The sequence below is a fragment of the Nicotiana attenuata genome, chromosome 9 (genome assembly GCF_001879085.1).
Source record: "Nicotiana attenuata strain UT chromosome 9, NIATTr2, whole genome shotgun sequence".
Lineage (NCBI taxonomy): Eukaryota > Viridiplantae > Streptophyta > Magnoliopsida > Solanales > Solanaceae > Nicotiana > Nicotiana attenuata.
The window spans coordinates 1,988,247-2,059,195 of record NC_031997.1 but is presented as its reverse complement, the minus strand read 5'-3'; the positions used below and the strand labels follow the sequence as shown (position 1 = coordinate 2,059,195).

General features: G+C 38.9%; 2 protein-coding genes and 1 non-coding gene across 3 annotated transcripts; all 3 read right to left on the bottom strand.

Annotated features, from left to right (window-relative positions):
• Positions 16,670–17,116, bottom strand: LOC109232471 (21 kDa protein-like). Its single transcript, XM_019398243.1, has one exon. The coding sequence runs from the start codon at positions 17,114–17,116 to the stop codon at positions 16,670–16,672; it is 447 nt and encodes a 148-aa protein (XP_019253788.1).
• Positions 22,743–30,644, bottom strand: LOC109231957 (glucose-induced degradation protein 8 homolog). The gene is made up of 6 exons (XM_019397567.1): positions 30,273–30,644; positions 28,065–28,224; positions 27,855–27,961; positions 24,011–24,142; positions 23,293–23,449; positions 22,743–23,143 (listed from the first exon to the last, which is right to left on the bottom strand). The coding sequence occupies exons 1-6, from the start codon at positions 30,321–30,323 to the stop codon at positions 23,022–23,024; spliced, it is 729 nt and encodes a 242-aa protein (XP_019253112.1). The 5' UTR covers positions 30,324–30,644; the 3' UTR covers positions 22,743–23,021.
• Positions 46,602–46,675, bottom strand: TRNAM-CAU. Its single transcript has one exon. It is a non-coding gene; the product is annotated as a tRNA-Met (tRNA).

Here is a 70,949-nt window from a genome sequence, read left to right as displayed (position 1 = left end):
ATTACCGGCAATTGAACAAGGTTACAATCAAGAATAAGTATCCGCTGCCGAGGATTGATGATTTGTTCGATCAGCTTCAGGGTGCCAAGGTATTTTCAAAGATTGACTTGAGATCTGGCTACCATCAGTTGAGGATTAGGGCATCCGATGTCCCTAAGACAGCTTTCCACACTCGGTACGGGCATTATGAGTTCTTGGTTATGTCATTCGGGTTGACAAATGCCCCAGCAGCCTTCATGGATTTGATGAACCGAGTGTTCAGGCCTTATTTGGATTTGTTCGTGATAGTCTTCATTGATAATATATTGATATATTCCCGCAGCCAGGAGGAGCACGAACAGCACCTTAGAGTAGTTCTTCAGACTTTGAGGGATAGTCAGTTGTATGCTAAGTTCTCGAAGTGTGAGTTCTGGTTGAGTTCAATTGCATTTCTGGGTCATGTAGTATCAGCAGAGGGTATTCAGGTTGATCCGAAGAAGATTGAGGCAGTCAAGAACTGGCCTAGACCAGCATCAGCTACAGAGATTCGGAGTTTCTTGGGATTGGCGGGCTATTATCGTCGGTTCGTGGAGGGGTTTTCATATATTGCAGCCCCGATGACCAGGTTGACCCAGAAGGGTGCCCAGTTCAGATGGTTGGATGAGTGTGAGGCGAGCTTTCAGAAGCTCAAGACAACTCTGACTACGGCACCGGTGTTGGTTTTGCCCACAAGTTCAGGGCCTTATACAGTTTATTGTGATGCTTCTCGTATTGGACTTGGTGCAGTATTGATGCAGGATGGCAAGGTCATTGCCTATGCTTCGCGGCAGTTGAAGATTCATGAGAAGAACTATCCGGTTCATGATTTGGAGTTGGCAGCCATAGTCCAAGCATTGAAGATTTGGAGGCATTATCTGTACGGCGTGGCGTGTGAGGTGTTCACGGATCACAAGAGTCTTCAGTATTTGTTCAAGCAAAAGAAGTTGAATTTGAGGCAGAGGAGGTGGTTGGAGTTGCTGAAAGATTATGATATCACCATTTTATACCATCCGGGAAAGGCCAATGTGGTGGCCGATGCTTTGAGTAGGAAGTCCGCCAGTATGGGCAGTCTTGCTTATATTCCGGTCGGTGAGAGATCGCTTGCTTTGGATGTTCAGGCTTTAGCCAATCAATTTGTGAGACTGGATGTTTCTGAGCCCAGTCGTGTGTTAGCTTGTACGGTCGCTCGTTCTTCATTATTGGAGCGCATCCGTGAACGACAGTATGATGATCCCCATTTGTGTGTCTTTAGAGACACGGTGCAACGCGGAGGTGCCAAGCAGGTTACTATAGGTGATGATGGAGTTTTGAGATTGCAGGGTCGATTTTGTGTGCCTAATGTGGATGGGCTCCGAGAGTTGATTTTCTTCACCATAACCTCTTGGGTAAGTAATCTTTAACTCATTTTCTTCATTTTCCATTAACACTCATTAGATTTCTAGGCCTAAATCATGTAGATAAGAGTAGAAAATTAGGGATTTGGGTAGAACTTGGGCTTTTTGATTAATTTTGATTTAGACCTCTTTTTGGGGTCGAATTCTGGAAATAACTATATATTTGGGCTCGTGGGTGAATGAGTGATTTAATTTTGGTCCGAACCTCGTGTTTTGACCATGCGGGCTCGGGGTCAATTTTTGGGTTTTTGGGAAGAATGATTAGAAAGCTATAATTTAGCATTGGAATTGGATTGTTTAGCATTTGTTGATATTATTAAGTCGATTATGTATAGATTCGATTGTGTTTGAGCCAAATTCGAAAAGAAAGGCGATATTTGAGGCTTGAGTTGGCCGTGGAAGTTTGAGGTATGTGTTTGGTCTAACCTTAGCTTGAGGGATTAGGAGTTGAGTCCTATTTGCTATGTGATATTCGTTGTGTACGACGTATAGGCATGGTGACGAGTATCTATACGCTGGTGTCTAGCATGACCGTGAGTTTTTATATTGTGAATATCTTGATCTCGTTGTATTCTTCATGCTTTGGTGATGATTTCTAGTTGTTGTGAAAAGTTTGTGGAAGGAATTGAGACCTTTGAACATCTCTAGGAGCAGTGCATCCCCTGCTCTTATCAGTGCACCGCCGCTTCAGAGTTTTCAAGGTGGTCATTCAGGTCGCCAGGGCCAGCAGTCTCAGCAGCCGAGGGCTTGTTACACTTGTGGTGATCCGGGTCACATTGCCAGGTTTTGCCCTCGAGCATCGAGCAGCTCTCAGTATCAGGGTTCTCATGCCATGGTACAGGCACCAGATGTTCCACAGCCCGCCCAGCCAGCTAGAGGTGGGGGTAGAGGTGCTAGACGTGGAGGTAGAGGTACTAGAGGTGGAGCTCAGGCCGCTAGAGGTGGAGGCCAGCCAGCAGCAGGCCGACCCAGAGATGATGTTCAGGGTGGTGGGGCCCAGCTCCGATGTTATGCTCTTCAGGCCAGTCCTAAGACTGAGGCTTCGGATACAGTTATTACAGGTATGGTTCTGGTTTGTGATAGAGATGCTTCAGTGTTATTTGATCCAAGGTCTACGTATTTGTATGTGTCATCTTATTTTGCACCGTACCTGATCATGCCTAGTGATTCATTGAGTGTTCCTGTTTATGTGTCTACACCGGTGGGTGATTCTATTATGGTCGATCGAGTCCATCGTTCTTGTATTGTGGTGCTTGGGGTTTTGAGACTCGTGTAGATTTGTTGCTTTTAGACATGGTTGACTTCGATAATATATCGGGGATGGACTGGTTATCACCTTACCACGCTATCTTGGACTGTCATGCCAAGACTGTGACCTTAGCTTTACCGGGTATGCCTCGCTTAGAGTGGAGGGACTCCGTGGCCANAGGGAACATGCAAATTCTATTAAAATAAAAAGGAATTAACTTATTAACACTCATAGCGTAACAAACTTTTAAGAAGTCAGGTTATGGCCAATTGTAACTAAGAAGTTTACTTAACTTGTAATAATTGCTTTCTAATAAATTGATAGTCCAAATATCTTTTATATCGTCAGTACATAGAACTTACGAATCACAATTGATAGTCTTGGAGACGGGAACGTCCATGGCGACACCACACTTAGAAGCAAGAGCCTGAGCAGCATCATCTTTAAGGTTTGTGTAACGGTTGGCTGCTGCCTTAACACAGTTACAAGCTGTCCTTCTATCATCTGTGGTTGCAGCCATTCCTTTCAAGTTTTTCACCCCACTGCAGCAAGCTGCTCCTGGCTCACCACCTTGTAAAAGATCGACAATCATAAAATAAAATGAAGAATTTAATTCACAAATGGTAAAATATAATTAACCGGCTTATATATCTTATGAAACAAAACATGAGCGACACTCAAATAAAATAAGAGTTTAAGTTATATCTATTTACATTGATAACATTAATTAAAAAAAATTACAAGTTGTAACGTGTTGGTTGCTTTATATTTCAAGTTGTCAGGTCAAGTTTGTTATGAAAAGTTACCGTGTTATTCTATAGAACTTAATCAGGCACCGTAAAAATATGCTCCTTCCGACGATACTAGACTAGGCACAACATTTAAAAAAGAAAGAAGAAAGGCTTAGAACTTATGATCTAAACATGTCATGACATTTGCATGTATGGTTATAAAAGCATGTTACAACAACAACAACCTAGTGGCCAGTATAATATCACAAGTGGGGTCTGCGGAGGTTCCCCAGGATTATCTGGACAGTTGTCACGAGGTTCTTCGGAACATGGGGATTGTTGAGACCAAGGGGGTTGATTTTGCTACATTTCGCTTGTCTGGATCCGCCAAGACTTGGTGGAGGGATTATTGCTTAGCTAGACCAGCAGGATCGCCAGCCTTGACCTGGGAGCAGTTCACACAGCTATTCCTGGAGAAGTTTCTCCCTATTACACAGCGAGAGGCCTATCGGAAGCAGTTCGAGCGCCTTCAGCAGGGATCCATGACTGTCACCCAGTACGAGACCAGATTCATAGATTTGGCTCGCCATGCTCTTATTATACTTCCTATGGAGAGGGAGAGAGTGGGACGGTTCATTGATGGACTCATTCAACCGATTCGTCTTCAGATGGCCAGAGAGGCTGGGAGTAAGATATCCTTCCAGGAGGCGGCCAATGTGGCCCGGAGAGTTGAGATGGTATTTTCACAGGGGGGTCGTCACAGGGCAGACAAGAGACCCCGTCAGTCAGGCAGATTCACTGGTGCCTCGTTTGGAGGCAGAGATTCATATGGTAGAGGCCATCCTCCTAGGCCTTTTCAATCAGCACTTCAGGTTTCTGACAGAGCTTAAGGTAGCCGTGGTCCCCAGATGTAGTATTCTGATCAGTAGTCCTACAGTGCACCACCTGCTCCTATCAGTGCACCACCGCTTTAGAGTTTTCGGGGTGGTCATTCAGGTCGCCAGGGCCAGCAGTCTCAGCAGCCAAGGGCTTGTTACACTTGTGGTGATCCGGGTCACATTGCCAGGTTTTGCCTTCGGGCACCGAGCAGCTCTCAGTATCAGGGCTTCTCATGCCATGGTACAGGCACCAGATGTTCCACAGCCCGCCCAGCCAGCTAGAGGTGGGGGTAGAGGTGCTAGACGTGGAGGTAGAGGTACTAGAGGTGGAGCTCAGGCCGCTAGAGGTGGAGGCCAGCCAGCAGCAGGCCGACCCAGAGATGATGTTCAGGGTGGTGGGGCCCAGCCCCGATGTTATGCTCTTCAGGCCAGGCCTAAGACTGAGGCTTCGGATACAGTTATTACAGGTACGGTTCTGGTTTGTGATAGAGATGCTTCAGTGTTATTTGATCCAAGGTCTACGTATTTGTATGTGTCATCTTATTTTGCACCGTACCTGATCATGCCTAGTGATTCATTGAGTGTTCCTGTTTATGTGTCTACACCGGTGGGTGATTCTATTATGGTCGATCGAGTCCATCGTTCTTGTATTGTGGTGCTTGGGGGTTTTGAGACTCGTGTAGATTTGTTGCTTTTAGACATGGTTGACTTCGATAATATATCGGGGATGGACTGGTTATCACCTTACCACGCTATCTTGGACTGTCATGCCAAGACTGTGACCTTAGCTTTACCGGGTATGCCTCGCTTAGAGTGGAGAGGGACTCCTGGCCAGTCTACCCGTAGTGTTATCTCATATGTGAAGGCTCGGCGTATGGTCGAGAAGGGGTGTTTGGCCTATTTAGCATATGTTCGTGATTCGAGCGCTGAGGTTCCTTCTATTGATTCTGTGCTCGTTGTTCGTGAGTTTCCTGATGTTTTCCCTTCAGACCTGTCGGGTATGCCACCCGACAGGGATATTGACTTTTGTATTGATTTGGCTCCGGGCACTCAGCCCATTTCTATCCCGTCGTATCGTATGGCCCCGCATGAGTTGAAAGAATTAAAGGAACAATTGCAAGATTTGCTTGAGAAGGGTTTCATTAGGCCCGGTGTTTCGCCTTGGGGTGCGCCGGTGTTTTTGTTAAAAAGAAGGATGGGTCAATGAGAATGTGTATTGATTACCGGCAATTGAACAAGGTTACAATCAAGAATGAGTATTCGCTGCCGAGGATTGATGATTTGTTCGACCAACTACAGGGTGCCAAGGTATTTTCAAAGATTGACTTGCGATCTGGCTACCATCAGTTGAGGATTAGGGCATCCGATGTCCCTAAGACAGCTTTCCACACTCGGTACGGGCATTATGAGTTCTTGGTTATGTCATTCGGGTTGACAAATGCCCCAGCAGCTTTTATGGATTTGATGAACCGAGTGTTCAGGCCTTATTTGGATTCGTTTGTGATAGTCTTCATTGATGACATATTGATATATTCCCGCAGCCAGGAGGAGCACGAGCAGCACCTTAGGGTGGTTCTTCAGACTCTGAGGGACAGTCAATTATATGCAAAGTTCTCGAAGTGTGAGTTCTGGTTGAGTTCAGTTGCATTTCTGGGTCATGTTGTGTCAGCAGAGGGTATTCAGGTTGACTCGAAGAAGATCGAGGCAGTCAAGAACTGGCCTAGACCAGCATCAGCTACAGAGATTCGGAGTTTCTTGGGATTTGAAGGCTACTATCGTCGGTTCGTGGAGGGGTTTTCATCTATTGCAGCCCCGATGACCAGGTTGAGCTAGAAGGGTGCCCAGTTCAGATGGTCGGATGAGTGTGAGGCAAGCTTTCAGAAGCTCAAGACAGCTCTGACTACGGCACCGGTGTTGGTTTTGCCCACAGGTTCAGGGCCTTATACAATTTATTGTGATGTTTCCCGTATTGGGCTTGGTGCAGTGTTGATGCAGGATGGCAAGGTCATTGCCTATGCTTCGCGGCGGTTGAAGATTCATGAGAAGAATTATTCGGTTCATGATTTGGGGTTGGCAGCCATAGTTCACGCATTGAAGATTTGGAGGCATTATCTGTATGGCGTGGCATGTGAGGTATTCACGGATCACAAGAGACTTTAGTATTTGTTCAAGCAAAAGGAGTTGAATTTGAGGCAGAGGAGGTGGTTGGAGTAGTTGACAGATTATGATATCACCATCTTATATCATCCGGGAAAGGCCAATGTGGTGGCCGATGCTTTGAGTAGGAAGTCAGCCAGTATGGGCAGTCTTGCTTATATTCCGGTCGGTGAGAGACCGCTTGCTTTGGATGTTTAGGCTTTAGCGAATCAGTTCGTGAGACTGGATGTCTCGGAGCCCAATCGTGTGTTAGCTTGCACGGTCGCTCGTTCTTCATTATTGGAGTGTATCCGTGATCAGCAGTATGATGATCCCCATTTGTGTGTCCTTAGAGACACGGTGCAGCGCGGAGGTGCCAAGCAGGTTACCATAGATGATGATGGAGTTTGAGATTGCAGGGTCGAGTTTGTGTGCCTAATGTGGATGGGCTCCGAGAGGTGATTTTAGTGGAGGCCCATAGCTCCAGGTACTCTATTCATCCGGGCGTCGCAAAGATGTATCAGGATATGCGGCAGCATTATTGGTGGCGGAGAATGAAGAAGGATATCGTAGCATATGTGGCTCGTTGTTTGAATTGTCAGCAGGTTAAGTATGAGCATCAGAGGCCTGGTGGCTTATTTCAGAGGATTGAGCTTCCCGAGTGGAAGTCGGAGCGGATCACTATGGATTTTGTTGTTGGACACCCGCAGACTCGGAAGAAGTTCGATGCAGTATGGGTCATTGTTGATAGGCTGACCAAGTCAGCACATTTCATTCCTGTGGCAGTCACATATTCTTCTGAGAGGCTAGCTGAGATCTATATCAGGGAGATTGTTCGCCTTCATGGTGTGCCCGTGTCTATCATTTCGGACCGAGGTACGCAGTTTACCTCACGTTTCTGGAGAGCAGTTCAGCGAGAGTTGGGCACACGGGTTGAGTTGAGCATAACATTTCATCCCCAGACGGACGGGCAGTCCGAGCGGACTATTAAGATTTTAGAGGATATGCTCCGAGCTTGTGTTATTGACTTTGGAGGCTCGTGGGATCAGTTTTTGCCTTTAGCGGAGTTCGCCTACAACAACAGCTACCAGTCGAGTATCCAGATAGCTCCTTATGAGGCCTTATATGGTAGGCGGTGTCGGTCTCCGGTTGGATGGTTTGAGCCGGGGGAGGCTCGGTTTGTTGGGTACGGATCTGGTTTAGGAGGCCTTGGACAAGGTCAGGATCATCCAGGATAGGCTCCGTTCAGCTCAGTCCAGACAAAAGAGTTATGCCGACCGCAAGGTTCGAGATTTGGCTTTCATGGTCGGTGAGCGGGTATTGCTTCGAGTGTCGCCCATGAAGGGCGTGATGAGATTTGGGAAGAAGGGGAAGCTTAGCCCTAGGTACATCGGCCCGTTTGAGATTCTTGACCGAGTGGGAGAGGTGGCTTATTGACTTGCATTGCCGCCAAGCTTATCAGCCGTGCATCCAGTGTTCCATGTGTCCATGCTTCGGAGATATCACGGCGATCCCTCCCACGTGTTAGATTTCAGCACTGTCCAGTTGGACAAGGACTTGTCTTGCGAGGAGGAGCCGGTGGCTATTCTAGACCGGCAGGTTCATTAGTTGAGGTCGAAGAGTTTTCCTTCTGTTCGTGTTCAGTGGAGAGGTCAGCTTCCTGAGGCATCGACCTGGGAGTCCGAGTCCGATATGCGGAGCCGTTATCCCCATCTTTTCCCCGACTCAGGTACTTCCTTCTTCTGTCCGTTCGAGGACGAACGGTTATTTTAGAGGTGGAGGATGTGATGACCCAAAAGGTCATCACTTGTTTTTAAATTTAATTCTGTGCTTTCGAGGCCTTGAAAACCTCTTTTAGCCTCTCCTCGATTTGCGTGCGCAGTCCGGGCGCGTAGCCGGAAAGCTTAAATATAAAAAATCTGTGAAAATGGTAAAATTTGGTCATAAAATGAGTTATTTTGACTTTGGTCAACGTTTTGGGTAAACGGACCCGGACCCGTGATTTGATGGTCCCAGAGGGTCCGTAGGAAAATATGGGACTTGGGCGCCCGGAATCGAATTTCGAGGTCCCAAGCCCGAGAAATGAATTTTTGAAAGAAATTGTTTTCTGAAATTGTTTAAGGAAATTTGAAATGAAATTTGATTAGAACATGTTAGTATCGGGCCCGTATTTTGGTTCCGGCGCCCGGTACAGGTCTTATATATGATTTAAATGTTTCTGTGAAATTTGGTGAAAAACGGACGTCGTTTGACGTGATTCGGACCTAAATTGCTAAAGTTGATGTTTTATGAAGTTTGAGAAAAATCCTTTGATTTTGAGGTTTGATTCGTTGTTATTGAGGTTATTTTGGCGATTTGATCGCACGGATAAGTTCGTATGAGGTTGTTGAGTTAGTACATGTGTTTGGTTAGGAGCCCCGAGGGCTCGGGAGTGTTTCGGAGGTGATTCAGGAAGTTTTAGACTTGAGAAAAATTGCAGAAACCACTGCTATTGCACCAGTTCTGGTGTAACCGCACCTGCGATCCTTTGGCCGCAGATGCGGACTCGCAGGTGCGGACAGTGGGTCGCAGATGCGGTCTTCCTTCGCAGATGCGGATATTTTTCCGCAGATGCGGTTCCGCAGAAGCGGACCTTTTCTCGCAGGTGCGGCCCCAGCTGGGCCTAGCCATTTCCGCAGAAGCGCCCAATTTTCCGCACGTGCGGTGGCGCAGATGCGACCCCTGAACCGCAGATGCGGAAGTCGGGCAGTGAGTCTTTTTAAAAACATAACTTCAGTGATTTTCTTTCAAAACTTTCTCAAAAATTAGAAGACTAGGGCGATTTTCTCAAGAGGTTTTCTTCTCAAATCACAAGTGAGCACTTATTAACTGATTTCTTTCAATTATCTAATGTTTTCATCAACTTTTATCAATAATCTTAGGGTTTTAATGGTAGAAAATTGGGAAATTGGGTAAAGTTAGGGCTTTTTAATTATTTGGGAATTTGACCTCGTTTAGGGGTCGGATTTCAAAACAAATGATATATTCGGGCTCGTGGGTGAATGGGTGATCGGGTTTTAGTCTGAACCTCGTGTTTTGACCAAGCGGGCCCGGGGTCAATTTTTGGGTTTTTGGGAAGAATGATTAAAAAGCTATAATTGAGCATTGGAATTGGATTGTTTAGCATTTATTGATGTTGTGAAGTCGATTATGTATAGATACGATCGATTTGGAGCCGAATTCGAAAGGAAAGGCGGTGTTTGAGGCTTGAGTTGGCCATGGAAGTTTGAGGTAAGTGTCCGGTCTAATCTCAGCTTGAGGGATAGGAGTTGTGTCCTATTTGCTAATTGCTTCTTGTTGAGTATGACGTATAGGCATGGTGATGAGTATTTATACTTTGGTGTCGAGCATGACCGTGAGTCTTGAATTGATAGATGTTGTGTTCTTAAATGTTACTACGGATGCTTAAATTGATGATTCTCGATATTGAGCAAGGATTTAGTTTATTTTCGTGGATTTTATTTATGATTGAGTGTTGATACTAATTGAGCTGAGTAGGAGTTCAGTTAGGATTGGTTATAGCTGATCCTCCCTTGCCGGGATGTTTATCTTGATATTGTTGCTCCCTTGCCGGGAAGTTATTATATTGCTTTGTTCCCTTGTCGGGATTCCTTGTGATTTTGTGTTGGCTTGTAAATGGGATCGGGTGGTACGCCTACCACGAGATATGATGAAATGGGATCGGGTGGTACGCCTACCACGAGATATGATGAAATGGGATCGGGTGGTACGCCTACCACGAGATATGATGAAGGATCGGGTGGTACACCTACCACGAGATATGATGAAATGGGATCGGGTGGTACGCCTACCACGGGATATGATGAAATAGGAGCGGGTGGTACGCCTACCACGAGATATGAGAAATGGGATCGGGTTGCACGCCTGCAACGAGATGTGACCTGAAAGTGTAAATTGCCTTTGTTTTCCTTATCTTTGATAGAAGTTGAATTTTTGGTTTCTTGATAATTCTCTTGAGATTCTGTTTTATCTGTTATTCCCCGAAGCATGTTTCCCCTTCCCAAGCTTTTAATTAAATTGTTCCTAGTTTATTTTTCGCTGTATATAATATATATATATATATTATATATATATTATATATACAATATATATATATATATATATATATGTATATATATATATATGTTATATATATATTATATATATATATATATATATAATATATAACTGCACAGGTTTATCTGGAGTCTGGTCCTAGCCTCGTCACTACCCTCGCCGGGAGTTTAGGCCAGGCCTTACCAGCACATGGGGTCGGTTGTGCTGATACTACACTCTGCACTCTGTGCAGATACCGAGGCAGCACTGGGACAACAGCAGTAGTTCGGGAGCCAGCCTTCAGTCCACCGAGACACCGAGGTAGCCTTGCAGGCGTCCGCAGGCCCGGCGTCTCCTCTATATTTTATTATGTTCTGTTATCTCTTCTATTCGAGACAGACAGTGTTATTTTCTTTCAAACGGTTGTATGTAGTAATCTCAGTAGCCCGTGAATGATGTGACACCAGTTTCTGGGTAGAGGCATATGTGGATTTCCTTATCATTTTGGTTCATTTTGTCTAAGTCTTCCGCTTAAATCTCATATTCCGTTGTTATTTAAATGTTTATCACTTGTTAATGTATGTTGTAAAAAGGATTAAAACAAAAGAGTTAAAAATTTATAAATTCGTGGCTTGCGTAGCTTCTACGAGTAGGCGCCATCACGACTCCCGAGGGTGGAAAATCCGGATCGTGACAAATAAAAAAAAAAGGTGCAAATTGGCATATAGAAAATAGTTGTAAGCTGCGCTGAGAATTTGACCTAAAGACTATAGTATTATTGTGTTCTTGTTAGTATATATATATCTTAGAGAGAGAAAATAGAACAACTCTCCATTTTTTCTAGCTCTATTTGTCAGGGCAAGATCCAAGGAATGAGTGGAAATGACATCATGCAGCCATTTTCAAGCATGGCTAAAATATATTTACAGTTTACAATGTATTTAAAGATTATTCAATTTTATTCAAACTTCAGGACCATCGCCCTATAGTTTAAACTTTAAAATTCAAACTATAGGACATCGTGTCCTAAGGTTCAAAAATTGTGTCCTAAAGTTCGAATCATATGTCCTGGATTTTAAATTAGTAGTTCAAAAATTCAGGATACTTAATCCTGAATTTCAAATTAGCAGCTCAAAAATTCAGGACCCTGAATTTCCAAATTCAGGATACTTGTCCTGAAGTTTGAGTGAATTGGATCATCTTCAAATACATTGTGAATTATGGATATATTTTAAATAGTGAACTTAAAAGTGATTATTGCTGCACTTAGGGACTTGGGCCTGTAAAAGAAATATCAATGGAAAAATGACATATACTGATTAAATGAGGTGAAGAGATATAATTAGTAAAATAAGCATATGCGCAAGCATATATTGTACATTTATTGGTCTAGTATAAATATCGAACGCGGATAAGTTTTTATCCAGAAACCCCTTGCATGTTCTCTAATCTCTATGTTGTGCATGCCATTACAGAAAAAGCTACAAAAAGATGAAGGTAGCAAATCCAAATGAGATACTCTTATATCTGATATTAGTCAGTCTGTCTAAAACTAGCAGCTGCACTATTAGAGGATGCAAATTACATGTGCGAATCTCACAACATATTGTTCTTATCGAGCCAAGCAACAGCTCAGTGCTTTACACATATTCTATTATATTTGCAATTATCAAGAAAGAACTGCTTTAGTTTCTTCTTTAATATTATCTTAAAATAAGTAGATACAATGAAGATTTTGAAGGGTAGCCTTACAATAACGGTAAAGTTGTCTTCGTGTGACCTATAGATCACGAGTTCGAGCCGTGGAATGAGTCACTAATACTTCCATTAGGGTAGACTACCTATATTACACCCCCTGTGCGGCTCTTTTCCGAACCATACGTAGACACGGAATACTTCACACACTGGACTGTTTTTTTCATTTTAAAATGAAGATCTTCTTTTATCCTATGTTGATCTTGCCCCAATTCTTATCCAAGATCTGCTTCCTAATCTCTCTCTCTCTATATATGTCTCTCTATATATATCTATATATATATATATATATATATATATATATATATATAGTATTATATATATATATATATAATAAAATTATGTCCGCCTGAACTGATACATTGTGCACTGAAAAGCAATGACAAGCAATAAATTGAGTTCCTTGTTTCTGTTAAAATGTAAATTTAAGTTACAATATTTAGTTTTGACTCGAATTTAATCTTTATATTTAAGAACTAATTACCTCTTTATGTTTGGTTTTGTTCACATGTAACATAGATTGTTTATTCTCTTATTGACTTTATGGATCCTTAAGTAAATTTGAGTAACTTTTTGGTTACAAAAAATTGTTTGATGACTTTCGTGATGTAATGTTGAGTGATTCTTTTATTACAAAAAATAGTTTTATAATTTTAATATATTAAGTATAAATTAAATAATCATCCATGAAATTAATCCTCATTACTATCTTCAAAACCTTACCTTACTTTTACATCCTTCTGTCTGCTTTAGTTTTAGCCAATCAGTAAGAAAACAAAATAATATATATATATATATATATATATATATATATATATATATATATATATATATATATATATATATAACAACAACAACAACAACAAAAAAAATCCAGTGAAATTTCATATGTGGGGTCTGGGAGGGTAATGTGTATGTTGATCTTACCCCTACCTTAGGAATATTGTTGAGAAACTATTCTCGATAGACCATCTGCTCATGAATAATGAAAAAGAAGCTATATAAACAGACAAAAGCAACAATAAGGTAACAGGACAACCGAAATAAATGGCCCAGTGTGCATTAACAATGATTTAGGAATGCGAAAGTACAAGAATTGTATTAATACTACCGGTAAGAATGATACACCGTGTAATAATATATATTTTATCGGCTATTATTTTGGGAGTGACTAAACAGGGGCGGATGCAATATAGAACTATCGGGTTCAACTGAACACAGTATGCTCGGCGTTAACCATAAATTTATGTGTAAAAATTACTAAAATTGTTATAAATAGTCGATATGTATCCATAACTTTGAAAATATAATGGTTTCAATACTAAAAACTATAAATGCTGAACCCTTAGAATTAAAATCCTAGATCCACCTCTGTGACTAAAAATATATATTTATCCAAAAGTATAATACTGCAACATAGGAAAAAAACCAGGAAGCTATATCCGAGAGAAAATTTTCTTAGTGGGCTGAAAATTGTCTCATTGGACTTGTAAAGTCTTTTTTCTTAAAAAAAAGTGGGTTGGTTTTGAGTATTCTCAAAAAGTTACAGTGGCGAAAATGCCGAAGTGGGCAAAGAGCTGACCAATCGCAATCCAATTGCCAATTGCCAGTAAGCACTCAGCAAAAGTTGATTCAGCATTTCCAAGTTAGTCAATGACTCAATGCCAAAATTTTACTGCACTAGTACTCATTTACAGTAATATTATTGTGTAACTTATACTATTAAATATTTTTGAGAAAAAGAAATCAGAAAAGTAGTATAAATATTAAGACAGTATTTGGCGAAACATCTTGTGTTATGGGGTTGCACCAAGGTTCTGCGCTCGGCCCGTTCTTATTTACCCTAGTGGTGGACGCGTTAACACACCATATTCAAGGGGAGGTGCCATGATGTATGTTATTCGCTGGTGACAAAATTCTGATTGATGAGTCGCGAGCCGGTGTTAAGGAAAGGCTGGAGGTTTGGAGACAGGCTCTTGAGTCTAAGGGTTTCAATCTGAGCAGGATGAAGACGGAATACCTGGAGTCTAAGTTCAGCGCTGAGTCGAGGAAAGTGGACGTGGATGTGAGGCTTGAAACACAGGTCACCCAAGTAGAGGCAGTTTCAAGTACCTTGGGTTGGTCATCCAAGGGGGAGGGGGGATCGACGAGGATGTCACACACCGTATTGGAGTGGGGTGGATGAAGTGGAGGTTAGCATCTGTAGTCCTGTGTGACAAGAGAGTGCCACCGATACTCAAAGGTAAGTTTTATAAAGCGGTGGTTAGACCGGCCATAATGTATGGTGCTGAGTGTTGGCTTGTTAAGCACTCACATATCCAGAAGATGAAAGCATCAGAGATGAGGATGTTGAGGTGGATGTGCGGGCACACTAGGATGGATAAGATTAGGAATGATGATATTCGGGAGAAGGTGGGAGTGGCTCCCATTGATAACAAGATGCGAGAAGCGAGGCTCAGATGGTTCGGGCACGTATAGAGGAGAAGCCTAGATGCTCCGGCAAGGAGGTGTGAGCGGCTGGCTTTGGAGGACACGAGAAGAGGTAGAGGGCGGCCTAAGAAGTATTGGGGAGAGGTGATCAGGCAGGACATGGCGAGGCTTCAGATTTCCGAGGACATGGCCCTTGATAGGAAGCCGTGGAGGTCGAGTATTAGGATTGTAGCTTGTAGGTTAGGAGGCAGTTGAGTCTTTTCTTAGTTCGTACCTTTGTGAGGCTAGTTTGGTAGGTTTTTGTCTGCGACAGCTAGTGGCAATGTTGTGTCTTACTACTCTTTCGTTTTTCATAGTGCCGAGTCTATTTACTGGCTATCGCTTTTGCTTTGCACCTATTTTCTGGTTTTCATGATGTTGTTATTTTTTCTTATGTTATCTGTTTGTGGTACTGATATTGTCTCTTTTCATCTTCTTGAGCCGATGGTCTTTCGGAAATAACCTCTCTACTCCTCGGGGTAGGGGTAAGGTCTACGCACACACTGCCCTCCCCAGACCCCACTAGTAAGATTCTAGTGGGTCATTGTTATTGTTGTTGTTGTTGGCGAAACATTAAGTGCTTATAAGTCCAAATCAATCGATCGAAAAGTCATAATGGTGTTTAACTTATAAGCACTATTATAGCCCGTTTGGCCAAGCTTCTAAAATCAGCTTATTTTGAAAAGTGCTTTTCTCAAAAGTACTTTTTAAAAAAGTGCTTTTTGTGAGAATCAGTTTGTCTTTGGCTAATTAATTTGAAAAGCACTTTTGAGCAGTAATTAGTGTTTGGCCAAGCTTTTGAAAACTGCTTCTAAGTAAATTTTTCTCAAAAAAGTGCTTTTGGAGAGAAGCTACTTTTTCTGCTTCTCAAAAGTTGCTTCTGTTTCTCCTCAAAGGCACTTTTTTTCCTTCCAAAAGCTTGGCCAAACACCTCAATTTTTGGCCAAAAGTATTTTTGGTGGCAAAAAGCACTTTTGGCCCCAAAAAAAGCTTAGCCAAACAGGCTATTAGTTTTACCAAGACTTTTAGTATTTTATTCTTAATATTTTTTTAATTCTCAAAATACCTTTCTGAAAACAAAAACCCTAACCTCCTCTTTGTTCCATATTCGACATTCCTTATTTTCTTAAAAAATATTTTTTAACACTTAAAGCCTATCAGTTGTTACTATCAGCTAATCTAAACGTCTTTAAGTTTAAAGGGATCTCTATACAAATAGCCAGCTGAATTTACCGTTTTCTTTTTATAGCCATAGATTACATACTACTTGTATATAGTTAAACACAGATTATACCTATATTTATGTAAGCGGTTGGATTTCTTGAGCTGGGAGTCTATCAAAAACAACCTATCTACTTCATACAAGGTAGAGGCAAGGTCTACGTATATTCCATCATCCCCATACTTCACTTGTGGGATCACACTGGGTATGCTATTATTTTTTTAAGCGGCTAGGTGGACGTCTATTTAGGTTAATTCTTCAGCTTTTTAAACCCCATATTTTTGAAAAATTCAATGTTTCAAAAATACCGAGTATTGTTATTGCTTTTTCATTTATTTTCGGTTTCTTATGATGCTGATATTATTTTGAGAGAAGATCATTTATAGCCCATCGGCCCAAACATATATCACCCGGTAGCCCTAAAATTGCAATATCATTTTATAGCCCAAAAGCAATTCTAGTGGCTAGCCCAAAAGTAATTACGGCTCAATCTGCTATCCCTATCCCTATCCTTGCCCCGTTCTCTTCTATCATCTCGATCGGTTGCTTGTCTCTCTGTAATTAGCCATTGATTTCTCCATATACTGTAAGAACCCAAATAACATCCCTTTTTATCAATTTTATTAAAGGGTTGTTTAGTAGATTAAATAAGAATAGCATTAGTAACAACCCTTTCACTTTTTTTCTTCTTTTTCTTTCTTTAATGCTTTCGCCGGAGAATTCTATGTTTGCCGGTGGAGCTGGTGAAAGCGGTGTCGGTGAGTATAATCGGCGGCTAAAAAGAGGCGTGATGATTTTGTCAAATGTTTGAGTTCTGATAGAGTTTTGCTAAGCTCGTCCATTGTGTCCCCCATCTGTTCGACACAATCACTCAATGCCCCTTTTTCTCTTTTGCTTTGAACTTTCAACTCGGAGAGGAAATCTGACGCTTTTTGGGCTCGAGAAAGGCTTACTTTTACGGCGGCTTGAGCTAAGTCTTGAGGTGTGTGGATTGCTGAGCCTGAGTAGGAGGAAAGTGTTCTGACGCAAATCGTCGGATAGCTGGCGTGCACACAAGATGTGTGGACTAGGTCAGTTGAAGAAGATGATGTGTTTGGTTTTTTTCCAGTTGTGAAATGGGAAAGATAGAGGAGAAAAAGAGCAAGAAGTAGAGTTCTGATCAAAGGCATTTTTGTTGTCATTTCTTAGCTTACTACACGAAGGATCCTTGATTTTTCTTGTGATAAATTTGTGATGGTTTTTGAGTGGAAGTGTGCTGTAGTATAAGGCTGTTGGTAGGGGGCATGCTCCCAGTGGGTTTTTGCAGTCATGGCATCGTTGGATTCTCTTTTTTTGCCTGTGGTTAAACACAAATCTGAGCCTCAATTTCTTGTTACTCTCTCTGTTTCATTTTATGTATAATGAGGCTATGATAATTTTTTATTTTCTCTTCTGTGGAAGATGAATCAAACATATTTTACGTATTGAAGTATGCTTCTGAAAGTGATAATTGGAAACAAAATACATACTAAACAGACTATCACTATACAAAAAATATAAAAAATAGACTATGATTATACAAAATAGAATGTCATTATACAAAAAATATACAACATAGACTATAACTATACAATTTATATACAATAGATTGTCACTATACAAAATATATACAAAATAGACTGTCACTATACAAAATATATACAAAATAGACTGTCACTATACAAAAAATATACAAAATAGACTGTCACTATACAAAAAATATACAAATAGACTATCACTATACAAAAAATATACAAAATAGACTGTCACTGTACAAAAAATATACAAAATAGACTGTCACTATACAAAATATATACAAAATAGATGTAACTATACAAAATATATACAAAAAAGACTGTCACTATACAAAAATACATGATACACTCCAAATACACAGTGTGCACACATTACACATACAAAATTGTATATAATTTATATACACTATGTTTACATATTAGAAAATACACATTATATACAATTTTGATACATTGTTCAGACAGATTATACATTCACGATACAAAATACATTTGGGGTACACAAATATATACACTTTAGATACACAAGCACACTCGAGATAGGCTCAATATACACCAAGGATACACTGTCGAACTTAGGATACAATATTTATACATTGCAAAAAAGGATTTATATACACATTATATACAATTTTGATACATTGTTCAGATAGCTGTCGAACTTAGGATACAATATTTATACATTGCAAAAAAGGGTTGCTCTATTGTGCCAAGTAGGGGTCGAACCTACGACCTTCAGCTCAGGAAACAAGCGCTCTATCCACTAAGCTACAGGCGCTTATGCTGTCATACTCATTCCTTTCGGCTACTATATGCAATACTTTTGGGCCGAAGGGCCATTTTTTGTAAGTAGGACAAAACATGGGCTATTAAAATTTTGAGGGGCTATAGAGGGTAGTTTTCTCAATTATTTTTCTGGCTTCTGTAATTGTCACTAACCCATTATCTATTATTTATTTTCTTCTTCTTGAGCCGAGGGTCTTTAGAAAACAGTCTCTCTACCCCTTTGGAGTAGGGATAAGGTCTGCGTACACTCTACCTTCCCAGACCCCACTTGTGAAATTTTACAAAGTTGTTATTGGTGTTGTCGTCAATGTTTGAACCCCAAATTTAAATCTTAAATCCGTCTCAGTGCGGCACAACGTGTATGGCTATGGGCCACCAACAACCAACGTCCTCGGACGCTCTCCTAAAATATGTACACTATTAAGAGGTGATGCCAATATCAAAGACAAAAGAATGGACTAATTTACACAGAGGCCCATAAGATAAGATGGGCCAAGAAGAAAAGGGACAAAAAGGAATTTCGAATGAGAAATGTAGAAAAAGACGAAATCAGCTTTGTGTGTGCAGACAAGAAGGAAAGATAGGAATAGAAACCAACCAAATTTATACCATTTGTAAGATTGCCTTTTGGTTGAGACAAATGGAGTTTCAATAAAAAAGGGTTCTTTGATTTGATGTATCAATGAGAGCTAATTTCCAAGAATAAAATCACGGACCTTAGCTTCCCCTTTTCTGACTTCATCTTTATTCTTCCAAAAAACAAATTAACCTAAATAGTCGTCCGTCCAATCTTTTAAATTAAGAATAACCGAAAAATATATAATATATGTGTAAATCAGGTATATTTATGTGTACAATTGTGTATAATCAATGTATATCGGCTAAAAAAAGTAAAGGGCAAAGATCACTTTTAGCCCGCGGCCGAAACTATTTCATATATATATATATAGAGAGAGAGAGAGAGGCTATACAATGTCATTTTTCTAAAAGTAAAATAGTGAATTTGATCAGCTATTTGTGTAAAGATCAAAGCCTTAGAAACTAAGTTAGTCAGATATAGTGTTCACGGTATACGATAATTATGTAAGTCTTTTATATACACTTAACTCGTTTAATCACCTTTGAGTACATTTTAATTTAATATTTAATCATGATAAACTAGATTGAGTTGGTGTAAACAGCTGATTGATACCAATAATTGAGAGAGTAAGTACTTATTGCACCAAGTGTTTATATCAATGCAATTTATTTTACCATTATTAAGTAATGAATAAGGTAAAACACATATTAATTAACCATAGTTAAGTTATATTCTCTTCGGTCGATTTTAATTGATTATTTTTTTATTTTATATTTTTACATATATTAAGGAATTCATTTTTTAGTATTACAAAAAATTGACTATATTAATCTTATTTTGTTCATTAAAAATATAACAAATACTCCTACACTCTTTACAGCTTGTGTTGGATCGTTGTTACATATTGTATCGTATCGTATTGTTACTTTAAATACGATGTCTGTTTTGATTGTTACTTAAATTTTATTGTATCGTATCGTTGAATCCGTCGTTACATAACGACGCAATATGCCACTTTATGTAACGACCGATTTGATGTGGTCGCATCATTACCTTGTCTTTTTCTCTCAATCTCACCCTTCATTATAATTAAATAATTTTATTTGATCATTTATCCTATATTTTCATATAACAATTGTATCTGTATCATAATTTTTGTTTATAATATTGCAAGTTTATTCTTCATAATGCTGGTGCATGATGCCATGAAACGATGACAAACGATATAATCTATCCAAACATTATATTTATCAAACAATACAATACCATACAATACGATACATTATGAAACAATATGTAACAACCATCCAAACAAGCTGTTACTCCAAGAGCAAATTTGAAAAAAGAAATTAATTTCTTCTCTATATCTGAAAAAATCAAATATTATGGACCATAAAAAAGGTCAAATAATCGATTAAAATGGACCGGATGAAGTAATAACATAGCTAGAATACGCATATCATATTATTATTGGTCTGATGTAAACATTTAGTGCAAATAAATTTTTACCAATATACTTTTGATTTATGAGTATTCGCATGTAAAGAGGGGCCTAAAAGATCTACTACTTTGAAAAGTAAAGTCTCAAACATATCCCTACCGTACGTGAAAGATATCACAAGATTCACCCCTTCCGTAAGCAAATTATTTCTTCCCACCTAATATGTACCATAAATCAAATAATTAATTACTCCTATAAGATATATAATTTAATTTTCAAAAATGAATTTATAATTTAAACGTGATGTGTTCAACCTACGTTCAACTAACATATGCGTATTTTGCAGTATTGATTCATATTTTACTATTGTTGAAATTTTAATCATCTTTTGCATGATATTTATGTTTCATGTAAAAATACTGGATTCAATTGAACACGCTGAGTTTACATTGCATGCATATCTGTTCAATAAAAATTTAAATACAAAATTTATGTCATATGTATTTATTTGATGCAAGCACTAGGTACAGATAATTTTGATTTTTTTTTTCACTTTTAGCCTGTGCCAGAAACTATTTACATTCGGTAGCCGAAAAAGTGTATAAAATTTATATAATTTTTGTATATGATATATAGATTTTATATATATACAAAAAACATATATTTTTTTGCTATTATTTTAAAAGCAGCTATACAATGCATTTTACCAATAATTTTTGCTCACATTCGCCCTTTGTTTTTGTCACATTACAACTAATTTGATAGTGACACTACCATGTAGTGGGCTCTCTTCCCCACAGCCGTTTTACCCCCCCCCCCAACACCTAAAAAAAAAAAAAAAAACCCCAACCCCAACCCCAACAAAATTCTTCTTTTTCTCTCTAATGGATCATGGAATTTGAGTCTCCCAATGCAAGAAAAAGTGTTACACTAAGAAGATACTGGAACTGGTAAGGGCACAGCTTCTTTAAAAGACCCAAAAAATTTGCATTTTCGTGTTTCTTTCTTGTTTCCATTTTACTTTCCATTGAATATAACCAAACCCCACAAAAAGAAAACAAAAAAATATATTCTATTTTTCTTAAATTTTTTATAATATAAAGGTCCTCCCCATTCATCACACATAAACCAAACTTGCTTTCCTCACTCCATCTTTAAGGCCAAAATTGCCATTTTCAAACACCCTTTTTGCCTTTTTCTTTGTTCTTGATATATATTATTGCTATATACAAATGTAAGAACTTGAAATAAATCCAAAAAGACCAAAATTTGCTTCAATTTAAGTGGGGTTTTCTTGATTTCTTTATTATATCATGGGTGGATTTGTGAGAAGTTTTTTATGGATAAACAACTATAGCAAGAAACAATGCAAGTGTTTATTTGGTAGAATGAGAGCAGCAGTAAAGAAAGTAGTGAAAAGCAATGGTGAAAGCAAAAGACAAGTCAAATTTCAGTATGATCCTTTAAGTTATGCTCTTAACTTTGATGATGGAAGTTTTAATTTGGGAATGAGAGATAGGATATTACAGCAGCAAGTTTCTAAATTTGAGAGTTGTTCTAAAACTAGTACTACTACATTGGTTTATGTATTATGGGTGGAGACCTAAAATGTCTTTTACGAATTCATATGGTTGATTTCTGTTTCAATGTTACTTATTTTATTTGAATAGTTTGCGCTTTTGTTATGATACATTATTGTTCTTTTCTTTTTGTTACGAGTGTAGTGTCGAGTCAATTTGCGCACATCTCTACTACTCCGTTGAGCATGCTATTTTCTACCAGTACAAGTATCAGATTACTTTGCTCACCAAGCTTAGGCAGATGAGAAAACATTACTGCAGATTGCAGTCATGCTTAATGATAAGTTTTGATTTGGTGAGTTCCTATTATTGCCAAGAACTGAGCTATTAATTAGGACGATTTAATGTAGGGGGTAATGAAGAATTAATCCAAATAGCCGTCCACCCAAATGCTTAAACTAAAAATAGTCGGTGGATGTATAATATAGGCATAATTTATGTATAATCAATGTAAAAATTATGTATATAACTAAAAAAAGAACATTGAATATGGACGGCTATTTGTGTAAAGATCCTAGAAATTCAAACCCTTGGCATTCATGCAACTAGGAATATAAAGCTTGTGTTCATATTAGTGGCATAACGTATCGGTTTTAACACATCCTCAAACATACGTAGTGAACAAATGAAACACCTGTTCGAAAAACAAAAAAACAAAAAAGAAAAAGTTGAAGAGAAAGACTTGTTCCTGAAGTTTTGATTATATTTCTGAAATGGGCGATTCATAAGTTACAACAACAACAACAACCACCAGTGAAATCCCACTAGTAGGGTCTGAGGAGGATAGTGTGCATGCAAACCTTAACCCCGAGGGGCGATTCATAAGTTATGTTTGATTAATTAGGGAGCTTTGCATGAGATCCAAAAGCTTATTTTCTTTGTATGTTTTCCACAAATTCCAAACGCAAAGGTCATGAAACGACAAGCACCAACTAAATTTATGAAACCTTGACACTGGTAGGAAATTAACTATGTTCATTTACATAGTATAAACAGACACATACTTCAATCTAAGAAACCATAATAAGCAGCTATAGTTCTTGAAAGAAGAAAGACACAACATCTTGAAGCTGTCTTCAGTGGAAGCATTACCATACAGGAAACTTGAATCATGCATTATGAAACATTCGGCCTTCAAACAGCAGGATCTTCCAGTGCAGCAGTCGATAAATCATTTATGTGCGGATAAACAGCTTTTTCACCAAGCTGGTTTTGTGCCCATATTAACATCTTCAATAGACTTGGAAGCTTTGGATCTATTTAATCAAGATAAATCATAAAAAAGAGCATTTCATGTCATGCCCATATAAATGCTCATTAAGAACAAAGGATTTTTCTCATATCTTCGCAGAGAGAGATGAGAAGAATGACCAGCAACGCGATCGTTAATGAAAAGGAGACCAACCTTTTTCATGACTTTGGCTGGTGAGGATTGCAGCATTTACCTCACTTGCAGTCTTTAGCCGCTGTGATACATCTAGGAGCTCTCCGACGGGGCAGTTTGATACATCTTCAAAGGCCAATAATGCAACAGTTTTCTCCAATTCTTCTAAGAAGCTTTGCTGCAGAAAAGCAATTAAATCAATCATGTAATAAAGAGGTCGGGTTACACAAAGGATTGTGCCAACCAAAGCTTTTCTCTGAGAGTGAAAGTTGGTGTTAATCTCAAGCCAAGTCATCAGATGACAAAAGTAGATTTTGCCTCGTGTCCCATAAAGCTCAGTAACCTCCCCAACCCCTCCTAGGGAAGCCAACCAAGAGCAAGGAACTCCTTGCGCCAGCGGCTTAGGCATGGAAACAGGGAAAGATCACTTAAAAATTCAACAATGCTTTCATATATTAAATTCCACCTAACAATTCCAAATATATGTAATTTACAAGATTAAATAGTCATTTAGTTCAGGTTTTGTATTGCCCTTATAAAAGGCAGCCCCATGCATGAAGTGCTCCAGCTAGTGAAGGAGTGGGAACAGAGGACATATGCCGATTGCAGCCTTCCCCTTTGCAGTGTTTGAGCCTCAAACTCGTGACCTATATGTTACTAAAGGAGCAACTCTGCTTTGGCTAAAAAGAAAACAGAATTTTAGGGAAATCAAGAGGAGAGATCTATAAATTAATAATACATTTTCCTCTCCCCTCGGAGCGAGCTCCTCTTGAGCAAACTCCAAAGCCTCCTCAAGCTTTCCATTCCTTATCAACTCTATCAGCCTTTGTTGCTGGAGGTGGAAAAAGAGCTGGGGGTTTGTATCCAGGATCTGCATCAAAGGTAAAACTATGTTATAATCAACGAAAATTATTAAGAGTGCATTATATTCACCTAAGTTGCAATTCACAATAAGAGGGCGTTCATTTAGCAAAATTTCAACTCGCAAGTCTGAAGAATCTCTTAATTAGTAAGCTCTTAAGATGATACAAGAGAAAGTTACGAGAAACGCAAAGGCAAAGCACACATGCTACAAAAATGCACTTGCAGCACATAACAATAAAACAAAGAAAAGATAAAAGACAGAAGCACCTACCATATATTTTTTCCTAGGGTATGCTTAGGTTGATCACATCTCTTATCTAATTTATAAGTGATAATGGCTATACGGAAGCAATGAATTCTCTTCCTTGAAGAGAGCCTGGGGCCTTTTATGATGCATAATAATACAAATTAGAAGATACATGCCCATGTAGAAAGTAAACTCATGGTCCCTCTTGGTCTCATTGAAATTAATACTAGAGAAGGAAAGTTGATTTTTTCACATAGCGAGCATCTCATCTAAGTTCAGATCAAAGAAGAAAGTCAAGGCTTTGCATACCAAGCATCTCTTTTTCCCAGAAAGTTCACAGATAGAATGGCTATGAACGAGAGGAAGCACTTCATTTTTACATGTACTATTTCCTTGAAAGATTAGGATACAGAGTTTGGTTCAATTTTCAATAGACAAAATCCCGTTACTTCTTCAAGATTCCACATACCTTCCGGTTACAAGCACAGAACATGATAAGAAACAACAATTAGAAGCTTATATATGTTGTCCGCAGAAAATGAAATTCAGAGTACTACATTTTCCACCAAATATGGGGCATTTTTTTTTTCAAATTCATTGAAAACTAATATTTTCTTTTGTTCATATATCACTCAAATAGCAAACAAAACTTCTGTTCTGTTCATAGAAGGACCTTCCTCCTCAACTTTTTGTTCCTTTTTTCATTTCTATCCATAAAATTCTCCTTTAATCCCACAAAACTAGAACAAAATAGAAAAGAGAAGGTAAAAGTTACTACAAAATTCAATCTCGAACTAGCTCGGATCGTCTATATAAATCCTATATATTATTATGCTCTATCTAGAGCCATTTCACTCCACCTCTTTCTAATTTGTCTTTTAGGAGAACTAATTATTCATTAAATCTCACACATATCCTTACCATGTCTAATTTGTGCCTTCTCTTTAAACAGAATTAGTTTGCATCGCCTACACAGATAGGTTGTTTCCGTTGTATTATTCTTTGTCAAATCTTAAGTTATATGCACTAAAAGTGTAAGCATAATTTTATACTACGTGTATTTTGACCTATTATAGAAGATTGCTTCCTATTTTTAAAGATTTTCAATAAATGTTTGTATGGAAAATACCTGCAATTGCCTTTTAAATAACCTGAAATGTACATAAAACTTATACTCAAAAGAAATCTGCTTGGATTAGAAAGATAGCAAGTTTTTCAAGATTCTTCATTAAAAAAAGGAAGTGTTCAGGGATCCCTGCCTGTGATTTTATGTCTATCACATACTTTTGTAACACTTCCAATCATTGTGTTACACATACAGACTAGTACATTTGGAAGTTTACGTAGGACATGAACAATCAGGCACTTTCTCCTATTATTTTCTCTCTGTGTACTACTTGCACCTTCTATCTGATATAATCATTTTTTATTTTGTCTAATCTTGGATGACCATATATCCATCTTAAAAACTATATTCTTGCAACACTCATCCTGTAAATATGTTGTGTCTTAAGGCTCCCATTCACTCCCATATAACACTTTTAGTCTCGTGACCATTTTATGAAATTTGTCTTTCACTTTGGTAGGTATCTTCCGATCAAATACACTCCGCATACCACGGCCCCATTTCAGTCATCATCTTTGATTCTATATGTTACATCTCACTGGATATCTGGCTTCTTCTTTTCTTTTGAAAAGGAAAAATCAGAATTAACTGAGGTGTAACCGTGTAACATATAGAACCAATTATGATATCTGATGTTTGCATTTAAAAATCGCAATCTCATTTAGTCACACCTCAATGTCATTCTTCTTATGTGGGATAAACTTGAAGACGACAGGTATAAGTTTGCTCAAATCAAACTAACAAGATACCAAATAGAGGATAAAATCTTCAAATTTCCTTAATATTTTTAACCGAATTAAAGAAGTGTTATACATATAGCCACGCTCTATGTTGCGCGGACTCTCCAAAACAGCTGCCGCACTGCCGCACCCATGTCAGATCTTCCAAAAATACACTATTTTTGGAGGATCTGACACGCATCCATCGACATTTTCGGAGAGTCCGAGCAACATAGGCCACGCTCATATCTTTTGGACGCTGATGCAAACTTCACAAGTGTGCAGGAAAAGCACCTTGTCCAAGATGGACATATAGATATATAAGTGATATTTAAAAGTTAAAAAGAAAAGGCCGGTGGGCATAATAACTCCTCCAAGCAAAGTATTTACATACTCTAACCCAAATAGCAAATAAGCTAGCCCAGTTCGTTTTCACCACTATTTTCATGGAAGCATTTAGAAACTTCCATATTTAGCTCAGCCTAAGTCAAATGTGTAGTGTAGTACTCATTCTATATTATCTACTTTATAAAATTAAAAGAAAAAAATATAAACTGCACCAAGATTGTGGCCTAGTAGTCAATGAAGTGGGAAAAGAACCATGGAGTCTAACCATGGAGTCTCGGGTTCAAATCTCAATGGAGGCAAATAAAAGTACACCCTTCAAAGCATGAATGGTGAAAGAAACTTATACTTGGCTTAGAGTTTAAGTACTCCCTTCAAATCTCAATGGAGACAAATAATCTCAGGTTCAATTTATATGACACACCTTGACTTGGCTTGGAGTCTAAGAAAAACAAGAAACTTTTCAAATTTGTGGTCTTCAAAGCATAAAGGGTGAAAGCTTTGTGTGTCTATAACATTTGTGTGGCTATAAAAGCTTCTCATTAAGGGTAAAATGAACATTTTAAAGTTAAATTGTTTCCAAATATATAAATATGTCATTCTTTTTTAAAGAGACTAATAAAGAAAATGTGTCATATAAATTGCCAAGACAATTCCCAGCCGAGGGTCTTTCGGAAACCTCTCTACTCCCTCGGGGTAGGGGTAAGGTCTGCGTATACACTACCCTCCCCAGACCCCTATTGTTGGATTTTACTAGGTCGTTGTTGTTATTGTTGTCATATAAATTGAAATGAAGGGCGTAGCCAATTCTTCTCATTTACCTAGGCCTTGGTGGGCAATATTTACCCGGCACCTATGTTGATGGGAGGTAGCAGATACCTGGTGGAATAGTCGAGGTGCGTGTAAGTTGACCCTTTGACACCACCATCATAAAAAAATTGCGAATTGGCTATATGAAATGGGAAAACCTAAAACGAATATAAATTCATGACTTATCAACGGGGTAGCAAAATAATAAGGTAATTACAACACTAAACGAAGTGTTTCAGGGAACCTCAAACTAAGAGTAAATTCATTAAAGTGAGGGTACACCTAGCTCATTCAAAACACAATTTCAAATTGTGACTGTTATTACCTAACATGACTTCACCATTATGAAGTGTCTTTGGCGTCAACTTAGAGCAACTTGCTCCACTCAAATATGATCAAAAGATGAAGATGAATTTGGTTCTGAATAATAAGGACAAAACGCATTAAATACGGCAAAAAAGAGCATACATACCTCGGGATTCAAATCATTAACCTTCTCAATTGCATCCTCTACATTACCAGCCTGTACTGCCTTTTTAACCGCCATCCGATCAGTGATAGTAGCAAGATCTATATCAGCTGTTCATTCATAAGGAGAAACACAATCTTAGATGTACATATGCAATGGCACAAGTTCATACAATAATATAAAATGAGCAACCAAAAGATGATACAAGGATACGATCTGTTCCGGATTCCATTCTGAACTTTTCTGCTGCTTCTACATAACCCTCCGTGACTAAAAAGTTCATCACTAATCTATTCATATCTTCTTTGCGAATTTTTATATCACTAAGCCTTTTCTCCCACTCTTCTCTCGTGATTACTTTCTTTGATGTTGCCTGCAAAGGAGGGAAAGGAAAAAATTCAAAATAAAATAAATGTGTCACTGCACCATCTAAACCTGTAAGTTTGGTGGCAGCAAAATTTTATAATGAACAAAGAATGAAAATAAAAATTTACAAGTAAATCCATATGCAGCTTTTGGAAAGCCATTCAACAGCAAGTATCTGACTCATATACATAAAGGACCAGAAATCAACTTAATAGGAATTATCACTACCATATCAAATAACATCAAGTACATTCGAAATCTCACTGGTCGTTTTAGGCAACATTGCTGACTAAGCATCGTAGTCTTAAAAACTTTTAGGATATCAAGGCTTGATATCCAGAAGAATTGTATGATAAATGACAATGTAATACATAAAACAAAGATAAGTTGGTAAAAATGGAGAAGTGTCACAGAAATGTTAAGCCCTGGAGGTAACCATCAAAGTAAAAAAAAAGGAAGTTCTATAGAACGATTTTAGACCAACATTATTGTAAGGTAGTCTAAGGTCCAAAACATCGATAAGATGAGTATTGCATAAACGCGGATGTTAGAATGGCTGAGTTGTCATAGAAAAATGATCACCCTAGAAAGTACAAGTAGCACACATGGAGGATACAATGATAACAAGGTCATTTGAGATGATTTTCTCATGTTCCACATTGAGCTCCAGATGCATCGATCCGAAGTGTGAAATTATGGTGATTGAAGGGGTTAAAAGAGAACAAAGTAAAACAAAATCACATGAAAGAAATTATCTTAAAGACTTATAATTTCTTAGAGAATCCGTGCATACATAATGAAAAGAGTATAATGGAAGAGAAAGGTATATATAGGTGATACTAACCAGTTAGGATTAAGGTTTAGTCATGTCATAATCTTTACTTCTAGGAGTTCGGGAAGGCTAGAAGTAAACAAAGAGCGATAGAAAATAATAAAATGCTTCCCCTGTTCTTTTCTTTCACATCGGGAAAAGTAGGAGACACCGTGCAAAAACTTAGGTCGTCCTGTAATCTCGTTAGAAGTTACATGCCAGTAAAAAAAAATATATAAAGAACTTCTAGTGTTAGAGAACCTAAATTATGGAACATTAGATTGAGATGGGTCTAAATGGAGCGACATAGATAGTGACAATTCATATAGCCGACTTAGCTTAGGAGTGAGGTGCAACAGTAACACTATCTTGTTGTGTTGCAATATTAGTATCATGAATTTTCTGTGGGTTTAAGTTTTGTGGACCGTCGATATAAAATAATATCAGGTCATTAGTAACTCTATATGGTAAGATGTTAACTAAGAACCCACTATTAGCCTGTTTGGCCAAGCTTCTTTTGAGGCAAAAGCGCTTTTTTTTTGGTCAAAAGTGCTTTTTTCTAAAATTAAGGTGTTTGGCCAAGCTTTTGAAAGGAAAAAAAGTGCTTTTGAGGAGAAGTAGAAGCAGTTTTCGAGAAGCAAAAAAAAGTAGCTTCTCTTGAAAATCACTTTTTTGAAAAGCACTTTTGACAAAAATGCACTTTGAAGCAGTTTTTTAAAGCTTGGCCAAATATTAATTGCTGCACAGAAGTGCTTTTCAAATTAATTAGACAAATACAAACGGCTTCTCACCAAAGTACTTTTGAGAAAAACACTTTTGAGAAAAAACACTTCTCAAAATAAGCTGATTTTTGCAGCTTGGCCACGTACTACATATGCTATCTCAAGTTAAATCACATTGATAGTGTAAAAAAAGCTTTAACTGTAAATTGTATAAAAATTAAATCCATTTTCTACATACTCAAGAATCTTTTATATGCATATAATAATATCTAAGTATAACTTAAACATGAAACTTCTACAAATCATAACACCCTCAAAAAGGCATTAACATAATTTCAGATCCGTGTCCTTTATCCTAAACCTACAGTCCTATTATGTACGAACCAATCAATCAACTATGCCTCAAATTAAGTTAGTCCAAAATAAACTATGTGTTGCTAAATTTACATAATTGGCGCAGTGAAAAAATTAAGTCCAAAAAACGAAAAGACGTAATTGAGAGGAAAACTGAAAGAACAATACCATGGCTTCGATTTCAGGTAATTGACGAATCACAATCCAGAACAGTGGCATCAGTATTCAGAACTACCCATTAAAACAACCGGAGCAGTCGCCGGAATTTCCTTTTCGGGTTCCGATTTTAGCCGCCTCTTGACAGAAATGAAGTTGAATAAGTTAACCGGGGGAAACTGAGTAGGGAAATTTCTAGTTTGTCTAAGAATATAATTTGATGAAAATTCTCCCACGAGACTTAAGATTGGGATTTCCCAGTGAACAATACAAAACATGAATGAATTAAAACAGTGTAAAAAAAGTATGTGATTATAATAATTTATTTTATCACATTAGATGCTTGGAGTCCGGAGGTAAACATATGTAACAACTCAACTCGTCGTTTTGAGAATTAGGATCTCGTTCGATGGCTTAAGGCCTCGAGCAGCTTCCTATTATGTGATATGACTTGTGTGTGTGGTCAAGTTGGTTTTCGAATGATTCGGAATCAATTTGGAAGAAGGATTCTTGTTTTAGAAGCTTAAGCGATAAGAGTCGACAGAGTTTGACTTTTGTGTACACGACTCTGAAATGGCGTGCGTCCGGATTCGGATTTGGAGGTTCGTAGGATAATTTGAAGCATTTTGGCGAAAATTGGAAAGTTAGTTTTGGAAGATTGAGAGGTTTGATCGGGAGTTGACTTTATTGATTCGGGTTCGGATTGAGATTCCGAGAGTTGGATTAGCTCTGTTAAGTCATTTGGGACTTGCATGCAAAATTCGACGTCATTCCGGATTGATTTGATATGTTTCGACGCGAGTTTTGGAAGTTGGAAGATTTAAAAATTAATAAGTTCGATTCGTAGTGCTATTCGTTGTTTCGACGTTGTTTGATGTGACTTGAGGCCTCGAGTAGGCCCGTGTTATATTATAGAACTTTTTGGTATATTCGAACGGGGTCCCGAAGGCCTCAAGTGTGTTTCGAATGGGCTATGGGCCATTTCTTCAGGCTTTTGAGTTACTGGTTTCTGGTGTTGCTGTTGCTATTCGCGATCGCGAAGATGAAGACGCGATCGCGTAAGGTTTCTTGGATCTCAGGGATTTTGTTTATCGCAAACGCGATCGTGGTCACGCGTTTGCGAAGCTTATGCAGTCAGATGGCCGCATTCGCAGCTGTCTCTCCGCGTTCGGGTAGTGGATCTAGGCGCTGGTGGTCTTTTATTCATCGCGTTCGCGAGTCTCTTTGTGCGTTCGCGTAGATTGTTGTCTGTATTCATCGCTTTCGCGATATGTTTACCACGAATGCGAAGCGTTATCTATGCTGGGAAACATTTAGTTCTTCGCGATCACGATGATTGTTCCGTGATCGCGTAAGAGAAATAACAGTGGCAGATTATAAGAACTTTATTTCGAGGGTTTGACCATTTTTGTCATATTTTGAGTTGTAGACCTTAGATTTGAGCAATTTTTTGTGGGTTTTTCAAGCAAATCATTGGGGTAAGTGTTCTTCGCCCGGAATTGATTATACTTCATGATTTCATCTTTATTTTAATCATTAAATTAGTGTTTTGAGTTGAGGAAAAATGAGAAGTTTTGGAGAACCCTTTCAAAATGTAAAATGATGATTTAAAGGACGAATTGATATCGGAAATTGATACTTTTGGTATGGTTGAACTCGTATCGAAATGGGTGTTCGGGTTTTGTGAATTTTATCGAGTTCCGAGATGCGGGTCCAGGGGTTGATTTTTTAGTTTTAATTAAAGATCGAAGCTTTATTATCCGAAATTATTTGCTATGAGTTTTATTTATGATCTGAAGTTATTTTAGCTAGATTTGAGCCGTCCGGAAGTTGTTTCACTCAATAAGGTCATTTTAGAGTATCGGTCTAGCTTCTTTGAGGTAAGTATCTTGCCTAACTTTGTGTAGGGGAACTACCCCTTAGGATTTGAGTCATTTGTGTTAATTGTGTCATGTGAATGCCGTATAAGCGTGGTGACGATTACGTACTCGGGCTTAATTATGGAAATTTGACCGTTTTGGACTCCTAGGTTATTATGTTTATTAGATATGAAGTTGTTTTGTCACATTAAATCCTCCATTTACTAAATTTATCCTTACGTGTCTTATTTGGAATTAATTGATTCATGTGCTTACCTTATTGCTGATTAAACTCTTATGTGCCTTAACTGAAGTTGTTGCCTCTTTTATTGTCATGTTATCTTCTCCAAAATTTCTTAACCTTAATTGAAGTTATTAGTATCTCTTCCGAAATTGCTTAACCTTAATTGAAGCTATTAGTATCTCTTCCGAAATTGCTTAACCTTAATTGAAGTTATTAGTATCTCTTCCATAATTGCTTAACCTTAATTGAAACTACTATTATCTCTTCCGTAATTGCTTAGCCTTAATTGAAGCTGCTATCCCTTTCCTTGTTGACGTATTCTTATTTGGGGTCATTGATTCAAGCTATCTCTCTTATCGACAAATTGTACTTTTGTGGAATCATTGTTACATATTATCTCTCCCTTGTTGAGTTATTCTTGTTGAGACCATTATTCCCTGTTGTGTCTTTCTTTGTGAGCTTGTTTTTTCGTTTCTTTGTGTTCTGAAATTCTTGTGTTGATTTACTTGCCGTATTCTCATGTCATTGTTGTTGTTGCTGTTATACTCGGTGTTGTTGAGCCGAGGGCTATGCGTGGTTGTGGTATTGAAATTATTTTGAGAAAATATTGTGGCATATGGGTACGTGTTGTGAAAGTCATTTTATTTTATTGTTATGTTTTGGCACACGTGGTATTGTTGTGAGGATTATCGGGGTGTTCGTACGTGAGTTGTCTGTGCTGTTGTAATTATTGATATTTGCACATGCGGCGTGACAAGGCAGACTATATATGTGGGTTGCGCATGTGGCAAGACAAGGTGAGAATATTATTGTGCATGTGCGGCGAGACAAGGCGGTGTAATGACCCGACCGATTATTTTGAGAATTTACACTTCGCTCAATAGTTTGGGGGCACAAGTAGCTGCGTATGGTGTATTAGGATTTGTGTGCAAAATTTGAGTTCATTCCGAGTTGATTTGATATGTTTCGGTGCGAGTTTTTGGAAGTCCAAAGTTCGAAAGTTCATTAAGTTTGATTTGAGGTGCATTTCGTCGTTTCGATGTTGTTATGCGTGATTTAAGGCCTCGAGTAGGTCCGTGTTTTGTTATGGGACTTGTTGGTATGTTCGTACAGGGTTCCGAGGGGCTCGGGTGAGTTTCAGATAGGTTTGGGCTGTGTTGCGCTCGTTTTTCTTATGTTTCGACGTCGTTTCTTCAAGCATAAATGGTACCACATTAAACAAATAAGCTCCCGTTTCTGTTTTGATTGAAGCATTAGATCTGTATCGTAATTAAGGAGCCATAGCAAAAAGAATCATCAAATTTGGACATCGGATGAGGATTTTATGGACATTTTACTAAGAATTGGGCTGCTAGATTTTTCAGATTATTTACAAAATTGCCACTGACTTCGTATTTAAAAATCTGCACTATTTTCAAGTATTGAAACCAACATATCTCCTTCATCATAAGGTCAAATGAAGTGATTCAAAAGCCTAACTTGACAAAAATTTCACAAGTACATTGGAGGCATCAAAAATGAGTTTCGGGATCGTTTGGCATGCAAAACGAGGCATAACAGCAGGGCAAAAATATTTAATATCGAAAGTTTGTTCATTTGGTCATATTTTGAGTTGGGGAGCTCGGATTTGGATAATATTTGGAGGTGATTTTCACTATATGGATTGGGGTAAGTGTTCTATGCTCGATTTTGGTTATATTTCATAAATCCATCTTCGTTTTAGGCATTTGATTGATGATTTCAAAGTGAAATTTGGGGGTTTTGTCTAAAATTTCATAAAGTAAATTTTTGAGTTTTGAATATCGATTCGGAGTCTGATTTGAGTGAAACTAGTATGATTGGACTCGTAATTGAATGGGTGTTCGGGTTTTGTAAATTTTGTCGGGTTCCGAGGTGCGGGCCCGGGGAATGGACTTTTGTTGACTTTTTGCAAATTGTATAAGGATCATAGCCTTGTTAATTGAAATTGTTTTCTCTTGCATTGTTTGATGTATTTAAGTCTTCTTTGTCTAGATTGGGCTGAGCGATGGTAAATTGGTAAAGGAAAAGCTACATTGAGTATTGAGTTGGCTGAATTGAGGTAGGTGTCTTGTCTAACTTTGTGTGGGGGAAACCACCCCTTATGAATTGAGTTAATTGTGCTATCTTGTTATGTGAAAGCCGTGTACGCAAGATGACGAGCGGGTACACAACCTATATGTGGTATTGACCGGTTTAGATTGTCTAGTCTCTTTCCATGCTTTTGATTAAATTGTCATAACATGTGGTACCTCGTTGTTAGACTACTCTTACATGCTCTATAAGATGTTGTTAGCACTTATTTACCTCTTAATCATTATTTGGCCCTTATATGCCTTGGTTGAAGTCATTGCCTTCCATATTGTCTTGTTACCTCTTAATTGTTGAGTTCTTCTATGACTATGTGAATATCTGCTACATGTCCAAATTGTTGTGATTGTTTGCTTAGTTATCACGTGCCTTACATGTCTTGTCATTTTGTAAAGGTTGTTGTATTCCTTTGATTTCACGTGGTTCCCTTGTTGCCGTGTACCCATACCCTGGATTGTAGAGATTCTGGTAAATTTATTTATTGAATTGTTGTTGTTTATTTAAGTTATTGTATGGGGGATCAGGCTGCACACATCAACAGGTGAAATAAGGGAGGTGGTGGAATAAGGGAGGATATTCATGTTGTGATATTGTTATTGTACGGTGGGATCGGGTTGCACGCCGCAACATGTGAAATAAGGGTGGGTTGTTATGGTGAAATAAGGGTGAATTATGATATTGATATTATATGGTGAGATCGGGTTGCGCGCTGCAACATATTATGTTTATTGTTATGATATTGATATTGTACGGTGGGATCGGGTTGCACGCCGCAACAGGTGAAATAAGGGTGAATTGATATGGTGGAATAAGGGTGACTTATGATATTGATATTATATGGTGGGATCAGGTTGTGCGCCGCAACATATCTTGTATTTTGGTATCCCCTATTTTACTGTATTGGCTTCAGTTCCTTTGTACGAGACTCTGATAATTTGTATTTCTGGTTTTCACTGTGTTCTGAGGATCGAGTTATTGTCATTGACTTATTGCCTTGCCGTCATTTCCTGAGCTCTTTTCCTAATACTATTATTCTGGTGAATTGATTTTCAAAGTGAATTTACTACGTTGAGTCATTACCTCCTGCCATGCTTAGCTGTTAGTAATATAGTGATTTTGAATAAAAGAACTAATATCATGCTACCTTGTGTGACTTCTAGGTTAAGACTCGCCGTATATTTTGGTTTTACTATTTCTAATAGTTGTTACATCTTACTTCAATTAATTTCTCAACTCAATATCTTTAACCTGTCCGAGGTTTTTATTTCACTTAAAAAGGAATCTTTATTATGTCTTAATTTAATAAACCCTATGTTAAATTCAATAGCTTATTCGATGTTGTATTTTATTTGGAAGTGTTATTCTTCTTCACTCAGATGATTTCGAAAATATACCCATCTTTCTCACTGATTTCCTACTTGGTCTAGAAACTGTACTAATACTTTATGATATATAAGCAAAAATCTCTTGAACACCTTAATTAGCATGTGACACGGATATTATGTACTGAGTAGCACGTGAATTTTGCCGTGCAAAGTGGGATGGAAATATGCGGGCACAAGGTGCCATGTGTGTTAATGTTTTGGAAGTTATGATTATGATATGAGATTACGAGGATTGAGATTGTTGGAATTGTGTATTAGAAACGATTCAATTGGTTGAATTAAAATCGTTTTCCCTACTTGAACTCATTTATGCTTCATCCAGACCACAACTATGTTGTTGTTTAGTTACTTGGTTAATTCTCGTTGTCATTCGTGTTTTCCTCTTATCGTTACTACTGTTTGGAATTTGATATCCTTCTGTTATTGGTATTACTCTGATAGTCCTCTCTTGTTAGATTTAAGTCATATCCTGCAGGTTATATATTCGATAGTGTCTTGACCTGGCCTTGTCACTACTCTACCAAGGTTAGGCTTAATACTTACTGGGTACCACCGTGGCGTACTCATACTACACTTCTGCACATCTTTTTATGCAGAACCAGGTACTTCGGATCGGGTTGGTTTTGAGATTTATGCATGGTGTGGCTGGAGACTTCAAGGTACACCTGATGGGCGTTCGCAGGCACCGAAGTCACCTTCTATTGTATTTATTTCCATTATTTCCTTTTGTTCCGGAACAGTGATGTATTCATTATGTATAACTACTCCTAGAAAGGCTTATGACTTGTACTACCGGTTTTGGGATTGTGAATTGTACAGAGATTTCTATTTCGACATTGTTCGATGTTAGCAGATATTGTCGTTATTCCTGTTAATGTTAGGCTTACCTAGTTTTAGAGACTAGGTGCCATCACGACTCCTTCGGAGGGATTTTGGGTCGTGACAAGTTAGTATCAGAGTCCTAGATTCATAGGTGCTACGAGTCATAAGCAAGTTTAGTAGAGTCTTGCAGATCGGTACGGAGACGTCTGTACTTATTTTCGAGGGGCTACGAAAACTATTAGGAAATTCCACTTCTTTAATTCCTTGTCGTGCGACATCGATTCATCTTGAAGCATATATCGTATGTTCCTTTACATCCACTCGTGTATGATATTGCGCTCTCAGTGTCCGCTATGCGCCAGTGGTTCGTGATGCTACAGATGGGCTACGAAGGAGCCAGGGATGCTCAGACATTGTCTCAACGTGTCGTCCTGACTGAAGATGCGGAGGTATTGAAGTACTAAATTGTTCACCCGGGATGCAGCGGGTCCTGGCATCTGGTTGACAAGTATGAGCTCGGGAAGGTTTAATTGGTTGACTAGTCGTTGCGATCATGGTAGGGTCACGAGGTGGATGTTGATTGAGGATAGTTGGTGGTACTGGAGACTATGTGGTTCGTATGAGATTTCTACTCAGTGGAAGGTGCATATTGTCATTCAAGGCACTGAAGGAAGCGAGTTTGACGGTCACGAGAATGGACATGCGCTTAGTGGATGAACTGGAATACCTTATGATTGGTGTTGTACGAGCTGTGAAGGTTAGTTTTGCGGATCATCAGATGTGTTTTCTATGGCTTCGCGCTAAGTCGGGGAGTCCACTAGCGGCATTCAGATTGCAGAGTTAGGTGTTACCTCAGTTTTGAGCTAAGAAGTGTATATAGATGGTTCCCAAAATTTGTTTATGAACTGAGATCTTGCATGGGATGATATTGGGGCTTACGGTGTTTATGCGTCATTAATATATTTTTATTTTAGTATCAAAAGGGTGTCGGAGAAATAGCTTCAGATTCATAGAAGGTCTATTCAGCGTGGACATCTCGGTCGGGGAATCATGGGGTGCTTCAGGGGAAATATGGTGGTTTATGAGTTGCTAGGCTACGTGGCTTGTACTAGGATTTTCTGCAATGAGTTTTGGTTGGGGTAGTTGTGTATCGATAGGGAGAAGTGTTACCTTAGAGAAAAGACTAGGAGTAACCGAAGGAACCGGTCAGCTCTGTGGTGTTGGGTCAGCATAGCAATGAAAGTAATTGGTCCTTTGTGAATGGGAATTCTCTACCGACACTTGTGGTAGTATTCTTGGGTTGGACGGTTTGTGTGGCTCGGTTGAGTTGGGAAGATGTGGTCCTAATAGTTTAGTTGCGTGCGGACGGATCTCGAAGAGTTCTCGATGGTTTCGGCAGCGGCTTGAGTCGGCTGGCTGCTATGGGCATAAGGAATATATTGTACATTATGGTTTTCTCCTGGATGGATATCAAAAGTTAATAGGTTGGTATTATTGGATATCATATGTGAAGAACGTGCATTTTAGGAAAGACCCTTGAGTGTTGATTTGCGGGTGCGTGGCTAGTGGCATGGTGATTACTGGGTTTTGAGGCTTTTTAGGTTCAGTTTTTGTTACGCGGCCTGAAAATCTATATGGGTGCTTCAGTAAATTGATGGGGTGTGAGTGATGTATCAGCCATTCGATTAGCGTAGTTGAGTTCAAGTATGGAAATTTCGGTATTCCTGAGGTTTTGGGGCTAGATGTCCCCATATGCGGGCTATTTCTTGTTTGCGGATTGTGAAGGCATGTTGAAAATGGGATAACTGATAGCATACATTATCAATATGTTGCTATAGACTTTTGGGAGGATATTTACCTATTTGGGAATGATCAGGATTTGTGTTGGGGGTTATTTGAAAGCTCAACGAGAATATATATTTTATATCAGGTCAGGTTTGGGTGCTCTTGTGAGATTGTTATCACGGTTATGTTACCAGGAATAATGGATATTATTTGTGCCCCTGGCCTATGTTATGTGATACTCTCTTATGTAGTGATGGGCTGTGAGGTTGTATGATTATTCTCCACGCATGTTGTAATTTCGTTCAGGCCTTATGGCGATGTGGGCAAAATAGCCCTCGTGATGTTGATTGGTTCATTGCACCTTAGTTGTGCTTGCTTTCTTCCATGTTTTGTTAATTCTGTTCATTTTTCCCACAGTTATACTTGTGCACTCTACTGTGTTTGATATCAGTATTCATGTGATCAGTGAACCTGATCACTTTGGCTTGATGAGTATCTAAGAACGGGCTGCACGCCGCAGCGGATGTTATGTGGGATACCCTTTCTTTGTATTTATTTGGTGTTTTGTTTTCCCTTTGTGGGATGATTTAACAAAATTGTACTTTTGTTGTTACACATGTTGTACTTGTTAGATAATCCGTATACCTTGCTTTCCTTCTATTTGTATTGTATTACTGAGTTGGTGTATGAGCTGTGTGGCGTGAGAATCCGTGTGGTTCCGTGATGAGTTGTTAGTTGGGCTACTTGTATTGGCTGAGATGAGGTTCTTAGACCTGAGATTCGCACTATCATATCGGGGTGAGGAGTGTTTGGAAGTATGAGACTGTTTCTGCTAAGATCTGGGCAATGGCCCTTGACGGACGAGGGAGCTTCTTGACTTGTTGACTTCATGGGCGGTAATGAGTCCCCGCATGTTTCTTTATCATGGTCAGCGTTGTGGAGGTCCGGAACAAAGTTCTATTTAATGTGAAGTGTATTGCCGACGTCCAGAATGTTATTTGGGCAGCTATGGTGGTCAGAAGTTATTGCTACGGGCATTTGAGTTGTGTGAAACATCGTGTGATTGTACCCTGGGTTGTAATTATGGCTCGATTCGGCTTGTTCAGGTTTATACAGTGAGATGATGCGAGATTCGGGTCCTATGATGAATTTCAGATGTTGAGATTTGGGTTATGTCCTAAGGTTATGGACTAAGGATGAAGTGAGATCTTTAGTTAAATTGCGTTGTAGTCCTACATAGGTTTGGGTGATGGGGAATCACCCCCGGGTATATGTATGGTGAGCTCATGCAGTGGTTTGATGGCTTTAGAACAACTCTTCGCACGTTCGAGGATGAACGTATGTTTAAGTGGGGGAGAATGTAACGACCCGATCGGTCGTTTTAAAAATTTGCACTTCGCTCGATAGTTTAGGGGCACAAGTAGCTCCGTATGATGTATTAGGACTTGTGTGCAAAATTTGAGTTCATTCCGAGTTGATTTGATATGTTTCGGCGCGAGTTTTTGGAAGTCCAAAGTTCGAAAGTTCATTAAGTTTGATTTGAGGTGCGTTTCGTCGTTTCGATGTTGTTATGCATGATTTAAGGCCTCGAGTAGGTCCGTGTTTTGTTATGGGACTTGTTGGTATGTTCGTACGGGGTCCAGAGGGGCTCGGGTGAGTTTCGGATAGGTTTGGACTGTGTTGCGCTCGTTTTTCTTATGTTTGACGTCGTTTCTTCAAGCATAAATGGTACCATATTAAACAAATGAACTCCGATTTCTGTTTTTATTGAAGCATTAGATCCATATCGTAATTAAGGAGCCATAGCAAAAAGAATCGTCAAATTTGGACATCGTACCAACCACACATTGTCTAACCAAATCCAATTCCCTCTCGATACGTTCCTCAAAAAATCCGATTCGGGCGGATTCTTCCCCCAACTAACGAAGAGATCTTAGCGGAATTGCCACATATGAAATTGAGCACAGTTTTGCAGAGGATTTTACGGTCATTTTACTAAGAATTAGGCTGCCAGATTTTTCGGACTAATTACAAAATTACCACTGACTTCGTATTTAAAAATCTGCACTATTTCCAAATATTGAAACCAACATATCTCTTTCGTTATAAGGTGAAATGGAGTGATTCAAAAGCCTAACTTGACTGAAATTTCACAACGAAATCCATGGGAGGCATCAAAATCGAGTTTCGGGATTGTTTAGCATGCAAAACGAGGTAGAACAACTGGGCAAAAATATTTAATATCGGAAGTTTGTTCATTTGGTCATATTTTGAGTTGGGGAGCTCGGATTTGGACAATTTTTGGAGGTGATTTTCACTATATGGATTGGGGTAAGTGTTCTATACTAGATTTTGGTAATATTTACTAAATCCATCTTCGGTTTAGGCATTTGATTGATGATTTCAAAGTGAAATTTGGGGGTTTTGTCTAAAATTTCATAAAGTGAATTTTTGAGTTTTGAATATCGTTTAGGAGTCGGATTTGAGTGAAACTAGTATGGTTGGAGTCGTAATTGAATGGGTGTTCGAGTTTTATAAATTTTGTCGGGTTCCAAGGTGTGGGCCCGTGGAATGGACTTTTGTTGACTTTTTGCAAATTGTATAAGGATCATAGCCTTATTAATTGAAATTGCTTTTTCTTGCATTGTTTGATGTATTTAAGTCTTCTTTGGCTAGATTGGGCCGAGCGATGGTGAATTTGTAAAGGAAAAGCTAAATTGAGTATTCAGTTGGCCAAATTGAGGTAAGTGTCTTGTCTGACTTTGTGTGGGGGAAACCACCCCTTAGGAATTGAGTTAATTGTGCTATCTTGTTATGTGAAAGCCGTGTACGCAAGATGACGAGCGGGTACACAACCTATATGTGGTATTGACCGGTTTAGATTGTCTAGTCTCTTTCCATGCTTTTGATTAAATTGTCATAACATGTGGTATCTCGTTGTTAGACTACTCTTACATGCTCTATATGATGTTGTTAGCACTTATTTACCTCTTACTCATTATTTGGCCCTTATATGCCTTGGTTGAAGTCATTGCCTTCCTTATTATCTTGTTACCTCTTAATAGTTGAGTTTTTCTATGACAATGTGAATATATGCTACATGTCCAAATTATTGTGATTGTTTGCTTAGTTATCACGTACCTTACATGTCTTGTCATTTTGTTAAGGTTGTTGTATTCCTTTGATTTCACGTGGTTCCCTTGTTGCCGTGTAACCATACCCTGGATTGTAGAGATTCTGGTAAATTTAGTTATTGAATTGTTGTTGTTGATTTAAGTTATTGTATGGGGGATCGGGTTGCACGCCGCAACAGGTGAAATAAGGGATGTGGTGGAATAAGGGAGGATATTCATGTTGTGATAATGTTATTGTACGGTGGGATCGGGTTGCACGCCGCAACAGGTGAAATAAGGGTGGGTTGTTATGGTGAAATAAGGGTGAATTATGATATTGATATTATATGGTGGGATCGGGTTGCGCACCGCAATATATTATGTTTATTGTTATGATATTGATATTGTATGGTGGGATCAGGTTGCACGCCGCAACAGGTGAAATAGGGGTGAATTGATATGGTGGAATAAGGGTGACTTATGATATTGATAGTATATGGTGGGATCGGGTTCCACGCTACAACATATCTTGCACTTTTGTATCCCCTGTTTTACTGTATTGGCTTCAGTTCCTTCATACGAGACTCTGATAATTTGTATTTTTGTTTTTCACTGTGTTCTGAGGATCGAGTTATTGTCATTGACTTATTGCCTTGCCGTCATTTCCTGAGCTCTTTTCCTAATACTATTATTCTGGTGAATTGATTTTCAAAGTGAATTTACTACGTTGAGTCATTACCTCCTGCCCTGCTTAGCTGTAAGTAATAAAGTGATTTAAAATAAAAGAATTAATATCATGCTACCTTATGATATTTCTAGGTTAAGACTCGCCGTATATTTTGGTTTTACTATTTCTAATAGTTGTTACATTTTACTTCAATTAATTTCTCAACTTAATATCCTTAACCTGTCTGAGGTTTTTATTTCACTTAAAAAGGAATTTTTATTATGTCTTAATTTAATTATGTTAAATTCAACAGCTTATTCGATGTTGTATTTTATTTGGAAGTGATATTCGTCTTTACTCAAATGATTTATAAAATAAACCCATCTTTCTCACTGATTTCCTACTTGGTCTAGAAACTGTACTATTACTTTATGATATATAAGTAAAAATCTCTTGGACACCTTAATTAGCATGTGACACGGATATTATGTACTGAGTAGCACGTGGATTTTGCCGTGCAAAGTGGGATGGAAATATGTGGTCACAAGGTGCCATGTGTGTTAAAGGTTTGGAAGTTGTGATTATGATATGAGATTACGAGGATTGGGATTGTTGGAATTGTGTATTAGAAACGATTCAATTGGTTGAGTTAACATCGTTTTCCCTACTTGAACTCATTTATGCTTCATCCGGACCCCAACTATGTTTCTTTAGTTACTTGGTTAATTCTCGTTGTCGTTCGTGTTTTTCTCTTATCGTTACTACTGTTTGCAATTTGATATCCTTCTGCTATTGGTATTACTCTGATAGTCCTCTCTTGTTAGATTTAAGTCATATCTTGCAAGTTATATATTCGGTAGTGTCTTGATCTGGCCTCTTCACTACTCTACCGAGGTTAGGCTTGATACTTACTGGGTACCACCGTGGTGTACTTATACTACACTTCTGCACATCTTTTTATGCAGAACCAGGTACTTCGGATCGGGTTGGTTTTGAGACTTATGCTTGGTGTGGCTGGAGACTTCAAGGTACACCTGCTGGGCGTTCGCAGACACCGAAGTCACCTTCTATTTTATTTATTTCCATTATTTCCTTTTGTTCCGAAACAGTGATGTATTCATTATGTATAACTACTCCTAGAAAGGCTTATGGCTTGTACTACCGATTTTGGGATTGTAAATTGTACAGAGATTTCTATTTTGAAATTGTTCGATGTTGGCAAATATTGTCGTTATTCCTTTTAATGTTTGGCTTACCTAATTTTAGAGACTAGGTGCCATCACGACTCCTTCGGAGGGATTTTGGGTCGTGATAGGCAGGCATTTACTTAATTATTACGCATGTGTCGAGACAAGATGGGCTATGTTGGGGAATGATTTGTGATGTCTTGTGATGGCTTGGGGGCATTGTTATTATTTATGTTGGTGTAGTGGTGTGCCTACCTTGTGTGAGTTATACCGTGTACATTATGGGGTGATCGTTTCTTATGTGTCATTCATTGTCTCTACTCTTACTTGTTGACTTGAATTGTGGTAGAACACTTGCACAAGCATACACGTAAATAAATCACCCATATCGGTTTAAGAAGATGAATCCTGATGTTATTGACTATTTACATGTACTCCCGTGCACTTGCCTTCGGTGTGAGAGTTATTTTGTTGGCATGTGAGTTGTCTCATTAGTCATTGTTATTGTTGGCACGTGAGGGGTCCGTGCGGATATTAAATTTTGTCACTCTCTTGGCACGTGAGTCATCCGTGCGGTTATGAATTGTAATGTGGGCACAAGATGCCAAGTGATTAGGGTTCATGAATTGGGACCCGTGATTTGTGATTATGAGGTTTGGTACCTCGTGGAAATCCTTGATTAAATCTGGTGTGAAAGCGATGGTTCTTATTGAGTTGTTACTTGTTTTTCTTTATTTGGTCTAACCGCACTTAGACTGTGTTCAGCTTACAATACAACGTTGTTACCTGTTGGGCCTCGTTGCTAATTGTTGCTTTAGTTTCCTATTACAAGCATTGTTTTATTATTGTCAACATGCCTAGCTTTATATTGGTATTGTCCCTTGCTAGTTCTACATTTATACTTGTTCAGGTTGCTTAGTTCAGTAGGGTTCTTAACCGTCCCTCGTCGCTACTCCCTGAGGTTAGTCTTGTTACTTACTGGGTACCACTGTGGTGTACTCATGCTACGCTTTCTGCACATTTTTGTGCAGATCCATGTACTTTAGAATTGGTTGATCGATAGCTAGCTGTTCGGGTTTTGCTGTGGAGACTCAAGGTAAACCTGTTGTTGCGTTGCAGGCCTCGGAGTCACCTTTTGATATTATACCTTTACTGTTTATTTTTATTTCGAAATAGTTGTATTTAGGGATTTTCTAACAAACTCAGTAGAGCTTATGACTTGTACTACCGATTTTGGGATTGTAAGTTTTGTATAGAGATTTTTATTTCATATTTAACAGTTATTGGTTGAATTTTGCTATTAATTCAGTAAGTGTTAGGCTTACCTAGTCTTAGAGACTAGGTGCTGTCACGATATCCTACGGAGGAAAATTGGGATCGTGACAACATATGGCATTTATCACATTGATTAAGTATATGTACATGGATCCAAGACCCGAGTAAGAATAGTGGGATGAGACTCGGAACACTTTGCATTCGTGATGGGGTTGCACCAAGGATTAACTCTTAGCGTGTTTTTATTTGTCGTGGTATGAATTGATAAGGTATATTCAAGGGAAGGTACTATAGTGTATGTTATTTGCAGATAACATAGTATTAGTTGGACGAGACACGTGGGGAGTTAAGGCTAGACTAGAGGTTTGGAGATAGACCCTAAAGTCTAACGGTTTCAAATTGAGCAGGATAATATTTGGAGTGCAGATTCAGTGATGCACTGCATGAGGCAGATATGAAAGACAAGATTGATACACAAGTTATCCCCATGAGAAGAAGCTTCAAGTATCTAGGGTCAATAAACCAAAAAAATTAGGAGATTGATTATTATCTCGCATTATATTGGAATTGGATGGATGAAATAGAGGCTCGCATCTGGTGTCCTATGTGATAAGAAGGTGCCACCAAGACTTAAAGGTTCTTATAGAGTGGTTGTTAGAACAACAATATTATATGGGGCAGAGTGTTGTCCAGTCAAGAATTCACACGTCAGAAAATAAAAGTAGCGGAAATGGGGATGCTTAGATTGATATGTGTGCATACTCAGAAAGATAAGGTTAGAAATGGAAATGTGTGGAGTAAGATGGGAATAGCCTATATGGTGGAAAGATGAGGGAAGCGAGACTGTGGTGGTTCGGGCATGTGAAGAAGAGTAGCACAAATGAACTCCCCCTCCCAATGAGAAGGTGTGAGAGGCTGGCAGTGATAGGTCTAAGGAGAGGTAAAGGTAGACCAGAGAAGAATTGCATAGAGGTGATTAAACAGGACATGACATATCTATAGTTGACCGAAGACATGACTCTAGATAGAAGAGTATGGAGTTCGAGGATTATGGTACAAGGTTAGTAGTTGGTTGAGTGATTTCTCTATTTTCTATGGGAGGACATGGATCTGGTTTAGAGCATTTTATCTACTTCTTGTTCTCTTCTTCCTCCTCCTCCTCCTCCTCATCGTCATCATTCATCATCATTATCATTATTGTTATCATTATCTTATTCTTCAATTTTATTACTACTATTATTTTATTTGATTTAGTTATTTTACTATTTTGTTACCAATACTTTTTTCTTCTTCAGTATTTTTATTATAGCATCGTTACCGTTGTATTTTTTAACCTATTTTGGAAACGCTTTTCTTAAGCAGATGGTCGATTGAAAATAGTGTATCTACGTAAATAAGGTAGGGGTAAGTTCTGCGTATACTCTATCCTCCCCAGACCCCACTTACTTTGATCATACTAGATATATTGTTATTGTTATTGTAACTATAATTAACTAGGTGTGTAAATATACAAACTAATCCACAGAAGATCTTTTTTTTCTTTGCTTATATGTGTAATCCTCAGACTTGGCTCCCTTCTACTTTTTTGAATTTTTTTGGGGGTGGGGGCGGGGGCAGGGTTAAGGAGAGGGATTCGGAGCAGTGACAAACCAAAATTTCATCCGACCCAAAAAAATGCTTGCATGCCTACAATATCCTTTAGAAGGCGTCACGACCCAAAACTACACTGTCGTGATAGTGCCTATCGTGGGACTAGGCAAGCCGACTCGTTACCAAAAAACAACGCGATATTCCATTATCNGTTTTCTTTTTCCTTCCACCCCCAAAAAGCGAAAGGCGGGAATTAATTACTAGTTAACAGAGTCAACCCTAAAATAGTTTGGCAAAACAAGATGTTGCGGAGACAGGATTTGAACCCGTGACCTCAAGGTTATGAGCCTTGCGAGCTACCAAACTGCTCTACCCCGCGCCGAAGATAAGAACTGAAAACTAATAGATAAACAAGGATTAAATGCGCCCCTCCACCCTATCTGTACAAATAGAATAGCCCATTTATACAGAATGGTAAAGGGGCTTCTATGATCATCGACCATAGAAATAGAAATGAAGCGTTAATCCTTACCAACTTGATCTTGTTGCTCCTGGCAACAAACATGCATGAACCATTTCACGAAGTATGTGTCCGGATAGTCCAAAGTCTCGATAGTTAGCTCTCGGCCTTCCGGTCAAAAAACACGTCGATGAAGGCGTATAGGTGCATCCGACATCGAATAGGCTTTCAATTCCCAAAAATTCATTCTATGAAACTCCACCAATTTTCCCCAAATAACGAATCAAATGATGAATTCAATGATATATTCATGAGTATTAGCCAAAACCGAGTTAGAGTTACATACCCAGATGATTTCCTTGAAAACTCCCAAAATTCGCCTCAAACCGAGCTCCCAAAGTCCAAGATGTGAAACTAAACCCTAAACCTCGCTTATATAGTGCCCTNGCCCTCGGCCTCACTCAGTCATAAACCTCTCAAGCCACTCGGGCTATCAGTAAAACAGGGTACTCAGCCCAAAACAACATTTTATATGTATCAAAACAGAGTAATAAAGACTGAGTTATGAAATCAGTAAGTATAGCATGACCGAGTATAGATTTTCAATCAAAACAGTGAGAGGATAATAAGAAAAAGGCCCCTAAGGGTCCAACAGCTTTGGCACAAGGCCCAAATATGGCATTCAACCCAATTTATAGAAACTCCTTCTAAAACACATAAGTATCATATAGTTTCAGTCAAATACGCAACTTTATAGTTGCTATGGGACGGACCAAGTCACAATCCCCAACGGTGCACGCCCACACGCCCGTCACCTAGCATGTGTGTCACCTCAAAATAGTAAAACGATACAAAATCCGGGATGTCATACCCTCAGGACTAGATTTAAAATCATTACTTACCTCAAACTGGTCAAATCCCTACTCCGCGATGCTCTTGCCTCTCGAACCGGCCTCCGAATGCCTCGAATCTAGCCACAAACAATTCGATACCATCAACACGAGCTAAAGGAATCAATCCCATAAGAAAATGCTAAGCTTTAGGTCAAAAGTCTAAAAGTCAACTCAAAAGCCGGGCCCCAGGCCCACATCTCGAAATCCGACAAAAGTTGCGAAATCCAACAACCCATTCGATTATAAGACTAACCATACTAGTTTCACTCAAATCCGACATCGAATAGGCTTTCAATTCCCAAAAATTCATTCTATGAAACTCCACCAATTTTCCCCAAATAACGAATCAAATGATGAATTCAATGATATATTCATGAGTATTAGCCAAAACCGAGTTAGAGTTACATACCCAGATGATTTCCTTGAAAAACTCCCAAAAATTCGCCTCAAACCGAGCTCCCAAAGTCCAAGATGTGAAATAAAACCCTAAACCTCGCTTATATAGTGCCCTCTGAACCTTCACTACGCGGTCCACATAAATCCATCGCGGTCGCACACTCCAAACCGCGGTCCGCATATTTCCGCCGCGGCCGCGGAGCCTGAGCCATACCTTCCGCGGTCCGCATAAAATCTATCGCGGCCGCATTCCCTCTTCGAGGTCCGCGTAATTTCCACCGCTGCCACATAATACCTCCGCGGTCCGCGCCAATTTTGTGCGGTCCGCACTTCCCACACCAGATACAGTTGACACCAGAAATCTGCCAATTTTTAAAGCCAAGAGTTGATCCGTTAACCACCCGAAACTCACCCGAGGCCCTCGGTACCTCCACCAAACATACCAACACATCCCATAACATCATTTAAACTTAGTCGAACCTTCGAATCACTCAAAACAACATCAAAACACCAAATTACCCTCGGATTCAAGCCTAAGAAAATCCAAATTTCCAAATTTCACAAACAACGCCAAAACCTATCAAATCACGTCCGAATGTCCCCAAATTTTGCACAGACGTCACAAATGACACTACGAACCTACTCCAACTTCCGGAATTCCATTCCGACCCCGATATCAAACTTTCCACTGCCGACCAAAATTGCCAAATTTCTAACTTTTGCCAAGTCATGCCTAATTCTACCATAGACCTCCAAATCACATTCCGGACGCGCTCCTAAGTCCAAAATCACCTAACGGAACTAATGAAACCATCAAAATTCAAATCCGAGGTCGTTTACACATAAGTCAACATCCGGTCAACTTTCCCAACTTAAGTCTTCACAAAAGAGACTAAGTGTCTCAATTCACTCCAAAACCACTCCGAACCCGAACCAACCAATGCGATAAGGTCAAATATAGCTGAGGAACACAAAGCAGAAATGGAGGAAACGGGGCTATAACTCACGAAAAGACCGGCCGGGTCGTTACATCCTCCCCCTCTTAAATAAACGTTCGTCCTCGAACGAGTCTAGAAACATATCTGAAGCCTCAAATAGATGTGGATATCTGCTCCGCATCTTCCACTCGGTTTCCCAAGTAGCCTCCTCCACGAGCTGACCTCTCCATTGCACTTTCACTGAAGCTATATCCTTTGATCTCAACTTTTGGACCTGCCGCTCCAAAATAGCCACTGGCTCCGCATCGTAAGTCAAGTCACCATCTAACTGAACCGTGCCGAAATCCAAGACATGCGACGGATCGCCGATATACTTTCAGAGCATAGAAACATGAAATACTGGATGCACACCCGACAAGCTAGGTGGCAAAGCAAGCTCATAAGCCACCTCCCCAATCCTTCGAAACACCTCAAAAGGCCCAATGAACCGAGGGCTCAACTTGACTTTCTTCCCAAATCTCATAACACCCTTCATGGGTGAAACCTTTAGTAGAACCTTCACCCCAACCATGTAAGACACATCCCGAACCTTCCTATCAGCATAACTCTTTTGTCTTGACTGCGCTGTACGAAGCCGCTCCTGAATCACTTTCACCTTGCCTAAAGCATCCTAAACCAAGTTTGTACCCAAAAGCCTAGCCTCGTCCGGCTCAAACCAACCTACTGGAGATCTACACCGTCTCCCATATAAAGCATCATATGGAGCCATCTGAATACTCGACTGATAATTGTTGTTATATGCAAACTCCGCGAGTGGCAGAAACTGGTCCCAGGAACCCCCAAAATCAATGACGAAAGCGCCTAACATGTCCTCCAGTATCTGAATAGTGCGCTCGAACTGTCAGTCCGTCTGAGGGTGAAAAGCTGTGCTCAACTCAACTTGAGTACCCAACTCTCGCTGCACGCGAAATGATGGAAACTGGGACACCATGCAGGAGAACAATCTCTCGGATATAAATCTCAGCTAACCACTCTGAAGAATAGGTGGTACACACAGGTGTGAAGTGCGCGGACTTGGTCAGTCGATCCATAATCATCCAAAAAAGCATCGAACTTTCTCAAAGTCCGTAGGAGTCCAACTACGAAATCCATGGAGATCCGCTCTCACTTCCACTCTGGAATCTCTACCTACTGAAGCAAGCCACCCGGTCTCTGATGCTCATATTTCACCTACTGACTATTGAGACACCGAGCTACAAACCCCACTATATCCTTCTTCATTCTCCTCCACCAATAGTGCTGTCTCAAATCCTGGTACATATTCGCGGCACCCGGATGGATGGAATACCGCGAGCTATGGGCCTCCTCCAGAATCAACTCCCGAAGCCCATCTACATTAGGCACACATATCCAGCCCTGCATCCTCAATACCCCGTCATCACCGATAGTCACATCTCTAGCATCATCATGCAGAACCTTGTCCTTGAGGACAAGCAAATGAGGATCATCATATTGGCGCTCTCTGATGCGATCGAATAAGGAAGACCGAGAAACCACACAAGCTAGGATCCGACTGGGCTCCAAAATATCCAACCTCACAAACCGACTGGCCAAAGCTTAAACATCAACCGCAAGAGGTCTCTCCCCAACAGGAATAAATGCAAGACTGCCCATACTCACCGCCTTCCTACTCAAGGCATCGGCCACTACATTGGCCTTCCCAGGATGGTACAAAATAATAATATCATAGTCCTTTAGCAGTTCCAACCACCTCCGCTGCCTCAAATTGAGATCCTTTTGCTTGAACAAGTGTTGGAGGCTACGATGATCAGTAAACACCTCACAAGACACACCATAGAGATAATGCCTCCAAATCTTCAACGCATGAACAATATCAGCCAACTCCAAATCATGAACAGGGTAGTTTTTCTCATGGGGCTTCAACTGACGAGAAGCATAAGCAATCACTCTAACCTCCTGCATCAACATACACCCAATGCCGACCCGAAAAGCATCACAATATACTGTATAAGAACCAGAAGCTGAAGGCAAAACTAACACTGGAGTTTTGGTCAAGGCAGTCTTGAGCTTCTGAAAGCTCGCCTCACACTCATCCGACTACCTGAAAGGAGCACCCTTTTGAGTCAATTTGGTCAAGGGTGATGCAATAGATGAAAATCCCTGAACGAATCGACTGTAATAACCTGCCAAACCAAGAACGCCACTGAACTGAGCCAAAACTCACACTTGGAGAACTTTGCATAAAGCTTCTCCTCCCGCAACCGCTGCAATACAACTCTGAAATGCTCAGCATGCTCCTCCTGGCTACGCGAGTACACCAGGATATCATCAATGAATGCAATAACAAACGAGTCGAGATAAGGCCGAAACACATTGTTCATCAAATGTATGAACGCTGCTGGGGCATTGGTCAGCCCAAATGACATCAAAAGGAACTCATAATGACCATATCGGGTCCTGAAAGCTTTCTTAAGAATGTCCGAGTCCCTGATCTTCAACTGGTGATACCCTGACCTGAGATCAATCTTGGAGAACGCCCTCGCTCCCTGAAGCTGGTCAAATAAATCATCGATACGAGGCAAAGGATACTTGTTCTTGATTGTGACTTTGTTCAATTGCCTGTAATCAATGCACATTCTCATAGTGCCATCCTTCTTCTTCACAAATAGAAGAGGCGCACCCCAAGGTGACACACTAGGCCAAATAAACCCTTATCAAGGAGTTCCTAAAGCTGCTCTTTCAATTACTTTAACTCCGCCGGAGCCATACGATACGTTGGAATAAAAATGGGCTGAGTGTCCGGCACCAAATCAATACCGAAGTTAATATCCCTGTCCCGAGGCATGCCCGACAGGTCTGCAGGTGACACATACGGAATATCCCTCACCACCGGAACTGAATCAATGGTAGGAGTCTCTGCACTGACATCCCTCACGAAGGCCAACTAAGAAAGACAACCCTTCTCAACCATCCGCTGGGCCTTCAAAAATGAAATCACTCTACTGGGAACAGAATCCGACAAACCTCGCCACTCAATCCGTGGCACCCTTGGCATAGCCGATGTCACTGTCTTAGCGTGACAGTCCAGAATAGCACGACAGGAAGACAACCAATCCATGCCAATATCACATCAAAATCAACCATACTAAGTAGCAAAAGGTCCACTCGGGTCTCCGAACCCCCAATAGTCACCACACAAGACCGATATACATGGTCCACAACAATAGTATCACCCACCGGAGTAGATACACAAATAGATAAAATAAGAGACTCGCGGGGCTTATCCAAATAATGAGTAAAATATGACGACACATATGAAAAAGTGGAACTAGGATCAAATAATACAGAGGCATCCCTATGGCAAACTTAGACAATACCTGTGATCACAGCATCTGGTCTATCTAGGAGTGCATAGAAACAGGCCTGACCACCAGTATGTGAAACTCAGTATGTGAGTCAAATCATCTCGTTTAAAATCCAGTTTTTTTGGTAAAAATCATTTGAAGACATTTTTTCAACAGTTTCAACAGAGGCTCAAGGCAAAAGAGAGTAAAAGTGATGAAAATCATAAAAACAGCTCCTCGGGCAAAACATCACTCATGTGCAGCCCCTCGGGCAAACCTCACAGTCACTCGCATACAGCCCCTCGGGCATATCTCATATCACTCACTCAGGGTACCCGCGCTCACTGGGAGTGTTCAGACTTCGAAGGGGCTACTTCAGCCCAAGCACTATAACAAGACACCTCGTGGCATAATCAATCAAGCCCTCGGCCTCTCTCAATCATGAATCAGTAACAAAATGCTGCGGCGTGCAGCCCGATCCCATAAATATCCTTACAGATGAGGCCCTCGGCCTCACTCAGTCACAAACTTCTCAAGCCACTCGGGCTATCAGTAAAATAGGGTACTCAGCCCAAAACAACATTTTATATGTATCAAAATAGAGTAATAAAGACTGAGTTATGAAGTAGTAAGTATAGCATGAGCGAGTATAGATTTTCAATCAAAACAGTGAGAGAATAATAAGAAAAAGGCCCCTAAGGGTCCAAACAGCTCTAGCAGAGGGCCCAAATATGGCATTCAGCCCAATTTATAGAAACTCTTTCTAAAACACATAAGTATCATATAGTTTGAGTCAAATACGCAACTTTATAGTTGCTACGAGATGGACCAAGTCACAATCCCCAACGGTGCACGCCCACACGCCCGTCACCTAGCATGTGCGTCACCTCAAAATAGTAAAACGATAGAAAATCCGGGGTTTCATACCCTCAGAACTAGATTTACAATCATTACTTACCTCAAACCGGTCAAATCCCTACTCCGCGATGCTCTTGCCTCTCGAACCGGCCTCCAAATACCTCGAATCTAGCCACAAACAATTCGATACCATCAACACGAGCTAAAGGAATCAATCCCATAAGAAAATGCTAAGCTTTAGGTCAAAAGTCTAAAAGTCAACTCAAAAGCCGGGCCCCAGGCGCACGTCTCGAAATCCGACAAAAGTCGCAAAATCCGACAACCCATTTGATTATAAGACTAACCATACTAGTTTCACTCAAATCTGACCTCGAATAGGCTTTCAATTCAAAAAAATTCATTTTATGAAACTCCACCAATTTTTCCCAAATTCCATCCCAAATCACGAATCAAATGATGAATTCAATGATATGTTCATAAGTATTAGCCAAAACCGAGTTAGAATTACTTACCCAGATGATTTCCTTGAAAAACTCCTGAAAATTCGCCTCAAACCGAGCTCCCAAAGTCCAAGATGTGAAATAAAACCCTAAACCTCGCTTATATTGTGCCCTCTGAACCTTCACCACGCGGTCCGCATAAATCCATCGCGGCCGCACACTCCTCACCTCGGTCCGTATAATTCCGCCGCGGCCTCGGAGTCTGAGCCATACCTTCCGCGGTCCGCATAAAATCTATCGCGGCCGCATTCCCTCTTCTGCGGTCCGCGTAATTTCCACCGCGGCTGCATAATACCTCCGCGGTCCGCGCCAATTTTGTGCGGTCCGCACTTGCTACACCAGATACAACTGACACCAGAAATCTGCCAACTTTTAAAGCCAAGAATTGATCCGTTAACCACCCGAAACTCACCGGAGGCCCTCGGTACCTCAACCAAACATACCAACACATCGCATAACATCATTCAAACTCAGTCGAACCTTCGAATCACTCAAAACAACATCAAAATACCAAATTACTCTCGGATTCAAGCCTAAGAACATCCAAATTTTACAAATGACACCAAAACCTATCAAATCACGTCCGAATGTCCCCAAATTTTGCACACACGTCAAAAATGACACTACGAACCTACTCTAACTTCCGTAATTCCATTCCGACCCCGATATCAAATTTTTCACTGCCGACCACAATCGCCAAATTTCCAACTTTTGCCAATTCATGCCTAATTCTATCACAGACCTCCAAATTACATTTCGGACGCACTCCTAAGTCAAAAATTACCTAAAGGAGCTAACGGAACCATGAAATTCATATCCGAGGTCGTTTACACATAAGTCAACTTCCTGTAAACTTTCCCAACTTAAGTCTTCGCAAAAGAGATTAAGTGTCTTAATTCACTCCAAAACCACTCCGAACCCGAACCAACCAACGCGATACATTCAAATATAGCTGAGGAACACAAAAGGAAGCAGAAATGGGGAAAACGGGGATATAACTCACGAAACGACTGACCGGGTCATTACAGAAGGCTTACATCCCATAGAAAATTCAATTGACTATTTAATATATTTCATATGCTATATTGAGGAGATGAAATATAACTCGTGTATATCTTTTTTTATCAGAATTCAGAAATATTAAGTCACACACAAAGCATTACATTGTATGTTATAAATATTTTTTGCACCATCAGTGATTAAAAAGCTAACTAATACACGGAAGATGTTATATTTTTTTTTGCTTACAAATGTGGTCTTCGACGTAGCTCTTTTTTTTTTGGCATGTGTGGTTAGGAAGGGATATTTTGGAGCAGAGTCAAATCAAAATCTCTATCCGATCTAAAAAATATTTGCACGCCTCATTACCTTTTTGGAAGGCCTATGTCCCATAGAAAAATTCGATTGACCATTTGATTTAATTGATATGCTTAGCATATGGCTCTAGCTCATCAATAAATCACCCGTCGGAAAGGAATAGCCGGAATAGAATGAAGGAATGATTCAATCTTCCATCATTTCAGAGCCGACACCTCCGTTTCTGCCTTTCTATCTATACTTCCCATTATGAATTTTGATTAAAAAAGTTATATGATTTATGTTTTATCTTTTCAACAAGTTTAGTAATGATCAAGAATAAAATTATGAATATTACTTTATTTTATTTATTTATATATATATATATATATATATATATATATATATATATATATATATATATATATATATATCCGCCTTGTCACGCCGCATGTGCAAANTATATATATATATATTTTAAAATCTACATAGCATGCGCCGTACAAGGGATTCGTGACACTTTACCTATGACATCTCTTACTCAGAAATATGGGTAGCAAAATTAGCTCGTAAAAGATGTGATGCCTAACCCGCACAAGTTTAGATAAAAAACAAGTGGGCTAGATACTTTTGATCGCTTGTTAATATGTAGCTGTATTTTGAAATATAATTGAGCAATACGTGCTTTTTAATACGAAAATAAAATTAAGAGAAAAATACCTAGTTAAAATATGAAAATACTTTAGTACAATGTGCTGAACTTCAAAACTTTACAAGTGAAATTCTAATACACTGTACTAGAGTAGAGTTTGGAATGTGCAGTTCAAACTCCTAGAATAATTCATAGAGTTTGAACTATATCCTTCTCGAACTCCAAGACATATCATGGAGTTGCACTTGTTTAAGTTCTAACCCCATAATATTGTTATCCAGTTTCACCTTTATAGGTTTGAACTTTAAAACACTATGCTGGAGTTTGAATTGTTTTATTGTAATTTTTAAGACATTGACTTCTGTTGTTTGTTTTTCGTTTTGAGTTTAGTTTCAAAGATTGGTACATTCTTTTTCTCCCTTCCAATTTCTAATTTGCCTCTTTCATATTCATTAAAAAAATAATTGATCCATCTCAAAACCATTCTTTCTTCCGTTGTTCTTATTGGTCTCTTGCATTCTATTTTTATATCCTTCTCTATTCCAAAGAAATTAATCATCAAAATCTCTTGTTTTCATTTTTTTGAATCAGTCAATCAATTTATTTAAGTACTCAACAACATGAATATGCATCATACGTCTGAGGTGACAACAGTTAAAAGAACATTGTCTGATCGTTCCAAGATCTTTAATACTACAATAAACTCAATATAGAAATTCTCATTGGACCCCTAGGATCTCGAAGTGGAAGCTCGATTGTATCAAGGACTTCATAAAGATGAGGATTAGTCCACCACAAGCATACATCTTTAACCCGATTTTTTCAATTTAAACACGACAACCCAGAGACTGCTATGAACATAATATCTAATTTTCAATATAAAATCGATTTAAAAAATGTACTCGTGTTCGACTTGATCTCATCATACCTGCATGAAACTTTCGTCGAGCCACATGAGAGCATCCATCTTATTTATAACAATAAAAAACTTTTATACTTCCAAATTCATTGCGAGTTTTTAATATTCACATATTTATTCGTAGTTACATTAAAATTCATCTGGTATAACAGCTGTGATCACAAACCCAATATGAGTGTGAGAGCATGCTCAGATCAATTTAGAAACATAGTATTATTTATTATATTTATTAAATAACAAAAAGATATGTAAAGTTTAGAAACTATTTTTATAAAATATATTTATACTAATAATTAGAACAAAGCTAGTAAAACACATAAATTATTTTAACAAATGACCTATCATAAACCTTTACGTGTAACATTGTTTTGAACGCATGAGATTTTGTTAGGAGTTTTGACCTCACACATTTGTCGCGCCCCCTTTTTTCCTTTCGCGGAGTCCGGGTTTCGACATTCATTGGGAACAACTTGTTTCCTTTCGGGAATTGGGTATTTGAAGAGTCGCCACCTAACGGATTAAGGTGCGTTAGGGCACCTAGAGCAATTAACTCATGTAACCAGTTTGCATTACCAGAGATAAGGGTAAGGGCTCGAAATAACCTTGAGGGGAAGGTGTTAGGCACCCCTCGCGGTTCACAACGGTGGTTCCCGGCCGAACTTAGTTATGTGAATTAGTCATTTAATAGATAAACAGTCTAAGCACACATTTGTAAATAAGGGAAGTTTACACAGTCTAAGCACACATATATAATCAAGGAAGTTTAGTCGATCCAAGCACACATATGTAAATTTTAGACAGTCCAAGCATACATACTTAAATTAAAGAAGTTTGAATAGTCCGAGCATACATAAATTAAGGAAGTTTGAACAGTCCGAGCATACATAAATTAAGGAAGTTTGATCCTAAGTTGGTTAGCCTATAGGATCACATCTGTACAATACTCGGTAAGCCTTCCTCAAATAGAGGGGTTACACGTGGCATTAGCGCACAGGTCATCATATCCTTTTACTACCCATTACCCTCCCCTTAGTGGTTGTATAAGCGAGTTTAATTAACGAACTCTAAGCGTGCTTTATCCATCCCTTCCTTGTGGTCCCGGAGGTGTTTAGGACCTCTATACTTAGGCAGTTCTAGACACTCCTAAGGTATTTAAAAGATAAAATCTAAGCGACAACAAAGAACACATAAGACTGTCAAATAAGGAAGCAATTAGGGGCTTATGTTTTACCTCCACACATAAACAGATACGTAGCACGTCTCAAACAACTGATTTTAAAGAGATTTAGAAACCCCTAGAACATGATATCTAGATGAACATCACAAATACAGAATATGCAGCATTTGTTTTAAAGCAAAGTGGTAGAACCCTAATCAGCTTGCCTATTAATTTTATAGCCTGTTAAACCTGGACGATTTCACACATAAACAGAGCCTAATTTCACAGTTATATGACCATTAATTACCTAAGGCTTGTCTAGGCGTGGGTTTGTATGCAATCATAATTCTGGGGATTGGTTAAGACAACTTGAAGTCATTCAATCCTATAGGCATACTGATCTAGGCGATTACTGATATAGAACTGATTTCATGCATGTTTATACTAGAACATGATGTCTATGTGTTGGACTATTTTTAAACCCTTTTTATAGACTGTTATTCATTTAAGCGATGTAGATATGATTTAGAGCCAATGCAAACAGAGTCCTAAATCAGGATTTCTAATGCACAGAGAGAAATGGTCATTTTATTAAGCAAGATTGTAGCAGTAGTTTAATTATAGAGTTTCTAGGTGATTATGACTTTAGGCAGAATCAGAAATAAAATGATGGCTATAACATGTTTCCTAATATGCAAAGCAATAAATATGATTATCCTAAGGCAGGATATCTAATGCACAGGTTTATGGCATGGTTTCTAATATAAACAGGCATAGCAAACCTAGTGGCATGGTATCTGTTGCAGAATGTAAACATAGTGTAAATCTAAAGCATGATTTCTATTGCGAATCAACACACACAATCCTAGAAGCATGATTTCTACCCGGTTTACCCACAAAAATCATATATGAACCCTCCCCTTTTTACTCATTACCCCAATATTTGTTTACAAATAATATCATTACAGACCAGGATCAAATAAATTACATAAGTAAATGAAACTATACTATAGGGAGCCTAAATCCGGCCCAAAGTAAACCTGGGAATGCCAGGCCTTCAATAGAGTCTCAGAAGCCAAAGATCTCACAGCCAATAGTGTGTCTTGGTGTGTCAGAGTTCCCTAAGGACCTCAAGGATCCCGGGCAGTGCTCACACCAAGACCTTTCTCAAATAGGGATTGGTTATGTGCAGTGTGGAAGGGCCAGCTCTGGTATGCCAGAGTTCAGAGAGATCTCAAAGATCCCTAAGCAGTACACACATCAGAGGGGCAGAACTTAATAGTCTAAGAGTAGGGTGAGAGTGCTTGACACCGTTTTGAAAGATTTAGTAAAACAGTGTAGAGAAAAGATTCAGAAATGGAGAATAGTTCTTAAAGATGCAAGGAGTGACCAGTTTTGAGAAGAATACTATGAGTAGGAGCAACAGTTTTTAAATCATTTTTGAGGGAAAGCATACTCAGCAAACAACCCAATTAATCACAGAATACCCAGATTTACTTAACAAGCAGACGTACAAACAGGGGGTGAAGGGGATTGGGAACATATAGGGTTGAAACCACATAAACAGGGAAAACATTTGATACAACAAATGTACAGAACAACTAGGAGTCTACTGAGCAAGTTAGTCATGGTAATAGACAGTTAAAACATAGAGAAAGAATGCAGCAGGATCATGTTGAAGACAAGAGTCTGGTGAACAAAATTTGACATACAATTAGGGCCAATCGAATGCACTAGAAGACTAAGTAACTACATGGTCATACAAGTTAAAGGGGGGGGGGGGGGTAAGGGAACTAAGTAAACATGCTGGACAAGTATCAAAGAACTAAGTGAAGTCATACATGCTGATTACACATAAGCCGGAAGTTAGACCTGCTTAATAACAGCAAACAGAGAAACAAATTGAATAACTAGTACAGGAACAGGCATGGATGTATAGACATGGAACACATAAAGTTGAGTTTCAAAATTTAAATAGAGACATACTAGTTAAAGAAAAAAATGCAGAATGTAAAAAACAGGTGTAATTCCACTATCTAGCCTTGGCTTTCAGCTGGCTAGACCAACAGTTAGCACAAGTAGCAAAGAAAGAAGAGAGGGTTTGAATGTATGTGTGTGTATTCTGAACATTGTGTTCGTGTGTTGAAGGAGCAGAATGAGAGTGCTTACATAGCAGTTCAAGAGTAGAGCCAATAAAGTAAAAGAATCAGAAATCAGCAATTACGGGCAATCAGAATCCAATCACATAAGGAGTTCAGAATAAACTCCTTTAATTAGGGGCAATTAGCCAAACGGTAATAATAGGGAGTCTAATTAGGGAAAGAAGTTCAAATCAAACCAAGTAAAGCAGATCAGAATAAAATAATCAGGGGTCTAACTAAGGGAAGAATCACGTAAAGGAATCGATAAATATACAGGTAATCAAATGAGGCAAGAATGACTAAATAAGGTTGTAAACAGAGAAACAGGCAAGACTTAGGCATACAAATCTTTAATAGAGCAAATCAATCGGCCAAATTTCAAAGTAACAATGATTTCAGGAAAGAATATATCAACTCCCATAAATAAAAAAATAAATTAAATAAAGGCTTCACAAAAATATTGAAATTAGCCGAAAAACCAGATTAGAACCCTAATAGGGCTCAATTAGGGTAAAATTATAGAATACTGGATTTGACGAAGGAAAACATGCAAGGCAGAAGATACAGAGCAAATTAATACGATTAGTAACACGGAAAGACCCAAAAACGAAGCAAGAATTGAAAAGATCAGTATATTACATAGAGTCAATTAGGGGTCGAGTACTCTTGCAAAAATCGGTCAAGAAGATAAAATGGAGACGAATAAACATCTAGAAGTCAGAAAGCCTTTGAAAAATAACTCGTAATGAACCCTAGTTTTATGTAAAAGCAAGAACAATCGATTAAAACCAGAAATTTTCTGAGAAAAACACGTAATAATGCTCGATTCGTCTCAGATCTATACAGATCTGGAAATGATCGAAGGTAATAGACTAGGGTTTTTGGAAACACAACAGAGATGAGAGCATAAGTTTAGAAACCATGAATTCCTAACCAAATAAAGAGGAGTTCTCACTCACAGTCGATAAAATGGCCTGAGACAGGCTAACAAGTAGAGTTTCAAACCAGAACCAACTAGGTTCTTTGAAATCCCCTCAAGGATCTAAGATGTCGAAGAGCCATGGCGTGTAAGAGGCCAAATCTGACTGGAGAAGACAAGAATGCATCACAACGTTGAGATATACGCCGGCGATGGCGCCTGAGAAACTAGGGTTTAATGGAGAGAGTTGAGAGAGAAGGGAGATAATGATAGCGAGGTGATGGAGAGAAATGAGAGGGTTTGGGGGAGGGGCATTTAGGTTAATTATGGAAGGAGGGTTGTGGACCGTTGATCAAAATGATCAACGATCAGGATTAGATGGGGTATTGGGTCGGGCAGGTTTGGGTTTGGGCCTAAGGGAATTGGGCTAATTTAGAGGGGTTATTTGGGCTGATTTTAAAAGGGTTAGATCTGAAAATAAGAGGCTATTTATTAAATACCCAAGTAATTAAATAAAAGTTTATTTATAAAATAATTAACAATAAGAAAAAAATAATTTTCATGCATAGGAGTGCTTTAAAATAATTATTCAATATTTTAAAAATATAATGGACCAATTTCTGGTAAAATAATACAGTGATGTATGCATGGGCTATAATTGCAAAATTATTGCAATTGTAACCAAATGGTATAAATCTGGCCATTGGTGAAATAATTTGAACCTAATATAACTATAAATAACAATATTAAGTCATGAAATGCTATAAAGTCATTTGTGATGCAATTTTGTAATTGTCACACCTTCTTTTTCCTACTATACCCCCGTAAAGAGGGTATAATAAAGGGAGTTATTTCCAACTTGAAGCGACAATCGAAACGGGATCCATTTTAATTAAAATCAGAGTCGCCACTTGGGAGATTTATGGTGTCCCAAGTCACCGGTTTAAATCCCGAATCGAGGAACAGAATGACTCTGTTATTACAGTCTGCGAATCAGAAATCCGGGTAAGGAATTCTGTTAACCTGGGAGAAGGTGTTAGGCACTCCTGAGTTCCGTGGTTCTAGCACGGTCGCTTTGATAATACTTGGCTTATTAAATTATTTAATTACTGATTTTAGAACCTATGTGCATTTACTTCTTTCACCGCTTTTAATTAAAAAAATTATCTTGAAACGGGTTACGCGTACGTATACCCGCCCGTTTGGTGCGTCAAAAAATCATGTCACGCGAACGTGTCCACAATTAATAACGCTTAATTATTATTAAGAAAAGTTTGGGCCGAAGTTGCGCGAACGCATACTCCGGTTTTGTTTTTAGAAGTGTAGTTGTGTTACGCGGGCGTATACGCAACCACACTTGGTATTTTAAACGGCTCTAAAGGATATTCTACGAAATATTAGTCATTTTTACATCTAAGTCATGAATTTAATGTGAGGGCCATATGTGATTTAATGAATTATGTAAGCTAAAAAAATAATTAAAAGCTTGCAACCCATTTTATTATTAAGAAAAGATTTGATCGAAGTTGCGAGAACGCATACTCCAAATTAATTTTAGGATTGTGGTCATGTTACGCGAACGTATACACAACCACGATGATAAATTAAAATGTGCCAAACGGAGGGAGTATGTTATACTAGGGAAAACAGTATTCTATTTCCCTATTCTAGTTGACGAACATCTAAATGTAGCGGACAAATGTACCATCAGATGATAGATAAAACAATAGCCCATTCCTAAACAATGAACTAATAGTTGTAGTACTCAAAATGTGAATTCCCAATCCCACCAAAAATTCCAAAGGCTCAACCTTNGTATATGAGGTGGTTTTGGCGGGTAGAGTGTGAAAAGGTTGTGGGGAGATATCAGCAACAGTGGGAATCTGGATTTGTGATAATGGTGGGATAGTTGCAAGGTTTTCAGTGTAGTTAGTGGGGAATGAAAGTGGAGGATTCCCCTGATCCAAAACCGATACATTTCTGCCTTCTGCTGTTTCACCCTTTGGACCTCCTCTTTCAATTCAGACTCCGACTCCACAAACTCCCTTGACGGGTCAACAACTCTTGTGCCCAAGTTTTTGCTAGCCATGGCTACCTTGCCCTTTGGCCTTGTGTTGTATGGACGAGTTACCTTAAGAACCACAAACCAACCACCCTTCTGCTATAATGAGGAGAACAAAATGAAGTCATCATGTTAGCGTTAGGGCATTTAACAGCTAAAAATATCACATTTAATGCAATGCACCTAGCAACAATTAATGGTTCTAGAATGACTTAGAGGGTCGTAAGGTCACTTGGCATCATCCCAATTTGTCCATTTCAATCTTCTCTTTTCTTTGCTTTTCTAGCACTTTCTTGATCATTTTTCCTTCCTCTTTTTCCCTTCTAACTATCACTTTTTCTTTTCCTCTCATTTCTCACATCACATGATTTCACCTCTTTTTCTTTTCCTTTTATTTTTTTTTATTTTTCATTTTTCCTTTTTCTTTTAATAATAAAAAAAATAATCCGATCGAACCCTATGTAGGTTGCCTACGTATCATGACCCCGCATGAATCAGATCTTTGCGTAGTTCTGGAAAAACGGAAATAAAGTAAACAAACCGACATTCTCTTTTTTTTCTTTTCCTCTTTTTTTTTCTTCTTTTTTTGCCTTAATGACCACTCTAAACTCATATATTTTTTCTCTTTTTGAAACAAACACTCTATGGGAAATTATTAAGGGAAAGTCCTACAAGAGAAAAATATTTTTTGATTCTTTTTTTCTGAAATGAAGTCCAAACAATAAACCAAAGAAAAACATTTCGAATTTTCATTTGATATCCTGACGCAAGATTTCGAAACAAACAACAAAATATTTTTGGATTTCAATTTTGATTGCCTAAAGAAGAAATTCTAATGATAAACAAAATAAAGTATATTTCTTTTTCTATGTACAATATCCTAAAGTTCTAATGAAAACTAAAGAAACTCTTTTTTTCATTTTTCACTAATTTCCCAAAACACCTCAAAAGAAAATCTTTTTTGGATTTTTGAGATTAATACCTTAAAGAAAACTTTTAACAAGGTACTAAAAGAATTTTTTTTTTTTAATTTTTGGTCCTAATATAGTAAAGAAAATATAAAAATAATTTTTATTTTAAGTCCTAGATATTAATTGCCTAAAGGAAAAACCACCTCAAATATTTTTTTTTTATTTCTACAATTAATATTCTAAAGAAAATTCCTAACGGAAATATAAAATGCAACATCCTTTTTTTGGATTTTTGAGTTACAGCACATTTTTTCAAATATAAAGCAAAAATACAATAACAAAGACTTGACATTGCTGTACAAAACTAGAAAGTAAAAGACGACATAAAATGAAGAACAGACTCAAAACATAAAAATAAAACAAATCTCCTCAAGCAACTCCTGAATGCAGTAGTCCTGGGATATCTGTCACGCTCAAACTTCGGTAAGTAGATCCACACCTGTATGAAAAAACTTAAACCAACACTAGGTGAGATAATAACACTCCCTATGAAACACACGCAAGACATGGCTGAGACTATTTTTGCAAAATGACTTATTTGGCCAAAAGATGGCTAGAAGTGCAAAATTTGGCCGAGACCCCGCAAAGCCAAGAACCTAAGATTTGCTAGGAAGACCGGACACTATGTGGGTTGCCTACGTATCACGCCCCGAAAGACGAGAATCATGTATGCGTAGTTCGGGCAGATTGGATACGGTTGAGAATTAGAAAACAACTAATTTAGAGAAAACATATTTTTTGCTTTTCTTAAAAAATGATGAAACATGCAAAATCTTTTGGATTTTCTTCTCCCTTTTTTTTTTATTTTTTTTTATTTTTTGAAAATGATGAAAAAGTGTAAAATCCTCTTTTTGTATTTTCTTTTTGTCATTTTCGTAACAAAAAACATAACTGGGCCCTACTTACTTTATTTTCACACTTCACCCTATTTTTTCTCCTTTTTTTTCTTTTTTTTTCATTGTTTTTCATTTTTTTTCTTTTTCATTTTTTTCATTTGCCCTCAGCTATCCGTGGTCCGCCAAATGACCCTTTTACCCTTGAAGGAATGCAACATGTAGCACACAGGATGCATCAAGATGGTCTGTTATTTTGGGTACACCTGTCCTAGACGGACCCAACCCCTGTGTTGAGTCCCCTAAGTCAAATGCACGTGATGCAAACAAGCGCTCCTACTAGGGATCCGACATGGAGTTGTGTTTTTCTAGGTTTAAATCCTGGGGTTTTGGTCTAGACTTGGGGTACCCGAGCGGACAACTGGGGCCGAGGAGGGGGCGACGTACCGGGAGCACTAAAGTCTGCCCGGCCTTGTCGCTTGCCCAGCCTCGCTCTATTTGGTATAATTTCTACAGAAAAGCGGGCTACGCGAACGTATGCACCATTTTCAGAAGACTCAGATGGGTGGCGTAAGAAGGCAACTATATACAATTCAATAATATTAAAGCGGTAAACAGATAGCATTTAGCACAAAGGTTTACAAAATACAATAATATCAACAATAAATAAGCCAAGTAAAAATCATAAAACAAGCTCGAATTCTTGAACCCTGAACAAAAGTTCTGGGTTCTTTTCCCCAGCAGAGTCGCCAGAGCTGTCACACCTCCTTTTTCCTACTATACCCCCATAAAGAGGGTATAATAAAGGGAGTTATTTCCAACTTGAAGTGACAATCGAAACGGGATCCATTTTAATTAAAATCAGAGTCGCCACTTGGGAGATTTATGGTGTCCCAAGTCACCGTTTTAAATCCCGAATCGAGGAACAGAATGACTCTGTTATTACAGTCTGCGAATCAGAAATCCGGGTAAGGAATTCTGTTAACCCGGGAGAAGGTGTTAGGCACTCCTGAGTTTCGTGGTTCTAGCACGATCGCTTTGATAATACTTGGCTTATTAAATTATTTAATTACTGATTTTAGAACCTATGTGCATTTACTTCTTTCACCGCTTTTAATTAGAAAAATTATCTTGAAACGGGTTACGCGTACGTATACCCGCCCGTTTGGTGCGTCAAAAAATCATGTCACGCGAACGTGTCCACAATTAATAACGCTTAATTATTATTAAGAAAAGTTTGGGCCGAAGTTGCGCGAACGCATACTCCGGTTTTGTTTTTAGAAGTGTAGTTGTGTTACGCGGACGTATATGCAACCACACTTGGTATTTTAAACGGCCCTAAAGGATATTCTACGAAATATTAGTCATTTTTACATCTAAGTCATGAATTTAATGTGAGGGCCATATGTGATTTAATGAATTATGTAAGCTAAAAAAATAATTAAAGCTTGCAACCCATTTTATTATTAAGAAAAGATTTGATCGATGTTGCGCGAACGCATACTCCAAATTAATTTTAGGATTGTGGTCATGTTACGCGAACGTATACACAACCACGATGATAAATTAAAATGTGCCAAACGGAGGGAGTATGTTATACTAGGGAAAACAGTATTCTATTTCCCTATTCTAGTTGACGAACATCTAAATGTAGCGGAGAAATGTACCATCAGATGATAGATAAAACAATAGCCCATTCCTAAATAATGAACTAATAGTTGTAGTACCCAAAATGTGAATTCCCAATCCCACCAAAAATTCCAAGGACTCAACCTTATATTTTAATTCAAAGACTCACGCCACTACTAAATAACTCATTCATATACTTATGTATCGATGAAATAAAATCCTACTGTATTAACTTAAACCATTTATAATAGCATGCTAAAAAAAATTCAAATCAACGAGTAAAAGAAGATAAAATATCCCTTCAGACGTGAAAAACATATTCAAGTATTAAGAGCAACTTAAATCTAACATAGCATCATCGTCCGCAAAAGCATAGAAAGCTGCACTAAGCTAATCAGTTAAAAGAAATGCCAAATCGTATAGAAGAAACAAAGACGAAGAGTAGAACTCAAATGAAGGATCTGACTTTTATTATTGTGAAACTCAACAACGAGCAAAATCGCGACTAGAACATGGAAAACTCACCGGAAAATCTCGTAACTCAACGCATTCCTTGGATCGACTCCAACGTATTTTGGACAGGGGACAAACTCACTGGAACCACGAATCTACCGGAAAGCTCGCCGGAACACTTCGACTCGGACTCGTTGGGAACCTAGGTCGACATGCTGTATTCTCGTGTTAGAGGATGAAGAACGAGCAACAGCGAAATACGACGAGGTTTGGAGGTCGATGGCTTCGAGTTGATTTTTATTCCCGTTGGTTTAATGTGTTTCAGGTGGTGTTTTAGGGTGACTTTCAGCTGGGTTTGGACTGGTTTTCAAGAGTCGTGCATTGCTGGTCTTAAGGTGATATTAATGGATTTATCTCGTGAAGAAGATGGAGTTTTTGATGCCTTTTATAGACAAGAAAGTAGGGCATCCTCACATTTTGTTTTTGCCCTTTAGCCCCTCATTTTGTGACTTGGTGCCCAAGTAAAAGCCAATGCAATTCAAAAAGTCCAAAGATGACCCCATCCAAGCCTCCTAGAAGCTTCTATTTCTGTTATTAAAAGATTTCCTATCCTCGACTACACAATGACTTTTTTTTAAAAAAAAGAAAATAATAAGATAGAAATACTACACAATGCCAAAGCTAATCCTAATTAATTAAACTAGACATGAAACTATTTTTGTATTTTCAAAATTATATAAAGATAAAAATAAGGTACTATTTATGTGTTTTTTTGAATTTATGAAAAATGCATAAACTAAAATATTTTTTATAATTTTCATTTTCTTGTAATAAAATAAAGTAAAAGCGTCAAAATTAATTGAAATAGCGCTATTAGGCCTAAATTAAATATTTACATGCTAAAATATGAAAAATCTTGGGGAGGGTCAAAAATCACATGTCTACAGCTGCCCCTCTTTGACTGGAAACACGAAGAGTTTTCAGACAAAGAATGACTAGACAGGTTTTTTGACCCGACCCTTATTTGGAGAGACTAAAACTAAGAGCAAAGGGGAATGTGACCGAGCCCTGATATCTGAGCTGCCTACATATCCTTGGCTATAAAGGAATCAGGCCACGTGTAGTTCAGATGTGAGTGAGGTGATGGAGTATACCGAGGTGAAGAGCCGGTCGAGGTGCCGTTCCGTCGAGGTTCCGGTCCGCGGTCCTGTTATTACATCAAAAAATCAAAACATGAAAAAGACTAGCTAAGCCTGTCAACTACAAGTTACAAGATTCCTATCTATAAGTCTTCTGAAGCTTGATCTTGAGTCTTGAATGGTTCTTCATGCAGACTTTGGATCTGAACCTTGACGCTAGATAGTTGCAGGTGCTAATTCATTCTTCCTCAGCTTTTCGGACCAAACCCGGACACCACACCATGCTTGTGACTCCAATCATGTCTTAAGCAATTAACATCTTTCTCTACTTTTGCATTTGGATTCGTTTTTGCCTTCTTTTTGTTTCTCCTCTTCTTTTATTATTTTGGATTGTGACCAATTTTCGCTGGTCGTCTCGGACTGTTGACTCGCATTCTTTCCGCAAGCCTCCTTTGTTGCTGACTTGAATTGTGATCTGAGATGTTTTGCCCTTTCTCCGAGTGATGCTTGACCGCTGAACTTGAATATATTCCTCTGTTCTTCAGGCGGGCTCCTGACTGNGACCCCATCCAAGCCTCCTAGAAGCTTCTATTTCTGTTATTAAAAGATTTCCTATCCTCGACTACACAATGACTTTTTTTTTAAAAAAAATAAAAATAAATAATAAGATAGAAATACTACACAATGCCAAAGCTAATCCTAATTAATTAAACTAGACATGAAACTATTTTTGTGTTTTCGAAATTATATAAAGATTAAAATAACGTACTATTTATGTGTTTTTTTGAATTTATGAAAAATGCATAAACTAAAATATTTTTTATAATTTTCATTTTCTTGTAATAAAATAAAGTAAAAGCGTCAAAATTAATTGAAATAGCGCTATTAGGCCTAAATTAAATATTTACATGCTAAAATATGAAAAATCTTGGGGAGGGTAAAAAATCACATGTCTACAGTAATTATTTATATAAATAAAATACTAGAATAAATTAATTTAAAAATACAAAAAATTGTATAAAAATATCAATTGATGCTAATGCATAGTTTTGAAGGTATATATGCACTCTAAAAATATCATGGGGGAAAATTGGGTATCAAAAGCTGCCCCTCTTTACTCGGGAAAGATGAAAGAGTTTTCGGGTAAAGAAATGATGGCCAATTTTGACCGAATGGGCGCTTTGGAAAATATAGGCCGAACCCTGGTCTTTGAGCTGCCTACATATCCCTGATTTTACAGGAATCAGGCCATGTGTAGTTCTGGATCCACCGGTGAATGAAGCCGATGGAGTTGTTATAGGAATGGTAGCCAATTTCATCAAAAGGGTCTTTTTTTGTGAAGGGTGAGGTCGAATAGAGTTATGGTTGCGAATCTGAAATGTAACGGGTGTATTACAGGGCAGATATCTAGATATCATGGAGTAGGATGGGTAACTGATGAGAATCGGTTATGAATGGTGAAGTGAAAATGGTATGAGCGGAAACCGGAGCGAAGGCTGCTCCTATTAAAAAAAATGGTTACCTCCAGGATTACCTGCAAAACTCAAAACACGGTGCATGCGAGTGCGTATATTACTGCGAGAATTTAGACGTGATGCAAATTCCCTTTGGACCATGAAAGATTGCCTTTGGACGGTGCGGATGACGTCCTTAGACTATGATGTCCTGGGCCATGAATTGTGAGACAGGAGATTCGCAGGCCATGAAATGATTTTCTCGGGCCATGAAAATGGTGCCTCCGAACCATGACGCCTTTGAATAATGATATGCAAATTTGAGAGATCCTCAGGCCATGGCATGGTGTCTTCTGGCTATGAGGATGATGCCTTTAGATAATGACGCCTTTGGACAAGTTGGCGATATTTGAGATGCAGTAATATGATGCTAAAATTAACAAGGCTTAGTCTTGTGAGGTTGAGGACAAAGCTCAGCCCGAAAGAGGAGCAAATAGATAGTACCGGAGAGACAGTGCTTAGTCTCGGTAAATAAAGGCGATGATTGGCCTTGTGTAAATAGGAGGCAGAGCTTAGCCTCATGCAAGATTCGGGATAGGGCTTAGTCCCATGCAAATGGAAGACAAAGCTTATCCTTATGCAAAATAGAGGCAGGGCTTAGCCTCATGCAGGGTTCGCGACAGGGCTTAGTCCCATGCAGATTGAAGGCAAAGCTTAGCCTTATGCAGATATGGAGGCAGGACTTAGCCTCATGCAAGATTCGGGACAGGGCTTAGTCCCATGCAAATGGAAGGCAGTGCTTAGCCTTATGCAAAATGGAGACAGGGCTTAGCCTCATGCAAGATGCGGGACAGGGCTTAGTCCCATGCAAATGGAAGGCAGTGCTTAGCCTTATGCAAGATGCAGGACAGGGCTTAGTCCCATGCAAATGGAAGGCAGAGCTTAGCCTTATGCAGATATGGAGGCAGGGCTTAGCCTCATGCAAGATGCGGGACAGGGCTTAGTCCCATGCAAATTCGGGACAGGGCTTAGTCCCATGCAGATGAAGGCAATGCTTAGCCTTATGCAAAATAGTGGCAGGGCTTAGCCTCATGCAAATATGGAGGCAGGGCTTAGCCTCATGTAGATGGAGACAGAGCTTATTCTCATGCAAGATGCGGGACAGGGCTTAGTCCCATGCAGATGAAGGCAGTGTTTAGCCTTATGCAGATATGGAGGTAGGGCTTAGCCTCATGCAAATATGGAGGCAGGACTTAGCCTCATGCAGATTCGGAGGCAGGGCTTAGCCTCATGCAAGATGCGGGACGGGGCTTAGTCCCATGCAGATATGGAGGCAGGGCTTAGCCTCATGCAGATTCGGGACAGGGCTTAGTCCCATGCAAAGAACCGGTAGCAAATAAGAGTACAATATTTCTTAGCTAGAGATATATTCGGTGTCTGGTGGCCCGATTGATAGTGATTTTGCTGCGTGTATATATTTGCGAATGCTACTGTTATGTCAGATGTGCCTGCGCTCAAAGAAAAATTGTAAGTTTTGTAAGGGGAGGTCAGTTCGTTCCTACGTCGGCTTGCTTTGCTTGGTCCGAAGGTCCTGCTCAAATCATCGGGGGTAGCTT

Coding starts and splice junctions, on each gene's coding strand:
- LOC109231957 (XM_019397567.1), bottom strand. CDS start 30,323: ATGCCACTGTTCTGGATTGTGATTCGTCAATTACCTGAAATCGAAGCC. Junction 24,143..27,854: donor TTAATGATTTGAATCCCGAG/GTATGTATGCTC, acceptor CCTTTGATGCAG/ATCCTGGATACAAACCCCCA. Junction 23,144..23,292: donor CAGCCAAAGTCATGAAAAAG/GTTGGTCTCCTT, acceptor TTGATTAAATAG/ATCCAAAGCTTCCAAGTCTA.
- LOC109232471 (XM_019398243.1), bottom strand. CDS start 17,116: ATGCCTTTGATCAGAACTCTACTTCTTGCTCTTTTTCTCCTCTATCTT.